This window comes from Salvelinus namaycush, unplaced genomic scaffold (assembly GCF_016432855.1).
Source record: "Salvelinus namaycush isolate Seneca unplaced genomic scaffold, SaNama_1.0 Scaffold1581, whole genome shotgun sequence".
In the NCBI taxonomy this organism is placed as follows: Eukaryota; Metazoa; Chordata; class Actinopteri; order Salmoniformes; family Salmonidae; genus Salvelinus; species Salvelinus namaycush.
Window position 1 is genome coordinate 1 of NW_024058321.1, and position 59,069 is coordinate 59,069.

At 44.7% G+C, this 59,069-nt stretch overlaps 2 protein-coding genes across 2 annotated transcripts; one reads left to right on the plus strand and one right to left on the minus strand.

Moving 5' to 3' along the window:
* Positions 1-2,283: 2,283 nt before the first annotated feature.
* Positions 2,284-30,714, minus strand: LOC120037130 (ras-related protein Rab-10-like; the record flags this gene model as incomplete). The annotated part of the gene is made up of 5 exons (XM_038983304.1): positions 30,072-30,714; positions 19,931-19,991; positions 16,435-16,573; positions 9,523-9,612; positions 2,284-2,392 (listed from the first exon to the last, which is right to left on the minus strand). Coding segments are annotated over exons 1-5 (526 nt in total), but the record flags the coding sequence as incomplete, so codon positions are not given.
* A 10,765-nt stretch (positions 30,715-41,479) lies between these two features.
* On the plus strand, positions 41,480-50,392 carry LOC120037131 (kinesin-like protein KIF3B). Its single transcript, XM_038983305.1, has 2 exons — positions 41,480-42,916; positions 50,162-50,392. The coding sequence occupies exons 1-2, from the start codon at positions 41,480-41,482 to the stop codon at positions 50,390-50,392; spliced, it is 1,668 nt and encodes a 555-aa protein (XP_038839233.1).
* The last annotated feature ends 8,677 nt before the right edge of the window (positions 50,393-59,069 follow it).

Here is a 59,069-nt window from a genome sequence, read left to right on the forward strand (position 1 = left end):
ATATATATACACACACCCACATTACACCCACATTACACCCGCATTACACACACATTACACCCACATTACACACACATTACCCACACATTATATATACACACACCCACATTACACCCACATTACACACACACGTTATATATATATATACACACACCCACATTACACCCACACGTTATATATATATATACACACACCCACATTACACCCACATTATACACACATTACACACACGTTATATATATATATACACACACCCACATTATACACACGTTACACACATTACACACATGTTATATATATATATACACACACCCACATTACACCCACATTACCCACACATATATATATACACACACCCACATTATACACACGTTACACACACATTACACACACGTTATATATATATACACACACCCACATTACACCCACATTACACCCACATTACACACACATTATATATATATACACACACCCACATTACACCCACATTACACCCACATTACACCCACATTACACACACATTACACCCACATTACACCCACATATATACACACACCCACATTACACCCACATTACACACATTACACCCACATTACACACATTACACCCACATTACACACACATTACACCCACATTACACCCACATTATATATACACACACCCACATTACACCCACATTACACACACATTACACACACATTACACCCACATTACACACACATTACACCCACATTACACACACATTACACCCACATTACATATACACACACCCACATTACACACACGTTATATATATATATACACACACCCACATTACACCCACATTATACACACACGTTATATATATATATACACACACCCACATTACACCCACATTATACACACACGTTATATATATATATATATATATATACACACACACACACACACATTACACACATATTACACCCACATTACACCCACATTACACCCACATTACACCCACATTACACCCACATTACACACCCATTATATATACACACCCACATTACACCCACATTACACCCACATTACACCCACATTACACATACAAACATTACTTACACCACCATCATCACATATACAGTACCAGTCAAAGGTTTGGACACACCTACCGATTCATTTGGACTATTTTCTACATTGTAGAATAATAGTGAAGACATCAAAGCTACGAAACACATAGGGAATCATGTAGTAACCAAAAATGTGTTAAAGAAACAAAATATATTTGAGATTTGAGATTGTTGAAAGTAGCCACCCTTTGCCTAGACAACTTTGCATTCTCTCAACCAGCTTCATGAGGAATGCTTTTTCAACAGTCTTGAAGGAGTTCCCACATATGCTGAGCACTTGTTGGCCGCGTTTCCTTCACTCTGTGGTCCAACTCATCCCAAACCATCCAAATTGAATCGATGTTGGATGATTGTGGAGACCAGGTCATCTGATGCAGCACTCCATCACTCTACTTCTTGGTCAAATATCCCTTACACAGCCTGGAGGTGTGTTGGGTCATTGTCCTGTTGAAAAACAAATGATAGTCCCACTAAGCACAAACCAGATGGGATGGCGTATCGCTGCAGAATGCTGTGGTAGCCATGCTGGTTAAGTGTGCCTTCCCGCTTAAATAAATCACGACAGTGTCACCAGCAAAGCACCATCACACCTCCTCCTCCATGCTTCACTGTGGGAACCACACATGCGGAGATCATCCGTTCACTTACTCTGCGTCTCACAAACACGTCGATTGGAACCAAAAATAGCACATTTGGACCAAAGGACATATTTCCACCGGTCAAATGTCCAATGCTCGTGTTTTTTGGCCCAAGCAAGTCTCTTATTATTAATATTGGTGTCCTTTAGTAGTGTTTTCTTTGCAGCAATTCGACCATGAAGGCCTGATTCATGCAGTCTCCTTGAACTCTGTTAAGCATTTATTTGGACTGCAGATCCACAAATTAACTTTTAACAAGGCGCACCTATTCCAGGTGACTAACTCATGAAGCTGGTTGAGAGAATGCCAAGAGTGTGCAAAGCTGTCATCAAGGCAAAGGGTGGCTACTTTGAAGAATCTAAAATATATTTTGATTTGTTTAACAGTTTTTTGGTTACTACATGATTCCATATGTGTTATTTCATAGTTTTGATGTCGTCACTAATATTCTACAATGTAGAAAAAAGTCAAATAAAGAAAAACCCTGGAATGAGTAGGTGTGTCCAGACTTTTGACTGGTAGTGTACATACACACATGCTAGAGATACACACACCACCAACCTTTCTGAGGATGTCTTCTGCTAGCGTGAGGAAAGCCTTCTCGATGCTGATGTTGGCCTTAGCACTCGTCTCAAAAAACCTAATACCATGTTCTCTGGCAATCTGAGAGAGAGCGAAAGAGGACAGGACTGTTTTAATTACTATAACTCTATTACAAATGTAAGGGAAACAAACATATGCTACATGTTGCAGTAGACCTTCAGAAAAATAGAACAACGCAAAACATATCCTTGACTATCCAGCGAAGCAAACGATGCTAGCCCACTGAATGAATGACAAATGGACGGAATGGGCAATAATTGTGCAGGTTTGCTTCACAATCTAATTTAAAATGAGGCCTAACTGAATGATAAAGTTGATTTAATTTAGAACAACAGTGTAATGAGGTTGTGTTATGCCTGTTTATCAGCGTTGCCGCTCATGTTAATAATTTGACAGCTCGCCTTGCAGAATGATAACATTATCTTTTACGTTTTGACAGCTCGCCTTGCGGAATGATAACATTATCTTTTACGTTTTGACAGCTCGCCTTGCGGAATGATAACATTATCGTTTTGACAGCTCGCCTTGCAGAATGATAACATTATCGTTTTGACAGCTCGCCTTGGAGAATGATAACATTATCGTTTTGACAGCTCGCCTTGCAGAATGATAACATTATCGTTTTGACAGCTCGCCTTGCGGAATGATAACATTATCGTTTTGACAGCTCGCCTTGCAGAATGATAACATTATCGTTTACGTTTTGACAGCTCGCCTTGCAGAATGATAACATTATCTTTTACGTTTTGACAGCTCGCCTTGCAGAATGATAACATTATCGTTTTGACAGCTCGCCTTGCGGAATGATAACATTATCGTTTTGACAGCTCGCCTTGCGGAATGATAACATTATCGTTTTGACAGCTCGCCTTGCGGAATGATAACATTATCGTTTTGACAGCTCGCCTTGCGGAATGATAACATTATCGTTTTGACAGCTCGCCTTGCGGAATGATAACATTATCGTTTTGACAGCTCGCCTTGGAGAATGATAACATTATCTTTTACGTTTTGACAGCTCGCCTTGCAGAATGATAACATTATCGTTTTGACAGCTCGCCTTGCAGAATGATAACATTATCTTTTACGTTTTGACAGCTCGCCTTGGAGAATGATAACATTATCTTTTACGTTTTGACAGCTCGCCTTGCAGAATGATAACATTATCGTTTTGACAGCTCGCCTTGGAGAATGATAACATTATCTTTTACGTTTTGACAGCTCGCCTTGCAGAATGATAACATTATCGTTTTGACAGCTCGCCTTGCAGAATGATAACATTATCGTTTTGACAGCTCGCCTTGCAGAATGATAACATTATCGTTTTGACAGCTCGCCTTGCGGAATGATAACATTATCGTTTTGACAGCTCGCCTTGCGGAATGATAACATTATCGTTTTGACAGCTCGCCTTGCGGAATGATAACATTATCGTTTTGACAGCTCGCCTTGGAGAATGATAACATTATCTTTTACGTTTTGACAGCTCGCCTTGCAGAATGATAACATTATCGTTTTGACAGCTCGCCTTGGAGAATGATAACATTATCTTTTACGTTTTGACAGCTCGCCTTGCGGAATGATAACATTATCGTTTTGACAGCTCGCCTTGCAGAATGATAACATTATCGTTTTGACAGCTCGCCTTGCAGAATGATAACATTATCTTTTACGTTTTGACAGCTCGCCTTGCAGAATGATAACATTATCGTTTTGACAGCTCGCCTTGCGGAATGATAACATTATCGTTTTGACAGCTCGCCTTGGAGAATGATAACATTATCGTTTTGACAGCTCGCCTTGCGGAATGATAACATTATCTTTTTGACAGCTCGCCTTGGAGAATGATAACATTATCTTTTTGACAGCTCGCCTTGCGGAATGATAACATTATCTTTTACGTTTTGACAGCTCGCCTTGCGGAATGATAACATTATCGTTTTGACAGCTCGCCTTGCAGAATGATAACATTATCGTTTTGACAGCTCGCCTTGCAGAATGATAACATTATCTTTTACGTTTTGACAGCTCGCCTTGCAGAATGATAACATTATCGTTTTGACAGCTCGCCTTGCGGAATGATAACATTATCGTTTTGACAGCTCGCCTTGGAGAATGATAACATTATCGTTTTGACAGCTCGCCTTGCGGAATGATAACATTATCTTTTTGACAGCTCGCCTTGGAGAATGATAACATTATCTTTTTGACAGCTCGCCTTGCGGAATGATAACATTATCTTTTACGTTTTGACAGCTCGCCTTGCGGAATAATAACATTATCTTTTACTTTGTAAAAATAAACTGTTTCAGGACTGCTTGATTTACTGTAATTCCACTACTAATCTAATTTATTGTAGGGGAAATTATTTACTGTAATTCCACTACTAATCTAATTTATTGTAGGGGAAATTATTTACTGTAATTCCACTACTAATCTAATTTATTGTAGGGGAAATTATTTACTGTAATTCCACTACTAATCTAATTTATTGTAGGGAAATTATTTACTGTAATTCCACTACTAATCTAATTTATTGTAGGGGAAATTATTTACTGTAATTCCACTACTAATCTAATTTATTGTAGGGGAAATTATTTACTGTAATTCCACTACTAATCTAATTTATTGTAAGGGAAATGAACAGGCTACTTGTTGCAGAAGGCCTTTAGAATAATGCAAAACATATCCTTGACTTAATCCAAATTGATGAGCGGGAATCAAACGATGCCAGTCGGCCTGCATATCCAGCCAATCAAAACTACACCGAAAACAATTTCACACATAAAAAGAGTTAGCCTATAGACGAGATTAAATGGACAATAATATGATGAGTGACAAAATTATCAGCTGTCAAGTTGTACATGAAGAGATGGGTGCATCTTAGACAGATGCAGAGAAAGGAGCATCACAGTATCAAATCCTCCTTCAAAGTCACATGCAGATAAAACACTGATTTCTATATAGAAATCTGAAAGAGCATTTTCTGCCTTTTTTATAACACGTACTGTTGTCATATAACTCTTAATTCAATAGGTGCAGCTCTATTTCCAAATGTCACTTTTTCCAAGAAGATTCCTGCATTCACCACAATACCACTCCCGCAGCAGCATTGATTTGGCTACTAAGCAAACATTTGTAACATAACAAACGTAAAATATGCTATTTCTTTACAGTTGTTCATGCAATGGTGATTTGTTTAGGAATTCAGCAAAACATTTCACCAACATGGACGGTTAGATTATAATCTTCTTCATTTCTACTTTGTCAAACGAAAGTAGTTCCCTGAAGTCCTATCGGATCTTGTAGTCATGGCAGATAATATTCACATTTTTGGTGACTTTAATATTTACATGGAAAAGTCCACAGACCCATTCCAAAAGGCTTTCGGAGCCGTCATTGACTCAGTGCGTTTTGTCCAACATTCTCTGGACCTGCTCACTGCCACGGTCATACTCTGGACCTAGTTTTGTCCCATGGAATAAATGTTGTGCATCTTAATGTTTTTCCTTATAATCCTGGACTATCGGACCACCATTTTATCACGTTTGCAATCGCAACAAATAATCTGCTCAGACCCCAACCAAGGATCATCAAACGCTGTGCTATAAATTCTCTGACAACGCAAAGATTCCTAGATGTCCTTCCAAGACTCCCTCTACTTTCCCAAGGACGTCAGAGTAAAGAAATCAGTTAAATTGAGGAACTCAATTTAACCTTGCGTAATACCCTAGATGCAGTCTCACCCCTAAAAACAAAAAACATTTGTCATAAGAAACTAGCTCCCTGGTATACAGAAAATACCCGAGCTCTGAAGCAAGCTTCCAGAAGATTGGAACAGAAATGGCGCCACACCAAACTGGAAGTCTTCCGACTAGCTTGGAAAGACAGTACCGTGCAGTACCGAAGAGCCCTCACTGCTGCTCGATCATCCTACTTTTCCAACGTAATTGAGGAAAATAAGAACAATCCAAAATGTATTTTTGATACAGTCACAAAGCTAACTAAAAAGCAGCAGCAGCATTCCCCAAGAGAGGATGGCTTTCACTTCAGCAGTGATCAATTCATTAACTGACGAAAAGATCATGATCATTAAAAAGCAAATTATGGACTCCTCTTTAAATCTGCGTATTCCTCCAAAGCTCAGTTGTCCTGAGTCTGCACAACTCTGCCAGGACCTAGGATCAAGGGAGACACTCAAGTATTTTTAATACTACATCTTAACACAATGATGAAAATAATCATGGCCTCTAAACCTTCAAGCTGCATACTGGACCCTAATTCCAACTAAACTACTGAAAGAGCTGCTTCCTGTGCTTGGTCCTCCTATGTTGAACATAATAAACGGCTCCCTATCCTCCGAACGTGTACCAAACTCACTAAAAGTGGCAGTAATAAAGCCTCTCTTGAAAATGCCAAACCTTGACCCAGAAAATATTTAAAAAAACTACTGGCCTATATCGAATCTTCCATTCCTCTCAAAAAAAAAAAAAAAAGCTGTTCCGCAGCACCTCACTGCCTTCCTGAAGACCAATGTATGTATACGAAACGCTTCATTCTGGTTTGAGACCCCATCATAGCAAGACTGCACTCGTGAAGGTGGTAAATGACCTTGTAATGGCGTCAGACCGAGGCTCTGCATCTGTCCTCGTGCTCCTAGACCTTAAGGCTGCATTCGATACCATCGATCACCACATTCCTTTAGAGAGATTGGAAACCCAAATTGGTTTACACGGACAAGTTCTGGCCTGGTTTAGATCTTATCTGTCGGAAAGATATCAGTTTGTCTCTGTGAATGGTTTGTCCTCTGACAAATCAACTGTACATTTCGGTGTTCCTCAAGGTTCCGTTTTAGGACCACTATTGTTTTCACTATATATTTTACCTCTTGGGGATGTTATTCGAAAACATAATGTTAACTTTCACTGCTATGCGGACGACACACAGCTGTACATTTCGATGAAACATGGTGAAACCCCAAAACTGCCCTCCCTGGAAGCCTGTGTTTCAGACATAAGGAAGTGGATAGCAGCAAATGTTCTACTTTTAAACTTGGACAAAACAGAGATGCTAGTTCTAGGTCCCAAGAAACAAATATCTTCTGTTGGACCTGACAATGAATCTTGATGGTTGTACAGTCGTCTCAAAACTGCAGGACCTCGGCTTTACTCTGGACCCAGATCTCTCTTTTGACGAACATATCAAGACTGTTTCAAGAACAGCTTTTTCCATCTACCTAACATTGAAAAAAATCTAAAACTTTGTCCAAAAATAATGCCGAAAAATGTATCCATGCTTTTGTCACTTCTAGGTTAGACTACTGCAATGCTCTACTTTCCGGCTACCCGGATAAAGCACTAAATAAACTTCAGTTAGTGCTAAACACGGCTGCTAGAATCTTGACTAGAACCCAAAACATTGATCATATTACTCCAGTGCTAGCCTCTCTACACTGGCTTCCTGTTAAGGGAAGGGCTCATTTCAATGTTTTACTGCTGACCTACAAAGCGTTACATGGGCTTGCTCCTACCTATCTTTCCAATTTGGTCCTGCCGTACATACCTGCACGTACGCTACGGTCACAAGACGCAGGCCTCCTTATTGACCCTAAAATTTCGCAGCAAACAGCTGGAGGCAGGGCTTTCTCCTATAGAGCTCCATTTTTATGGAATGGTCTGCCTTCCCATGTGACAGACGCAGACTCGGTCTCGACCTTTAAGTCTTTACTGAAGACTTATCTCTTCAGTAGGTCCTATGACTGAGTGTAGTCTGGCCCAGGAGTGTGAAGGTAAACGGAAAGCCACTGGAGCAACGAACCGCCCTTGCTGTCTCTGCCTGGCCGGTTCCCCTCTCTCCACTGGGATTCTCTGCCTCTAACCCTATTACAGGGGCTGAGTCACTGGCTTACTGGTGCTCTTCCATGCCGTCCCTAGAAGGGGTGCGTCACTTGAGTGGGTTGAGTCACTGACGTGGTCTTCCTGTCCGGGTTGGCGCCCCCCCTCGGGTTTGTGGCGTGGGGGAGGTCTTCATGTGCTATACTCGGCTTTGTCTCAGGATAGTAAGTTGGTGATTGAAGATATCCCTCTAGTGGTGTGGGGGGCTGTGTTTTGGCAAAGTGGGTGGGGTTATATCCTTCCTGTTTGGCCCTGTCTGGCGGTATCGTCAGACGGTGCCACAGTGTCTCCCGACCCCTCCTGTCTCAGCCTCCAGTATTTATGCTGCAATAGTTTGTGTCGGGGGGCTAGGGTCAGTCTGTTATATCTGGAGTATTTCTCCTGTCTTATCCGGTGTACTGTGTGAATTTAAGACGGCTCTCTCTAATTCTCTCTCTTTCTCTCGGAAGACTTGAGCCCTAGGACCATGCCTCAGGACTACCTGGCCTGATGACTCCTTGCTGTCCCCAGTCCACCTGGTCGTGCTGCTGCTCCAGTTTCAACTGTTCTGCCTGCGGCTGTGGAACCCTGACCTGTTCACTGGACGTGCTAACTTGTCCCAGACCTGCTGTTTTCAACTCTCTAGAGACAGCAGGAGCGGTAGAGATACTCTGATCAGCTATGAAAAGCCAACTGACATTTACTTCTGAGGTGCTGACCTGTTGCACCCTCGACAACCACTGTGATTATTATTATTTGACCATGCTGGTCATCTATGAACATTTTGAACATTTTGGCCATGTTCTGTTATCATCTCCACCCGGCACAGCCAGAAGAGGACTGGCCACCCCTCATAGCCTGGTTCCTCTCTAGGTTTCTTCCTAGGTTACGGCCTTTCTAAGGAGTTTTTCCTAGCCACCGTGCTTCTACACCTGCATTGCTTGCTGTTTGGGGTTTTAGGCTGGGTTTCTGTACAGCACTTTGAGATATCAGCTGATGTAAGAAGGGATTTATAAATACATTTGATTGATAGAATTATACAAAACATATCATTGAGTATCTAAACAAATAACTATATATATATCTTATTTAAATATATGTATTTCCACAAATATTTCTTCATGCAATGAATCCTAGATAAGTTACTACACCATTTATCATATATATATCAAGCGTTGGGTCGTACATTTGCTGCACATTGCAGGTTGACATGCATCTGATGCTAACAGCGACGCCTGGCAACGTTCTCTGCCAGGCTGAAAGGCGTGTCTACTGTTAAAACAACATGGAGCCTATTGAAATGATAGTTTGTCTTACCTGCTCTCCCTTGGCTTTTGGTACCACCCTCTTGTCCTCCATGTCACACTTGTTGCCTAGCAGCATTCTCTCCACGTCCTCGTTGGCATGCTGAAACACATGTTACAGACTAACTCCAACCCCATCACACAACACCCCGGCGCGTCGTCGTAGCGACTGACCCCGGCGCGTCGTCGTACAGACTGACCCCAACAGTCTGTACTATGTGTTGGGGTTAGTTAGTCTGTACGATGATGGGGTTAGATTGTCTGTACAGACTAACCCCATCATAGTGCAGGCTAACCCCATCATAGTGCAGACTAACCCCATCATAGTGCAGACTAACCCCATCATAGTACAGACTAACCCCAACATAGTACAGACTAACCCCATCATAGTAGAGACTAACCCCATCATAGTAGAGACTAACCCCATCATAGTACAGACTAACCCCATCATAGTACAGACTAACCCCATCATAGTACAGACTAACCCCATCATAGTACAGACTAACCCCATCATAGTACAGACTAACCCCATCATAGTACAGACTAACCCCATCATAGTACAGACTAACCCCATCATAGTAGACTAACCCCATCATAGTACAGACTAACCCCATCATAGTACAGACTAACCCCATCATAGTACAGACTAACCCCATCATAGTACAGACTAACCCCATCATAGTACAGACTAACCCCATCATAGTACAGACTAACCCCATCATAGTACAGACTAACCCCATCATAGTGCAGACTAACCCCATCATAGTGCAGACTAACCCCATCATAGTGCAGACTAACCCCATCATAGTGCAGACTAACCCCATCATAGTACAGACTAACCCCATCATAGTACAGACTAACCCCATCATAGTACAGACTAACCCCATCATAGTACAGACTAACCCCATCATAGTACAGACTAACCCCATCATAGTACAGACTAACCCCATCATAGTACAGACTAACCCCATCATAGTACAGACTAACCCCATCATAGTACAGACTAACCCCATCATAGTACAGACTAACCCCATCATAGTACAGACTAACCCCATCATAGTACAGACTAACCCCATCATAGTACAGACTAACCCCATCATAGTACAGACTAACCCCATCATAGTACAGACTAACCCCATCATAGTACAGACTAACCCCAACATAGTACAGACTAACCCCATCATAGTACAGACTAACCCCATCATAGTAGACTAACCCCATCATAGTACAGACTAACCCCAACATAGTACAGACTAACCCCAACATAGTACAGACTAACCCCATCATAGTACAGACTAACCCCATCATAGTACAGACTAACCCCAACATAGTACAGACTAACCCCATCATAGTACAGACTAACCCCATCATAGTACAGACTAACCCCATCATAGTACAGACTAACCCCATCATAGTACAGACTAACCCCATCATAGTACAGACTAACCCCATCATAGTACAGACTAACCCCATCATAGTACAGACTAACCCCATCAGACTAACCCCATCAGACTAACCCCATCAGACTAACCCCATCAGACTAACCCCATCAGACTAACCCCATCATAGTACAGACTAACCCCATCATAGTACAGACTAACCCCATCATAGTACAGACTAACCCCATCATAGTACAGACTAACCCCATCATAGTAGACTAACCCCATCATAATACAGACTAACCCCATCATAGTACAGACTAACCCCATCATAGTACAGACTAACCCCAACATAGTACAGACTAACCCCAACATAGTACAGACTAACCCCAACATAGTACAGACTAACCCCAACATAGTACAGACTAACCCCATCATAATACAGACTAACCCCATCATAATACAGACTAACCCCATCATAGTACAGACTAACCCCATCATAGTACAGACTAACCCCATCATAGTACAGACTAACCCCATCATAGTACAGACTAACCCCATCATAGTACAGACTAACCCCATCATAGTACAGACTAACCCCATCATAGTACAGACTAACCCCATCATAGTACAGACTAACCCCATCATAATACAGACTAACCCCATCATAGTACAGACTAACCCCATCATAGTACAGACTAACCCCATCATAGTACAGACTAACCCCATCATAGTACAGACTAACCCCATCATAGTACAGACTAACCCCATCATAGTACAGACTAACCCCATCATAATACAGACTAACCCCATCATAATACAGACTAACCCCATCATAGTACAGACTAACCCCATCATAGTACAGACTAACCCCAACATAGTACAGACTAACCCCAACATAGTACAGACTAACCCCAACATAGTACAGCCTAACCCCAACATTGTACTATGATGGGGTTAGTCTGTACTATGTTGGGGTTAGGCTGTACTATGTTGGGGTTAGTCTGTACTATGTTGGGGTTAGTCTGTACTGACTAACCCCAACATAGTACAGACTAACCCCATCATAGTACAGACTAACCCCATCATAGTACAGACTAACCCCATCATAGTAGACTAACCCCATCATAGTAGACTAACCCCATCATAATACAGACTAACCCCATCATAGTACAGACTAACCCCATCATAGTACAGACTAACCCCAACATAGTACAGACTAACCCCAACATAGTACAGACTAACCCCATCATAGTACAGACTAACCCCATCATAGTACAGACTAACCCCATCAGGCTAACCCCATCATAGTACAGACTAACCCCATCATAGTGCAGACTAACCCCATCATAGTAGACTAACCCCATCATAGTACAGACTAACCCCATCATAGTACAGACTAACCCCATCATAGTACAGACTAACCCCATCATAGTACAGACTAACCCCATCATAGTACAGACTAACCCCATCATAGTACAGACTAACCCCATCATAGTACAGACTAACCCCATCATAGTACAGACTAACCCCATCATAGTACAGACTAACCCCATCATAGTACAGACTAACCCCATCATAGTACAGACTAACCCCATCATAGTACAGACTAACCCCATCATAGTACAGACTAACCCCATCATAGTACAGACTAACCCCATCATAGTACAGACTAACCCCATCATAGTACAGACTAACCCCATCATAGTACAGACTAACCCCATCATAGTACAGACTAACCCCATCATAGTACAGACTAACCCCAACATAGTACAGACTAACCCCAACATAGTACAGACTAACCCCAACATAGTACAGACTAACCCCAACATAGTACAGACTAACCCCAACATAGTACAGACTAACCCCATCATAGTACAGACTAACCCCATCATAGTACAGACTAACCCCATCATAGTACAGACTAACCCCATCATAGTAGACTAACCCCATCATAGTAGACTAACCCCATCATAGTACAGACTAACCCCATCATAGTACAGACTAACCCCATCATAGTACAGACTAACCCCATCATAGTACAGACTAACCCCATCCAGCATCTCTCTGAATGCTGCATTGAATGCTTTAGCAGGATTCTCTCTTCACAACTATATAACGTGTGTGTGTGTGTGTGTGTGTGTGTGTGTGTGTCTGTACAGTGTGTGTATGTGTCTGTACAGTGTGTGTGTGTACAGTGTGTGTGTGTGTGTGTGTGTATACACACTACCATTCAAAAGTTTGGGGTCACTTAGAAATGTTTTTGTTTTTGAAAGAAAAGCACTTTTTTTCTTCCATTAACTTGATCAGAAATACAGTGTAGACACTGTTAAAGCTGTAAATGACTATTGTAGCTGGAAACGGCTGATTTTATATGGAATATCTACATAGGCGTACAGAGACCCATTATCAGCAACCATCACTCCTGTGTTCAAATGACACGCTGTGTTAGCTAATCCAAGGTTATCATTTTAAAAGGCTAATTGATCATTAGAAAACCCTTTTGCAATTATATTAACAGAGCTGAAAACTGTTGTCTGATTAAAGAAGCAATAAAACTGGCCTTCTTTAGACTAGTTGAGTATCTGGAGTATCAGCATTTGTGGGTTCGATTACAGGCTCAAAATGGCCAGAAACAAAGACCTTTCTTCTGAAACTCGTCAGTCTATTCTTGTTCTGAGAAATTAAGGCTATTCCTTGTGAGAAATTGCCAAGAAACTGAAGATCTCGTACAACGCTGTGTACTATTCCCTTCACAGAGCAGTGCAAACTGTCTCTAACCAGAATAGAAAGAGGAGTGGGAGGCCCCAGTGCACAACTTAACAAGAGGACAAGTACATTAGAGTGTCTAGTTTGAGAAACAGATGCCTCGCAAGTCCTCAACTGGCAGCTTCATTAAATAGTACCCGCAAAACACCAGTCTCTGGTCTGATGAAACAAAAATAGAACTGTTTGGCACTAATGATCATCGTTCTGTTTGGAGGAAAAAGGGGGACGCTTGCAAGCCGAAGAACAACATCCCAACAGTGAAGCACGGGGGTGGCAGCATCATGTTGTGGGGGTGCTTAGCTGCAGGAGGGACTGAACTTCAAAAAATAGATGGCATCATGAGGTAGGAAAATTATGTGGATATATTGAAGCAACATCTCAAGACCTCAAATGAAAGTTTATTTGTCATGTGCGTCAAATACAACAGGTGTAGTAGACCTTACAGTGAAATGAGGCTTACAGGCTCTAACCAATAGCGCACAAAAGGTATTAGGTGAACGATAAAGAAGTAAAACAGTAAAAAGACAGTCTGGAACTTAAAACCGCCATAAAATAGCCACACTACGGTTTGCAACTACACATGGGGACAAAGATCGTACTTTTTGGAGAAATGTCCTCTGGTCTGATGAAACAAAAGTAGCCAACTGTTTGGCCATAATGACCATCGTTATGTTTGGAGGGAAAAGGGGGAGGCTTGCAAGCTGAAGAAAACCATCCCAACCGTGAAGCACGGGGGTGGCAGCATCATGTTGTGGGGGTGCTTTTCTGTAGGAGGGACTGGTGCACTTCACACAAACAAATGGCATCATGAGAAAGGAAAATGATGTGGATATATTGAAGCAGCATCTCAAGACATCAGTCAGGAAGTTAAAGCTTGGTCGCAAATGGGTCTTCCAAATGGACAATGACCCCAAGCATACTTCCAAAGTCGTGGCAAAATGGCATAAGGACAACAAAGTCAAGGTATTGAAGTGGCCATCACAAAGCCCTGACCTCAATCCTATAGAACATTTGTGGGCAGAACTGAAAAAGCGTGTGCGAGCAAGGAGGCCTACAAACCTGATTCAGTTACACCAGCTCTGTCAGGAGGAATGGGCCAAAATTCACCCAACTTATTGTGGGAAGCTTGTGGAAGGCTACCTGAAACATTTGACCCAAGTTTAAACAATTTAAAGGCAATGCTACCAAATACTAATTGAGTGTATGTGAACTTCTGACCCACTGGGAATGTGATGAAAGAAATACAAGCTGAAATATATCATTCTCTCTACTATTATTCTGACATTTCACATTCTTAAAATAAACTGATTTTAAATGTATTATGCTGAGGTGCATGTAAACTTCCGACTTCAACTGTATCTCTATCTATATTTGTGTGAGAATGTGCGTGTGTATAATGTGTGTGTGTGTGCGCGTGTGCGCGTGTGTATAATCTGTTTGTACCTCGTCGATGTTGCGTATAATGTGTGTGTGTGTATAATGTGTGTGTGTGTATAATGTGTGTGTGTGTGTGTGTGTGTGTGTGTGTGTATAATGTGTGTGTGTGTGTGTGTGTGTGTGTGTGTGTGTGTGTGTGTGTGTGTGTGTGTATAATGTGTGTGTGTGTGTGTATAATGTGTGTGTGTGTATAATGTGTGTGTGTGTATAATGTGTGTGTGTGTGTATAATGTGTGTGTGTGTGTATAATGTGTGTGTGTGTGTATAATGTGTGTGTGTGTGTATAATGTGTGTGTGTGTGTGTGTGTGTGTGTGTGTGTGTGTGTGTGTGTATAATGTGTGTGTGTGTGTGTGTATAATGTGTGTGTGTGTGTGTGTATAATGTGTGTGTGTATAATGTGTGTGTGTGTGTGTATAATGTGTGTGTGTGTGTGTATAATGTGTGTGTATAATGTGTGTGTGTGTGTGTGTGTGTGTAGGTGTGTGTGTGTGTGTGTGTGTATAATGTGTGTGTGTGTGTGTATAATGTGTGTGTGTGTGTGTATAATGTGTGTGTGTGTGTGTATAATGTGTGTGTGTGTGTGCGTGTGTATAATGTGTGTGTGTGTATAATGTGTGTGTGTGTGTGTATAATGTGTGTGTGTGTATAATGTGTGTGTGTGTATAATGTGTGTGTGTGTGTGTATAATGTGTGCGTGTGTATAATGTGTGTGTGTGTATAATGTGTGTGTGTGTGTGTGTATAATGTGTGTGTGTGTGTGTGTATAATGTGTGTGTGTGTGTGTATAATGTGTGTGTATCGTGTGTGTGTATAATGTGTGTTTTGTGTATAATGTGTGTGTGTGATGTGTGTATAATGTGTGTGTATAATATGTGTGTGTGTGATGTGTGTATAATGTGTGTTTTGTGTATAATGTGTGTGTATAATGTGTGTGTGTGTGATGTGTGTATAATGTGTGTGTATAATGTGTGTATACTGTGTGTGTATAATGTGTGTATAATGTGTGTATAATGTGTGTGTGTGTGTGTGTATAATGTGTGTGTGTGTGTCTGTGTATAATGTGTGTCTGTGTATAATGTGTGTCTGTGTATAATGTGTGTCTGTGTATAATGTGTGTCTGTGTATAATGTGTGTCTGTGTATAATGTGTGTCTGTATGTGTGTGTCTGTGTATCTATGTGTGTCTGTGTATAATGTGTGTATAATGTGTATAATGTGTGTGTGTGTGTGTGTATATGTGTGTGTGTGTGTGTGTGTGTGTGTGTGTGTGTGTGTGTGTGTGTGTGTGTGTGTGTGTGTGTGTGTGTGTGTGTGTGTGTGTGTGTATAATGTGTGTGTACCTCGTCGATGTTGCGGAGCCACTTGCTGATGTTCTCGAAGCTCTTGGCGTTGGTGATGTCATAGACCAGCATGATGCCCATGGCGCCTCGATAGTAGGACGTGGTGATGGTGTGGAACCGCTCCTGACCAGCTGTGTCCCTGTTAAACACATTATATACAGTTGAAGTGGGAAGTTTACATGCACATTAGCCAATTACATTTAAATCAGTTTTTCACAATTCCTGACATTTAATCCTAGTAAAAATTCCCTGTCTTAGGTCAGTTAAAATAAAGTGGTGATCCTAAGAATGTGAAATGTCAGAATAATAGAGAATTATTTATTTCAGCTTTTATTTATTTCATCACATACCCAGTGGGTCAGAAGTCTACACAGGGCTTTGTGATGGCCACTCCAATACCTTGACTTTGTTGTCCTTAAGTCATTTGCCACAACTTTGGAAGTATGCTTGGGGTCATTGTCCATTTGGAAGACCCATTTGCGACCAAGCTTTAACTTCCTGACTGATGTCTTGAGATGTTGCTTCAATATATGCACATAATTTTACTTCCTCATGATGCCATCTATTTTGTGAAGTGCACCAGTCCCTCCTGCAGCAAAGCACCCCCACAACATGATGCTGCCACCCCCGTGCTTCACGGTTGGGATAGTGTTCTTCGGCTTGCAAGCCTCCCCCTTTTTCCTCCAAACATAACGATGGTCATTAATGCCAAACAGTTTTATTTTTGTTTAATCAGACGAGAGAACATTTCTCCAAAAAGTACGATCTTTGTCCCCATGTGCAGTTGCAAACCGTAGTCTGGCTATTTTATGGCGGTTTTGGAGCAGTGGCTTCTTCCTTGATGAGCGGCCTTTCAGGTTATGTCGATATAGGACTTGTTTTACTGTGGATATAGATACTTTTGTACCTGTTTCCTCCAGCGTCTTCACAAGGTCCTTTGCTGTTCTGGGATTGATTTGCACTTTTCTCACCAAAGTACGTTCATCTCTAGGAGACAGAACGCGTCTCCTTCCTGAGCGGTATGACGGCTGCGTGGTCCCATGGTGTTTATACTTGCGTACTATTGTTTGTACAGACGACCGTGGTACCTTCAGGCATTTGGAAATTGCTCCTCAGGATGAACCAGACTTGGAGGTCTACAAGTAATAAATAAAAGCTGAAATAAATCATTCTCTCTACTATTATTCTGACATTTCACATTCTTAAAATAAAAGTGGTGATCCTAACTGACCTAAGACAGGGAATTTTCTTAAATGTATTTGGCTAAGGTGTATGTGAACTTCCGACTTCAACTGTATATACAGATACACGGTTGGACACTTATTCATTCAAGGGTTTTTATTTTTACTATTTTCTACATTGTAGAATAATAGTGAAGACATCAAAACTATGAAATAACACATATGGAATCATGTTGTAACCAAAAAAAGATTATTCAAAGTAGCCACCCTTTGCCTTGACAGCTTATCACACTTTTTAAACTCCTGGCATTCTCTCAAGCATCTTCATGAGGAATGCTTTTCCAACAGTCTTGAAGGAGTTCCCACATATGCTGAGCACTTGTTGGCTGCCTTTCCTTCACTCTGCGGTCCAACTCATCCAAATTGATTCTAGGTCGGGTGATTGTGGAGGCCAAGTCATCTGATGCAGCACTCCATGACTCTCCTTCTTGGTCAAATAGCCCTTACACAGCATGGAGCTGTGTTGAGTCATTGTCCTGTTGAAAAACAAATGACAGTCCCACTAAGTGCAAACCAGATGGGATGGCGTATCACTGCAGGTGTATGTGGTGCCTTCCCTCTTAAATAAATCACCGACAGTGTCACCAGCAAAGCATCCCCACACCATCACACCTCCTCCTCCATGCTTCACTGTAGGAACCACACATGTGGAGATCATCCATTCACCTACTCTGCGTCTCACAAAGACATGGCGGTTGGAACCAAACATCTCAAATTTGGACTCATCAGACCAAAGAACAGATTTCCACCAGTCTAATGTCCATTGGTTGTGTTTCTTGGCCCAAGCAAGTCTCTTCTTCTTATTGGTGTTCTTTAGTAGTGTTTTTTTTGTTGCAGCAATTCGACCATGAAGGCCTGATTCACACAGTCTCCTCTGAACAGTTGATGTTGAGATGTCTGTTATTTGAACTCTGTGAAGCATTTATTTGGGCTCCAATCTGAGGCGAGTAAATCTAATGAACTTATCCTCTGCAGCAGAGGAAACTCTGGGTCTTCCTTTCCTGTGGCGGTCCTCATGAGAGCCAGTTTCATCATAGCACTTGATGCTGTTTGCAACTGCACTTGAAGAAATTTAAAAGTTCCTGAAATTTTCTGGAATGACTGACCTTCATGTCTTAAAGTAATGGACTGCCATTTCTCTTTGCTTATTTGAGCTGTTCTTGACATAATAGGGACTTGGTATTTTACCAAAATCGGGCCATCTTCTGTTTACCACCCCTACCCCTACCTTGTCACAACACAACTGATTGGCTCAAACGCAATAAGGAAATAAATTCCACAAATTACCTTTTAACAAGGCACACCTGTTAACTGAAATGCATTCCAGGTGACTACCTCATGAAGCTGGTTGAGAGAATGCCAAGAGTGTGCAAAGCTGTCATCAAGGCAAAGGGTGGCTACTAAAATATATTTCTATTTGTTTAACCCTTTAGGAGCGGCTTCAGGACAAGTCTCTGAATGTCCTTGAGTGTCCCAGCCAGAGCCCGGAGTTGAACCCGATCGAACATCTCTGGAGAGACCTGAAAATAGCTGTGCAGCGACGCTCCCCATCCAACCTGACAGAGCTTGAGAGGATCTGCAGAGAAGAATGGGAGAAACTCCCCAAATACAGGTGTGCCAAGCTTGTAGCGTCATACATAAAAAGACTCGAAGCTGTAATCGCTGCCAAAGGTTAAAGTACTGAGTAAAAGGTCTGAATACTTATGTAAATGTAATATTAAAAAAATGTATTTTGCCCTCAGAACAACCTGAATTCATCAGGGCATGGACTCAACAAGGTGTTGAAAGCATTCCACATGGATGCTGGTCCATGTTGATCATAACGCATCCCACAGTGGTGTCAAGTTGGTTGGATGTCCTTTGGGTGGTGGACCATTCTTGAGCACGGAAAACCCAGCAGCTTTGCAGTTCTAGACACAAACCGGTGCGCCTGGCACCTACTACCATTCCCCATTCAAAGGCACCTACATTTTGCCCTGCCCATTCACCCTCTGAATGACACAAATACACAATCCATGTCTCAAGGTTTAAAAAGCCTCCTTTAACCTGTCTCCTCCCCTTCATCTACACTGATTGAAGTGGATTTAACAAGTGACATCAATAAGGGATCATAGCTTTCACCTGGATTCACCTGGTCAGTCTGTGTCATGGACAGAGCAGGTGTCCTTAATGTTTTATGCACTCACTGTAGCAGGTGGTGATGGCGTTGAACCGCTCCGATGCCTCCCTGTTACACACACACCTCCTCCACTCACCATATCTGTAGTTTGATCTTCTTTCCTTGGAGTTCAACAGTTTTGATCTTGAAGTCTATTCCTGGAAAACACACAGAAACAAAGAAGCGCACATTAATATAGAGCAGAGCCCATTAAAAGGTCTGTTATAGACCCAACTCATTTCAGAAAGAAATGTAAATAATAGATCTGTCACTCACCGCAAACAAGTCTGATAAGCATTATCCATTCTATGTGCAATTTTTCTATGCTTCAGAAGTTTGATTTTGGTTTCTTTTTACTTTCAGTTTTGTACATCATGTGAAAAAATGTAACAATTTTAGAACCCAGGAAATGAGGTATTTAATATAGGTATCCTTTAAAGCAGGAATGTCAACAGTAGGGCTGTCCAACTCAAAATAATATATTGGCAGATCAAAAGCAGTCTTTTGAGCAAGTTCAAAATGTTTAAGTGTATTTTTCATATATAGACCTATGTGTTTTAATTAAAATCAATTATACGCACCGAGATTGTCGGATGCTTTAAGCACACTGACAAAATAATTCAGACACAAATGACACAAGGGAGGGAGAGAGACCTGCTACCGACCCAACCATCCTCCTACCTGAAGGAGCCAGAGACCTGCTACCAACCCGACCATCCTCCTACCTGAAGGAGCCAGAGACCTGCTACCAACCCGACCATCCTCCTACCTGAAGGAGCCAGAGACCTGCTACCGACCCAACCATCCTCCCACCTGAAGGAGCCAGAGACCTGCTACCGACCCAACCATCCTCCCACCTGAAGGAGCCAGAGACCTGCTACCAACCCAACCATCCTCCCACCTGAAGGAGCCAGAGACCTGCTACCGACCCAACCATCCTCCCACCTGAAGGAGCCAGAGACCTGCTACCGACCCGACCATCCTCCTACCTGAAGGAGCCAGAGACCTGCTACCGACCCAACCATCCTCCCACCTGAAGGAGCCAGAGACCTGCTACCGACCCAACCATCCTCCCACCTGAAGGAGCCAGAGACCTGCTACCGACCCAACCATCCTCCCACCTGAAGGAGCCAGAGACCTGCTACCGACCCAACCATCCTCCCACCTGGAGCCAGAGACCTGCTACCGACCCAACCATCGTCCCACCTGAAGGAGCCAGAGACCTGCTACCGACCCAACCATCGTCCCACCTGAAGGAGCCAGAGACCTGCTACCGACCCAACCATCCTCCCACCTGAAGGAGCCAGAGACCTGCTACCGACCATCCTCCTACCTGAAGGAGCCAGAGACCTGCTACCGACCATCCTCCTACCTGAAGGAGCCAGAGACCTGCTACCGACCCGACCATCCTCCCACCTGGAGCCAGAGACCTGCTACCGACCCGACCATCCTCCTACCTGAAGGAGCCAGAGACCTGCTACCGACCATCCTCCTACCTGAAGGAGCCAGAGACCTGCTACCGACCCAACCATTCTCCTACCTGAAGGAGCCAGAGACCTGCTACCGCCCGACCATCCTCCTACCTGAAGGAGCCAGAGACCTGCTACCGACCCGACCATCCTCCTACCTGAAGGAGCCAGAGACCTGCTACCGACCCGACCATCCTCCTACCTGAAGGAGCCAGAGACCTGCTACCGACCCGACCATCCTCCTACCTGAAGGAGCCAGAGACCTGCTACCAACCCAACCATCCTCCTACCACTCCTGAAGGTGCCAGTAATTAGCTACAACCAGGGGTCAGCAAACTGTTTCAGTCGAGTGCCAATTTGCCATTTTCACTGATCTGCATGCCAGTTAGGGTTTTCATATGCATGTTTTCGTAGAACAGTTTCATTTCATTTATAATAACGTCTTTGAATCTCAAAATCATTGTTATGTGGTTAATATTCTAAATGATAAATAAACAAACTTCTATTGCCAACTCTGTAAAAACAGCCTACATAAAACAAACAAATAAAAACATTGCAGCCTGCAAGTAGAAAATATCCTGATGAAAATAAATATGCAATAAATCACATTTGGATCTGTTGGGGCGGTATACGAATTGGAGTGGGTATAAAGGTTTCCGGGATAATGGTGTTTTTGTGAGTCATTGCCAGCCTTTCAAAGCACTTTATGGCTATGAACCTGAGAGCTACAGGGCAGTAGTCATTTAGGCAGGTTACCTTCACATTCTTGGGCACAGGGACTATGGTGGTCTGCTTGAAACATGTAGGCATTACAGACTGGGTCAGGGAGAGGTTGAAAATATCAGTGTAGACACTTGACAGTTGGTCAGCACATGCTCGGAGTACATGCCCTAGTAATCCGTCTGGTCCCTCGGCCTTGTGAATGACCCGTTTAAATAGGTTTCGCTCACATCGGCTACAGAGAGCATGATCACACAGTCATCGAGAACCGCTGGTGCTCTCATGCATGGTTAAGTGTTGCTTGCCTCGAAGCGAGCATGAAAATCATTTAGCCTTTCATGCTCCCGCGTGGCGCAGCGGTCTAAGGCACTGCATCCCAGTGCAAGAGGCGTCACTACAGTCCCTGGTTCGAATCCAGCCTGTATGACATCCGGCCAGCCCATAGGGCGGTGCACAATCGGCCCAGTGTCGTCCGGGTTTGGCTGGGGTACGCCGTCATTGTAAATAAAAATTTGTTCAGTCTTCATTGACCTGCCAAGGCTTTCGACTCTGTCAATCACTGCATTCTTATTGGCAGACTCAACAGCCTTGGTTTCTCAAGTGACTGCCTCGCGTGGTTCACCAACTACTTCTCAGACAGAGTTCAGTGTGTCAATCGGAGGGCCTGTTGTCCGGACCTCTGGCAGTCTCTATGGGGGTGCCACGGGATTCAATTCTCAGGCCGACTCTTCTCTGTATACATCAATGATGTCCCTCTTGCTGCTGGTGATTCTCAGATCCACCTCTACGCAGACGACACCATTCTGTATACATCTGGCCCTTCTTTGGACACTGTGTTAACAAACCTCCAGACGAGCTTCAATGCCATACAACACTCCTTCCGTGGGCTCCAACTGCTCTTAAATGCAAGTAAACCTAAATGCATGCTCTTCAACCGATCGCTGCCCGCACCCTCCCGCCCGTTCAGCATCACTACTCTGGACGGTTCTGACTGATGTGGACAACTACAAATACCTAGGTGTCTGGTTAGACTGTAAACTCTCCTTCCAGACTCACATTAAGCATCTCCAATCCAAATTAAATCTAGAATCGGCTTCCTATTTCGCAACAAAGCCTCCTTCACTCATGCTGCCAAACATACCCTCGCAAAACTGACTATCCTATCGATCCTTGACTTCGGCGATGTCATTTACAAAATAGCCTCCAACACTCTACTCAGCAAATTGGATGTAGTCTATCACAGTGCCATCTGTTGTCACCAAAGCCCCATGTACTACCCACCACTGATACTGTATGCTCTCATTGGCTGGCTCTCGCTTCATATTGGTCGCCAAACCCACTGGCTCCAGGTCAACTAAGTATTCTATAAGTCTATGCTAGGTAAAGCCACGCCTTATCTCAGCTCACTGGTCACCATAGCAGCACCCACCCGTAGCACACGCTCCAGCAGGTATATTTCACTGGTCATCCCCAAACCCAACACCTCCTTTGGCTGCCTTTCCTTCCAGTTCTCTGCTGCCAATGACTGGAACGAATTGCAAAAATCACTGAAGCTGGAGACTTGTTTCTCCCTCACTAACTTTAAGCATCAGCTGTCAGAGCAGCTTACCGATCATTGCACCTGTACACAGCCCATCTGCAAGTAGCCCATCCAACTACCTCATCCCCATACTGTTATTTTATTTATTTTGCTCCTTCGCACCCTAATATCTCTACTTGCACACTCATCTTCTACACATCTATCACTCCAGTGTTTAATTGCTATATTGTAATTATCTTGCCACTATGGCCTATTTATTGCCTTACCTCCCTAATCTTACTACATTTGCACACACTGTACATAGACTTTTTCTATTGTGTTATTGACTGTACGTTTGTTTATTCCATGTGTAACTCTGTGTTGTTGTTTGTGTCGTACTGCTTTGCTTTATCTTGGCCAGGTCGCAGTTGTAAATGAGAACCTGTTCTCAACTGGCCTACCTGGTTAAATAAAAAATAACATACAAAGTACATTTAAAAAAGAGACAGACAGACAAAAACACTGAGAGAGAGAGAGACAGACACACACCGAGAGAGAGACAGACACACACACCGAACATGTGTAAATATTTGTATGAACATGAAAAGATTCAAACACTGACAAACTGAACAAGTTCCGCAGACATGTGACTAACAGAAATGGAATGTGTCCCTGAACAAAGGGGGGATTAAAATCAAAAGTAACAGTCAGTATCTGGTGTGGCCACCAGCTGCATTAAGTACTGCAGTGCATCTCCTCCTCATGGACTGCACCAGATTTGCCAGTTATTGCTGTGAGATGTTACCCCACTCTTCCACCAAGGCACCTGCAATTTTCCCGGACATTTCTGGGGGGGGGAGGGGGAATGGCCCTAGCCCTCACCCTCCGATACAACAGGTCCCAAACGTGCTCAATGGGTATTGAGATCCGGGCTCCTCGCTGGCAATGGCAGAACACTGACATTCCTGTCTTGCAGGAAATCAGCCATACTGCTCGTTCTGTGCGTGGTGGCATTGTCATGCTGGAGGGTCATGTCAGGATGAGCCTGCAGGAAGGGTACCACATGAGGGAGGAGGATGTCTTCCCTGTAACGCACAGCGTTGAAATTGCCTGCAATGTCCGATGATGCTGTGACACACCGCCCCAGTCCATGACGGACCCTCCACCTCCAAAATCGATCCCACTCCAGAGTACAGGCCTTGGTGTAACGCTCATTCCTTCGATGATAAAAGTGAATACATCCGGCGCCGACAGAGATGGCCGCTTCGCGTTCTTAGGAAACTATGCAGTATTTGTTTTTTTATGTATTACACTGTTACCCCAGGAAATCTTAAGTCTTATTACATACAGCCGGGAGGAACTATTGGATATAAGAGCAACGTCAACTTACCAACATTACGACCAGGAATACGACTTTCCCAAAGCGGCTCCTCTGTTTAGACCACCACCCAGGACAATGAATCGGATCCCAGCAGGCGACTTAAAACAAAGGCGCCGCAGAAGGGGCAGACGTCATCTGTTCAGGCTCCGTAGACGGGCACATCGCCCACCGCTCCCGAGTAGACTACTAGCCAATGTAGACAAAATCCGAGCAAGGGTTGCCTTCCAGAGAGACATCAGAGATTGTAACATTCTCACTCGGGATACGTTATCAGAGTCGGTACAGCCACCTGGTTTCTTCACACATCGCGCCGACAAAAACAAGCATCTCTCTGGTAAGAAGGGCGGGGGTGTATGCCTTATGATTAACGAGTCGTAGTGTGATCATAACATACAGGAACTCAAGTCCTCTTGTTCACCTGACCTAGAATTCCTTACAATCAAATGCCGACTGCATTATCTACCAAGAGATTTCGCTTTGATAATAATCACAGCCGTGTATATCCCCCCCAAACAGACACCTCGACGGCCCTGAAAGAACTTCATTGGACTCTATGTAAACCACATATCCTGAGGCTGCATTTATTGTAGCTGGGGATTTTAACAAGGCTAATCTGAAAACAAGGCTCCCTAAACTTTATCAGCATATCGATTACGCGACCCGGGCTCGAAAAATTCTGGATCATTGTTACTCTAACTTCCGCAACGCATACAAAGCCCTCCTTTTGGCAAATCTGACCCCGACCCCATTTTGTTGCTCCCAGCCCATAGACAGAAACTAAAACAGGAAACTCCCGTGCTCAGGTCTGTTCAACGCTGGACCGACCAATCTGATTCCACGCTTCCAGATTGCTTTGATCACGTGGACTGAGATATGTTCCGCATCGGACAACAACATTGATGAATACGCTGATTCGGTAAGCGAGTTTATTAGCAAGTGCATCGGTGATGTTGTACCCATGGAGACAATTAAAACTTTCCCCAACCAGAAACCATGGATAAACGGCAGCATTCGCGCAAAATTGAAAGCGCGAACCACTGCTTTTAAGCAAGGCAAGGCGACCGGAAACATGACCGAATAAAAAAAAAAGTGTAGCTATTCCCTACGCAAGGCAAACAAGCTAAGCGTCAGTATAGAGACAAAGTAGAGTCGCAATTCAACGGCTCAGACACGAGAGGTATGTGGCAGGGTCTACAGTCAATCACGGACTACAAAAAGAAAACCAGCCCCGTCGCAGACCAGGATGTCTTGCTCCCAGACAAACTAAACAACTTCTTTGCTCGCTTTGAGGACAATACAGTGCCACTGACACGGCACGCTACCAAAACCTGCGGAATCTCCTTCACCACAGCCAACGTGAGTAAAACATTTAAACGTGTTAACCCTCGCAAGGCTGCCGTCCCAGACGACATCCCTAGCCGCGTCCTCAGAGCATGCGCAGACCAGCTGGCTGGTGTGTTTACGGACATATTCAATCAATCCTTATCCCAGTCTGCTGTTCCCACATGCTTCAAGAGGGCCACCATTGTTCCTGTTCCCAAGAAAGCTAAGTTAACTGAGCTAAATGACTACCGCCCCGTAGCACTCACTTCTGTCATCATGAAGTGCTTTGAGAGACTAGTCAAGAGAGACTATCACCTCCACCCTACCTGACACCCTAGACACACTCCAATTTGCTTACCGCCCCAATAGGTCCACAGACGACGCAATCACACTGCACACTGCCCTAACCCATCTGGTCAAGAGGAATACCTATGTGAGAATGCTGTTCATCAACTACAGCCCAGCATTTAACACCATAGTACCCTCCAAACTCGTCATCAAGCTCGAGACCCTGGGTCTCAACCCCACACTGTGCAACTGGGTCCTGGACTTTGACGGGACACCCCCAGGTGGTGAGGGTAGGTAACAACATCTCCACCCCGCTGATCCTCAACACTGGGGCCCCACAAGGGTGCGGATCTTAGCCCTCTCCTGTACTCCCTGTTCACCCACGACTGCGTGGCCATGCACGCCTCCAACTCAATCATCAAGTTTGCAGATGACACTACAGTGGTAGGCTTGATTACCAACAACGACGAGACGGCCTACAGGGAGGAGGTGAGGGCCCTCGGAGTGTGGTGTCAGGAAAATAGCCTCACACTCAACGTCAACAAAACAAAGGAGATGATCGTGGACTTCAGGAAACAGCAGAGGGAGCACCCCCCTATCCACATCGACGGGACAGTAGTGGAGAAGGTGGAAAGTTAAGTTCCTCTGCATACACATCACGGACAAAGTGAAATGGTCCACCCACACAGACAGCGTGGTGAAGAAGACGCAACAGCGCCTCTTCAACCTCAGGAGGCTGAAGAAATTTGTCTCGTCACCGAAAACACTCAAACTTCTACAGATGCACAATCGAGAGCATCCTGTCGGGCTGTATCACCGCCTGGTACGGCAACTGCTCCGCCCACAACCGTAAGGCTCTCCAGAGGGTAGTGAGGTCTGCACAACGCATCACAGGGGGCAAACTACCTGCCCTCCAGGACACCTACACCACCCGATGTCACAGGAAGGCCATAAAGATCATCAAGGACAACAACCACCCAAGCCACTGCCTGTTCACCCCGCTATCATCCAGAAGGCGAGGTCAGTACAGGTGCATCAAAGCAGGGACCGAGAGACTGAAAAACAGCTTCTATCTCAAGGCCATCTGAATGTTAAACAGCCACCACTAACATTGAGTGGCTGCTGCCAAAATACATTTATTACATCCAATTTTTAATTGTATCACTTGTCACTTTAAACAATTCCACTTTATATCATGTTTACATACCTTACATTACTCATCTCATATGTATATACTGTACTCTATACCATCTACTGCATCTTGCCTATGCCGTTCGGCCATCGCTCATCCATATATTTATATGAACATATTCTTATTCATTCCTTTACACTTGTGTGTATAAGGTAGTTGTTGTGAAAGTGTTAGATTACTTGTTAGATATTACTACAGGGTCGGAACTAGAAGCACAAGCATTTCGCTACACTCGCATTAACATCTGCTAACCATGTGTATGTGACCAATAAAATTTGATTTGATTCCGACCATCACCCCTAGTGAAACAAAATCACGACTCGTCAGTGAAGAGCACTTTTTGCCAGTCCTGTCTGGTCCAGCAACATTGGGTTTGTGCCCATAGGCGACGTTGTTGCCAGTGATGTCTGGTGAGGACCTGCCTTACAACAGGCCTACAAGCCCTCAGTCCATCCTCGCTCAGCCTATTGTGGACAGTGAGCACTGATGGAGGGATTGTGTGTTCCAGAGTCCTGAAAAAGCGACGTTTCTTTTTATGCTGAGTTTCTCCGTTAATTCCCAAATATTTCCACGGAAATTTTCCACCTCTTAATATTCCCCAAAATGTGCAACCTTATATATATATATATTGATTTGTTTAACACTTTCTTGGTTACTACATGATTCCATGTATTATTTCATAGTTGATGTCTTCACTATAATTCTACAGTCGTGGCCAAAAGTTTTGAGAATGACTAAAATATTAATTTTCACAAAGTCTGCTGCCTCAGTTTGTATGATGGCAATTTGCATATACTCTGTTGACACTATGCAGTCGGGCAGGCAGAGTTCTCCTGGCACCACCAAACCCAGATTCGTCCGTCAGACTGCTAGATGGTGAAGCGTGATTCATCACGTCCACTTGAGCTTTACACCAATCCAGCCGATGCATGGTGATCTTAGGCTTGTGTGCGGCTGCTCGGCCATGGAAACCCATTTCATGAAACTCCCGACGAACAGTTCTTGTGCTGACGTTTCTTCCAGAGGCAATTTGGAAGTCGGTAGTGAGTGTTGCAACCGAGGACAGACGATTTTTACTCACTACATGCTTCAGCACTCGGCGGTCCCGTTCTGTGCGCTTGTGTGGCCTACAACTTCACGGCTGAGCCGCTGTTGTTGCTCCTAGACGTTTCCACTTAACAGCACTTACAGTTGACCGGGGCAGCTAAAGCAGGGCAGAAATTTTACAAACTGACTTGTTGGGAAGGTGGCATCCTATTTAGGTGCCACGTTGAAAGTCACTGAGCTCTTCAGTACGGGCCATTGTACTGCCGTTTTCTATGGAGATTGCATGCCTGCGTGCTCAATTTTATACACCCATCAGCAACAGGGGTGTCCACATACTTTTGGACAGTGAGCCATGTAGTGTATATGTTTGAAATTTCAAACTAGTTTTCATTGGGAAGGCAGTCACTTTTGCATGTGAAAACACAGAATCCTACTCATTACTCCACGTGCTAATTACATCACTTTTATTTTGAGTTGACATTGGTGTGGGCTTCTAAAGGGCACCTGGCTCACTGTCCGGTTGGCAACCCGGTGCCAAAACGTTCACCCGCTGCAAAACACGTCTACCCGGGCGCACAGGCCAGATTGATCGAATCCCCTCGGCTAAACCCCGCCCATCTCTGCAATTTCTCCTCTTAAAATCTGATTTTAAACCTAACCATAATCTTAACCACACGGTTAACCTTATGCCGAACCCCAACCTTAAATTAATTCCAAAAACAAATGGTGTTTGCATTAATTTTTACGACATAGGCAAATTTGACTTTGTGGCTGTGGTAATTAGTGCCAACCCTGATGCCAGCATTTCTAGATACATAGTTACACCAGTTAACTAGATGGTATGAAAAACAAGGAGGTTTACAATAGCCAAAGGCAGCTAATTTCTTTAAAACTAGACTAGTTCGTTGGAAGTCGTTAGCTAGCGTTAGCATGGCTATTCCAAGTCTGTAGACAAACAAATGGCGTAAGTGAAACTTTAGCAATAACTACTTCAGGGATAATGCACCCGAACAAACGGGCTAGCTTGACTGGCATTGTGTAATTATAACGTTTAACTAACCATTTAGTACACTCAAGTTAGCTAGGTAGTTATTGGTGGCAATCACTTGAGTTTAGCAAACTTGCCTGTGCCTTTTTGTTATCAGCTAGCAGCTAGGTAGCTAACAAGCTATGTAACGTTAGCTAGCTAGCATCTTCACACTTTACATGGCTAAAGTTAGCTAACTTACCTAGCTAGCTACTGGTGGTTCAAAACAGCTGTGCCCCAGGAGTGTTGACACCCCTGTCCCGGCAACTCACCTATGGTGGAGATGAAGGTGGTATTGAAGGCGTCGTCTGAGAATCTGAACAGCACGCAGGTCTTCCCCACGCCCGAGTCCCCGATCAGTAGGAGTTTGAAAAGCAGGTCGTAGGTCTTCTTCGCCATTGAGAAACCAGATGTGTTCGCCAGACAGACGATAAACTATCTACCGCAGGTCTAGAGCCAGCCCGCGTTCCAAGCAGAGGAACGCTGTATAATATCTGCTTGTAATTTTGATATGTTGATGTCCACGTTAGTTTGATAGTTAACTAAATACCGCAGGGGGTAGAGTGTCGCAACAGTATCCGACGAGTAGCTAATGTTATTTCCAAAACAGAACCGTTTCTCTTACAGCATGTGAATAAAAACCAACAAAAATATATTCTCCCGTGTGATTCCCTTTTTCCACTTTCTTTCTCTCACCCTGCCGAGACAAAATGGCTCCCCGACTTACTCTTTCTTCAAACTACCACCGAGCTCATTAAATGATCGGCATACCCCGTCATTCCAAACATTTTGGGACTCTCGATCAAGAAGAATTATAAATTTTGGAGGTCAAATTGCCGATGTTATCACATTATTTGCTTTGTCAATGATTAGCGGAACAGACTATCGCCTTCGAATACAGCCACCTCGGCGACACCCTAGTTTACATACACGCCTACTCCCTGCTACTATTGTCAAAATTTCGCTCGGCGATTGGCTCTGGGAACTGTTTGTCAAATATACAGCTGACCCCGATTGGTCAGGTTGTCAAGTGTCAAGGGGTGGTTGACGTGTAGGGACGGAAAACGTTTTTGCATGGCCATTCCGGACCTTTTCAGGCTCAGACTCTCAGTTCATTTGACTGGTGGAACGTAACTGTTTGATCCAAAATGGCCGCCGATTTTCGTCTTGGCTGGCGGTGGCAGATATCTGTATGTAATGACGAGATGCCAATGTCTCAATCCTAACAATGGAAGTTGTTGTCCAATGGCGGGAAGGCAATGCGACAAGCTTAGGTCCAAAATAAGCCCATAGAAAAGCCTTGGACTTATTTTAGACAGATTTTGGCCAGAGTGAAACCTCTCGCTTTGCCTCTTCCTCTCTGGGCAGGGTGTGTTGGCTGTTTGGTGGCTGGCCAGACATTGGGTTGAGGTTGGGCCAGAGGTTTGACATCCCAGCTGCTAGTCAAGCTGAGTGATGTCATAAGTTATCCTGTAAATGGCACGGTCGTTTTCCATAACTCTAAATTCTGCTACTATAGTACAGTTTCAGTACTTTCCACAGGGCACAGACTTCTGGTATTATTCAGTCCAATAATAACACATCAAACATAACAGGGATATTTGTAATTTCCATCTTTTCTAAACAGACTGGGGTGTCCTGTTACAAAAAAACAGAAGTGTCTTTCTGGGTTTGTCCAAACATGCACAACTCATCAGTCTGACAACAGGAAGTATAGCCTTAACTTCAGTCGTTTACTGACCAACCGTGTGTGTGTGTATAATAGGTCCTGTCCCTGTCCGGCCCTGTGTACAAGACTTTTCATTGATCAATTGATCAATAATTTGGTCAATTAATCAATCAATCACTAATCAGAGAGAGGAACATGTCTGTCAGTCTTGCTTCGACACACTCTGACACTCCTCCAGGCATGCAGGGTATGCTCTCTGGCCATTCAGCTAAGTACAGACATGCAGGGTATGCTCTCTGGCCATTCAGCCAAGTACAGACATGCAGGGTATGCTCTCTGGCCATTCAGCCAAGTACAGACATGCAGGGTATGCTCTCTGGCCATTCAGCCAAGTACAGACGCCACACACACACACACACACACACACACACACACACACACACACACACACACACACACACACACACACACACACACACACACACACACACACACACACACACAGTAAAAACAGGACATCCCACTACAACATGTCCTGAACTTGTCTCCCATCTATAGAGACATATAGAGGACTCATCTTTGTATCTGTGCCATTGTAGCGTCTGTGACAGCATGGGTAGTGCCAGTGAGGCAATCTCCATTTTGAAGTAGTCACAATTGGCTGATCCCTCCTGATGGCCGGGTTGGACATGACTCCAACAGGGTCAACAGGAGGGATCAACCAAAGAAGTTAGAAGTCCCACCCAGTTGACTACATTCAGATGTTAGAAGCACTCAATGGCGCTGCCCTTGAAATTTCTACCCGACCCCGACAGGGTCCAGCTTTTTTTTATTTTGATCAATATCCGATTCGGATATCTTGTCAGAGTTGAGAGAGAATCTGATCCAAAATTGGGTCGGGTCTGTATCCGACCCGAATGGATCCAATAGATAATGAATGCAGCTTTATTGCCGTGCAAGCCAGCACATTATGTTTTACTCACCTGTCAGTGAACTTCAAAGTGCATTTTCAGTTGTAATAATGTATTTGTGGTCTACAACTTAGTATTTTCATAACCCTGTCCCTATAGTTAGAACATTATGAGGTTTTCAAATATGTCTTCCTTATTTCTGTTGACCAAATATTTGAGTAGGAGGATTTTTTATGTGACGATCATCACGTGCCAGATTGAGAGCAGCGAATAGTTCACTTTTCTCTGTAACCTAATATTCTGTATGTCTATTATTTTACTGAGCAACCTTACAATAGGCTTTTTAACTGGTTTGCTATCCATTGATTTAGGCTAAATTCAAAATCAAATCTGAGTAGATTAGGGAAGGATGGAGTCTCCCATCTGCATTCCCGTGTGATTTCCAAAAATGGTGATATGTAGGTGTAGGTTAGTATTGCTGCTATGACAACACTGTAGTGATATGTAGGTGTAGGTTAGTATTGCTGCTATGACAACACTGTAGTGATATGTAGGTGTAGGTTAGTATTGCTGCTATGACAACACTGTAGTGATATGTAGGTGTAGGTTAGTATTGCTGCTATGACAACACTGTAGTGATATGTAGGTGTAGGTTAGTATTGCTGCTATGACAACACTGTAGTGATATGTAGGTGTAGGTTAGTATTGCTGCTATGACAACACTGTAGTGATATGTAGGTGTAGGTTAGTATTGCTGCTATGACAACACTGTAGTGATATGTAGGTGTAGGTTAGTATTGCTGCTATGACAACACTGTAGTGATATGTAGGTGTAGGTTAGTATTGCTGCTATGACAACACTGTAGTGATATGTAGGTGTAGGTTAGTATTGCTGCTATGACAACACTGTAGTGATATGTAGGTGTAGGTTAGTATTGCTGCTATGACAACACTGTAGTGATATGTAGGTGTAGGTTAGTATTGCTGCTATGACAACACTGTAGTGATATGTAGGTGTAGGTTAGTATTGCTGCTATGACAACACTGTAATGGGATGGAGAATATTTGGAGGTTTTCATGGATCTGTTTATTTAGTTTCTGTTGACCACATCTTTGAGATTAGAGGATGTTTATGTGGTGATTTTAAGATGCTAAATAGTCAGCGAGTACTGTGTGTTAGACATATTTTGGTAGGCAATGTCTATAACTCAGGTCTAACTCATTATAATAGCCTAATATAGTTTGTTCTACATATAATGTAGATATATCCTTTAGGCTTACATCCTTCAGCCTATACAGCCTGAAATTGGTTTGGATGCGGGTTTGATAGAAAAGTCATCCACTCCACAGCTGTGTAGGCCTACAGTCATTAACACCACGGCTGTGTAGGCCACAGTCATTAACACCACGGCTGTGTAGGCCTACAGTCATTAACACCACGGCTGTGTAGGCCACAGTCATTAACACCACGGCTGTGTAGGCCTACAGTCATTAACACCACGGCTGTGTAGGCCTACAGTCATTAACACCACGGCTGTGTAGGCCTACAGTCATTAACACCACGGCTGTGTAGGCCTACAGTCATTAACACCACGGCTGTGTAGGCCTACAGTCATTAACACCACGGCTGTGTAGGCCTACAGTCATTAACACCACGGCTGTGTAGGCCTACAGTCATTAACACCACGGCTGTGTAGGCCTACAGTCATTAACACCACGGCTGTGTAGGCCTACAGTCATTAACACCACGGCTGTGTAGGCCTACAGTCACTAACACCACGGCTGTGTAGGCCACAGTCATTAACACCACAGCTGTGTAGGCCTACAGTCATTAACACCACGGCTGTGTAGGCCTACAGTCATTAACACCACGGCTGTGTAGGCCTACAGTCATTAACACCACAGCTGTGTAGGCCTACAGTCATTAACACCACGGCTGTGTAGGCCTACAGTCATTAAATTTGAATGGAGTGGATTGCACCATCTGGGGCCCTATATAAGACCGTGGAACGGAAGTACCGTTCTTTTCAACGGGGCGCCTGGCGCAAGAGGGACATCACAATGGCGTCCTGCAAAGCTTTCGTTTTAGCAGTTCTATATCTCCGGTCATGTTTTTATTCGTTATAGTTGTTAAAGACATCATAAGGTAGTTAATTTAAACCGACTTATAGCAGTTTATATCAGTTTATTGCGATTTTCTGGGATTTCTTTGTGACGCGCTATCAGGAGTTGGACACCGTTCCGGCACATAGCTAACGTTAGCGGCTATTTCGACAGGAGAAGGGGACATCTTTCAACCAAAAGACGATTGTTCTGGAGAAAGGACACCTTGCCCAAGATTCTGATGGAAGCTCAGCAAATAGTAAGCAGTCTTTATGCTGTTAATTCGTATGTATGTTGACAAATGTCAAATAATAATTCCGCCATGAATTTCGGTGTGGTCTCGCTTTAGCGCACGCTGTATTGCGCAGTAACGTTAATTTTAAAAATCTAACACAGTGATTGCATTAAGAACTAATTTATCTTTCATTTGCTGTCCAATCTGTATTTTTTAGTCAAGTTTATGATTACTTATCGATTAGAATAGGTGCCTTTCCCAAGATTTCTCCTGACATTTTCTTTGCAGCTTGGCTACTTTTCTCATTGTATAACCACGATTTGTGCCGCTAAATATGCACATTTTCGAACAAACTCTATATGCATTGTGTAATATGATGTTATAGGACTGTCATCTGAAGAATTCTGAGCAGGTCAGTGAAAAAATTAATATATTTTGCTGGGTTATACGTTATCGCTATTTTTGGCTTGAATCAATACTGTTGTGTGGTTTGCTATTGTGGTAAGCTAATATAATGCTATATTGTGTTTTCGCTGTAAAACACTTAAAAAATCTGAAATATTGGCTGGATTCACAAGATCTGTGTCTTTCATTTGCTGTACGCTGTGTATTTTTAAGAAATGTTTTATGATGAGTAATTAGGTAATACACGTTGCTCTCTGTAGTTATTCTAGTCGCTTTGGTGAGAGTTGTGATGGTGGCTGCAATGGTAAACTATGATTTATACCTGAAATATGCACATTTTTCTAACAAAACATATGCTATACAATAAATATGTTATCAGACTGTCATCTGATGAAGTTGTTTCTTGGTTAGTGGCTATTTATATCTTTATTTGGTCGAATTTGTGATAGCTACTGATGGAGTAAAAAACTGGTGGAGTAAAAAAACTGGTGTCTTTTGCTAACGTGGTTAGCTAATAGATTTACATATTGTGTCTTCCCTGTAAAACATTTTAAAAATCAGAAATGATGGCTGGATTCACAAGATGTGTATCTTTCATCTGGTGTCTTGGACTTGTGATTTAATGATATTTAGATGCTAGTATTTACTTGTGACGCTATGCTAGGCTATGCTAGTCAGCTTTTTTACTGATGGGGGTGCTCCCGGATCCGGGTTTGGGAGGAATTAGAGATTCAAGATTCATCATTTAAGAGAGATATTGATATTTCTTATACCTATCCATGCCTTACACAATCAATCAATCGGCAGCCTTTCAACATTAGGCTACAATATTTTCTGAAGATAAGTCTGTGGCTACCAGTCTACATACACAGACAACATTAGCAGTTTAACTTGGTAAAAATGTTAGGCTATTTATTAAAGACTAACAGAAAGAATGTGTTGGTAACTCTACAGTATAACTTATTTATTTTGACCGGAAGCCACAAAACTAGAGCAGGAATGAGTTAATCATCTGTATGCTGACAAATATCACACAAGTTAATATGACTAGAGTTATTCAACATTAGTTAACAAACTAAAGAAAATACCAAATAAAATAGCAACATAGCCTACTAAATAGGCCAATCCTTGACAAATAAATTAAATAGCATAAATAAACTAGTAAATTGGATAAATTAAACAATTGAATTAAATAGCTCAGTTCATGAAAATATAGGCAACCTTTTCCCACTCTGTATCCACAATGTGCATAAATACAGACAATTTGCCTGTTGGTTTTACCACCCTGTACTCTCTTTCATTCAGTTTCTTCTGCTAAAATATAACCATCAGCTAAGATTATACAGCCTAGGCCTCCCATACTCAACTGGCAGACCACGAACCGGATCCGGACCAAAAACAGGTCAATACGGACCGGGGGTCCCCTGGTATCATGTAAACACACATAAGACATGGAAGAATGCGTAGAATTGCAGGAAATGGGCTTTAAACCAGCAAAATGTTCAATTTGACCCTGTCGTTGAGACAGAACTGACCTCAAATAGTACTTGAGTACCCCCTGGCCTAGGCTATCATTCCCTCCTGTCCCACAACAAGTAGGCCTATAGCCTATTTCACCGCGCGTCACGGGCAGTGAGCAGTGGCTGGTTTTCATAAAGCGAATGTGCCATTTTGTCACAAAATGATATTGGCACATTTGATTTGATGAAAGGGGACCCCTGACAATCATTTAAGAGAATACAATGTAAATGTGTGCAACTCTTACATCTGAGTCATTCAAATAGGCTGTCATTTCGGATACTAGTATTTCACATATTTTCACACAGATCCGAGGCCCGTTACCATTGTGTTGGATCTGACACTGGATCCAAGGGTTAACTACAGGTCGGATCTTGTGTAATCGGGTTGGGGTAGATCCGTAAAGTCCTCTACTCTATGCTCACCATCAGACTCCTGGCTGGGCCCTCTGCTGCCCCCGCTGGACAGATGGTGAATTGCAGAAGCTGCGTAATCACTGCGGACCAGCTGGTGCTGATGTTTCTTCATAATTCATCACATCTCACTCATCTCAACTCTATAGTGTTTTCCTCTCCTTCATCTGATCTGAAAACACGGGACAGGTGAAAAGAGCATGGCAGTTGCGCAAGCCTACTGGTAAACGTTACATATACCTTTCTACACTGAACAAAAATATAAACACAACATGCAACAATTTCAAAGATTTTACTGAGTTACAGTTCATGTAGTGTAAGGATATCTGTCAATTAAAATAAATTCAATAGGCCCTAATCTATGGATTTCACATGACTGGGAATACAGATATCCATCTGTTGGTCACAGATACCTTGCAAAAAAGATATGGGCATGGATCAGAAAACCAGTCAGTATCTGGTGTGTCCACCATTTGCTTCATGCAGCCTGACACGTCTCCTTCACATAGAGTTGATCAGGCTGTTGATTGTGGCCTGTGGAATGTTGTCCCACTCCTCCAATGGCTGTGAGATGTTACTGGATATTAGCGGGAACTGGAACACGCTGTCCTACACGTCAATCCAGAGCCTCCCAAACATGCTCAATGGGTGTCATGCTCAATGGGTGTCATGGTGAGTATGCAGGCCATGGAAGAACTGGGACATTTTCAGCTTCCAGGAATTGGAAGGGGGATAAATGGACGACACTGGGGCTCAGAATCTCTTCACGGTATCTCTGTGCATTCAAATTGCCATCGATAAAATGCAGTTGTGTTCATTATCCATAGCTTATGCCTACCTAGTCCATAAGCCCACTGCCACCATGGGTCACAACGTTCACAACGTTGACATCAGCAAACAACTCGCCCCCACGACGCCACACTGTCTGCAGTTGAAAACGGCACCCTGGAGAAATGCAAACTTCTCCAGGGTGCCAGTGGCCATCAAAGGTGAGCATTTGCCCACTGAAGTCAGTTACGACGCCGAACTGCAGTCAGGTCAAGACCCAGGTGAAGACGCCGAGCAAGTAGATGAGCTTCCCTTACACGGTTTCTGACAGTTAGTGCAGAAATTATTTGGTAGTGCAAACGCACAGTTTCAACAGCTGTCCGGATGGCTGGTCTGAGACGATCCTGCAGGTAAAGAAGCCGGTTTGTGGAGGTACTGGGCTGGCATGGTTACAGGGGTGGAGCTTAGCTACCTTACAATAGGGTATTGGAGGAGAGGGAGGGGTGGAGCTTACCTACTGTACAATAGGGTATTGGAGGAGCGGGAGGGGTGGAGCTTAGCTACTGTACAATAAGGTATTGGAGGAGGGGGAGGGGTGGAGGTTACCTACTGTACAATAGGGTATTGGAGGAGCGGGAGGGGTGGAGCTTAGCTACTGTACAATAGGGTATTGGAGGAGCGGGAGGGGTGGAGCTTAGCTACTGTACAATAGGGTATTGGAGGAGAGGGAGGGGTGGAGCTTAGCTACTGTACAATAGGGTATTGGAGGAGAGGGAGGGGTGGAGCTTAGCTACTGTACAATAGGGTATTGGAGGAGCGGGAGGGGTGGAGCTTAGCTACTGTACAATAGGGTATTGGAGGAGAGGGAGGGGTGGAGCTTAGCTACTGTACAATAGGGTATTGGAGGAGAGGGAGGGGTGGAGCTTAGCTACTGTACAATAGGGTATTGGAGGAGAGGGAGGGGTGGAGCTTAGCTACTGTACAATAGGGTATTGGAGGAGAGGGAGGGGTGGAGCTTAGCTACTGTACAATAGGGTATTGGAGGAGCGGGAGGGGTGGAGCTTACCTACTGTACAATAGGGTATTGGAGGAGGGGGAGGGGTGGAGCTTAGCTACTGTACAATAGGGTATTGGAGGAGCGGGAGGGGTGGAGCTTAGCTACTGTACAATAGGGTATTGGAGGAGAGGGAGGGGTGGAGCTTAGCTACTGTACAATAGGGTATTGGAGGAGGGGGAGGGGTGGAGCTTAGCTACCTTACAATAGGGTATTGGAGGAGAGGGAGGGGTGGAGCTTAGCTACTGTACAATAGGGTATTGGAGGAGCGGGAGGGGTGGAGCTTAGCTACTGTACAATAGGGTATTGGAGGAGCGGGAGGGGTGGAGCTTAGCTACTGTACAATAGGGTATTGGAGGAGCGGGAGGGGTGGAGCTTAGCTACTGTACAATAAGGTATTGGAGGAGCGGGAGGGGTGGAGCTTACCTACTGTACAATAGGGTATTGGAGGAGGGGGAGGGGTGGAGCTTAGCTACTGTACAATAGGGTATTGGAGGAGCGGGAGGGGTGGAGCTTAGCTACTGTACAATAGGGTATTGGAGGAGTGGGAGGGGTGGAGCTTAGCTACTGTACAATAGGGTATTGGAGGAGCGGGAGGGGTGGAGCTTAGCTACTGTACAATAGGGTATTGGAGGAGCGGGAGGGGTGGAGCTTAGCTACTGTACAATAAGGTATTGGAGGAGCGGGAGGGGTGGAGCTTACCTACTGTACAATAGGGTATTGGAGGAGGGGGAGGGGTGGAGCTTAGCTACTGTACAATAGGGTATTGGAGGAGCGGGAGGGGTGGAGCTTAGCTACTGTACAATAGGGTATTGGAGGAGTGGGAGGGGTGGAGCTTAGCTACTGTACAATAGGGTATTGGAGGAGCGGGAGGGGTGGAGCTTAGCTACTGTACAATAGGGTATTGGAGGAGCGGGAGGGGTGGAGCTTAGCTACTGTACAATAAGGTATTGGAGGAGTGGGAGGGGTGGAGCTTACCTACTGTACAATAGGGTATTGGAGGAGCGGGAGGGGTGGAGCTTAGCTACTGTACAATAGGGTATTGGAGGAGTGGGAGGGGTGGAGCTTAGCTACTGTACAATAGGGTATTGGAGGAGTGGGAGGGGTGGAGCTTAGCTACTGTACAATAGGGTATTGGAGGAGGGGGAGGGGTGGAGCTTAGCTACTGTACAATAGGGTATTGGAGGAGCGGGAGGGGTGGAGCTTAGCTACTGTACAATAGGGTATTGGAGGAGCGGGAGGGGTGGAGCTTAGCTACTGTACAATAGGGTATTGGAGGAGCGGGAGGGGTGGAGCTTAGCTACTGTACAATAGGGTATTGGAGGAGCGGGAGGAATGTTTCTTATTATTGATCTTAACATGGATGGGTGTAACATGGATCTATGATAATAATGTTAACAGACTATTATGGTGTAGAACTCATTTTCCCACGGTCCCCTTCTGCAGTGATGTGGGGAGTGGTTGAATGAGGTAATTTGTGTGTTTGTGTGTGTGTGTTCGTGCGTGTGTGTGCGTGTGTGCGAGTGCTCTGGTTCATCCCAGAGCTAGCTGTCAGTAGCACACACAGTATCTCCGTTCTGCAGAACCAGACATGAGGAACAAGGATTATGGTAAAACCGTTGATGAGTGTTTTGATTTACCGGGACGTGTGAAGGCGGAGCTTGCTTTGTTACGGATTGAACCCCCTACCGACAGACAGAATGCACCGGGACCGCAACGGAACCGTCGCCCAGGCGCGGTGAGAGCTCGTGATTAGGCTATTTATCTCTGTACTGAGCGTCAGCTAGGCTGATTACGGAGCTAATACCACCGGTTAACGCGATCCATTCTGTGGATTAAATCATTACTGTTGTCGGTGAGAAACACACGGATGGATAGGATTAAGAATGAGAGTATAACCTTTAAGAAGTATTATATAATAATCGATATGAGAAGGCCTGGGTGCCAGAGAGATTCTAGTTGAAAACAGACAGAGAGAATTTTAGAAAATACATAAATAAATGTGTTTTAACTGAGAGCCCAGCGACAGATTATGATTATTAATATTACTAATATGATTAATATGATTAATTAACTGGCTAATGTAATGTTATTGGTAAACAGGCTAAATTAAGGTTAGGCCTTTTTGAATACAGGTTAATTTACCCCACTAGGTCTGTAACAAGGAAGGACTTGAATAAGGCCTGTTGTTACATTATAGCCTGCCTGTTACTGTAGTCATATAGGCCTGTTGTTACATTATAGCCTGCCTGTTACTGTAGTCATATAGGCCTACTGAATAATTGTAGCATGACTAATAGTGGATCACTTTATTTCACTGTTGGACTACAGAAATAACCAGTCAGTTAATTAGTAATAATATGATAATAACATAGTAACTGCTCGAGGCCTATGAATTTGTTTAATTTGAACCATTTGGCACCATTCTGTTGAAGGCGGTACCAGAAGGCATAGCTACCCATTGATACAATAACAGATCAGATATCCCAGTCAGATCAATACCTGATCAATACACAGGAAACAGCATCCAGTAAGGAGAAAGATATATGATATAATTGTAGATATTAATCTATAGTATATAGTAATAGATAACTCATAGTCCTGATGTCTAAGGTAAAGAGTAGTGAGACGGTGAAGGTAGTAATCCGCTGTCGCCCGTTAAACCGGAAAGAGGAGGCGGCAGCGGCTGGTGTTACCCGGACACCGGGAGGAGTGGGCGGGATCGTAGAAATGGACATGCGTCTGGGTCAGGTGGTCTTACGGAACCCTCGTGGTCCGCCCGGCGAGCCGCGTAAGACGTTTACATTTGACTCTGTGTACGACCCCTCGTCTAAACAGCGTGATCTTTATGATGAGACGGTGCGGCCGCTGATCGATTCCGTCCTAGACGGGTTTAACGGAACCATCTTCGCCTACGGCCAGACGGGTACCGGGAAGACCTACACCATGCAGGGGGTGTGGCTAGAGCCAGAGAAGCGGGGCGTCATCCCCAACGCCTTCGATCACGTCTTCACCCAGATCTCCCGCTCCGCCGCCGACCGCCAGTACCTGGTCAGAGCCTCTTACCTGGAGATCTACCGAGAGGAGATCAGGGATCTACTGGATCCCAACGTGCACGCCCCTCATGTCCCCAATGTGCACACTCACACCCAACGCACCCTGGAGCTGAGAGAGAGCCCGGAGAGCGGGGTGTATGTGCGTGACCTGACGTCGTGCGTGTGTAAGAGCGTGAAGGAGATACAGGAGCTGATGAACGTAGGGAACCAGGTGCGCTCGGTGGGAGCGACAGACATGAACGAACACTCTTCCCGTTCCCACACCCTGTTCCTCATCACGGTGGAGTGTTCCCTGCCGGGGCCGGACGGACGGCAGCACATCAGGGTAGGCCGGCTCAACCTGGTTGACCTGGCGGGCAGCGAGCGGCAGGCCAAGACGGGCGTCCACGGAGAACGCCTGAAAGAGGCCGCCAAGATCAACCTGTCTCTGTCGGCGCTAGGCAACGTGATCTCAGCTCTGGCAGACGGGCGTAGCGGCCACGTTCCGTACCGGGACTCCAAACTGACCCGGTTATTACAGGACTCTCTGGGAGGCAACGCCAAGACGGTGATGGTGGCTACACTAGGCCCCGCCCCCCAACACTACGAGGAGACCCTCACCACGCTCCGCTACGCTAACAGAGCTAAGAACATCCAGAACCAACCAAGAGTTAACGAAGACCCTAAAGACGCCCTGCTCAGAGAGTTCCAGAAGGAGATCGCACGGCTCCGCGCACAGCTCAGCCACAGGGAAGGGAGGGGCAAACACAGGAAGGAGGATGGAGAGGAGGGCTGGGATGGAGAGGGGGATGAGGAGGGAGAGGAGGAGGTGGAGAAGGAGAGGATGCTGCAGGAGGAGAGGCTGGAAGAGGAGAAGGAGGCCATCAGAGAAGACGGATCACTATTGGCTGAGGAGAAGCAGAGGCTTCTGGGAGAGAAGGAGAGGATGATGGGAGATCTGAGGAAGGAGCGGGACGCCACCGAGCAGCTGACTGCCAAGTACAAGGTACCGTACACACACACACACAGTGTTGAGTCAGCGTAATCCCAGTGTGTCAGATTTAAGGCTGGTGGTTAATCTGATGATCTGGAGATTAGGTCTATCACTACAACACTCCCCACTACACCTTAATTACGACACGGTTTGTTCTGAACCTAACCTTAATTACGACACGGTTTGTTCTGAACCTAACCTTAATTACGACACGGTTTGTTCTGAACCTAACCCTAATTACGACACGGTTTGTTCTGAACCTAACCCTAATTACGACACGGTTTGTTCTGAACCTAACCCTAATTACGACACGGTTTGTTCTGAACCTAACCTTAATTACGACACGGTTTGTTCTGAACCTAACCCTAATTACGACACGGTTTGTTCTAAACCTAACCCTAATTACGACACGGTTTGTTCTGAACCTAACCTTAATTACGACACGGTTTGTTCTGAACCTAACCCTAATTACGACACGGTTTGTTCTGAACCTAACCCTAATTACGACACGGTTTGTTCTAAACCTAACCCTAATTACGACACGGTTTGTTCTGAACCTAACCTTAATTACGACACGGTTTGTTCTGAACCTAACCCTAATTACGACACGGTTTGTTCTGAACCTAACCCTAATTACGACACGGTTTGTTCTGAACCTAACCCTAATTACGACACGGTTTGTTCTAAACCTAACCTTAATTACGACACGGTTTGTTCTGAACCTAACCCTAATTACGACACGGTTTGTTCTAAACCTAACCCTAATTACGACACGGTTTGTTCTGAACCTAACCTTAATTACGACACGGTTTGTTCTAAACCTAACCCTAATTACGACACGGTTTGTTCTGAACCTAACCCTAATTACGACACGGTTTGTTCTGAACCTAACCTTAATTACGACACGGTTTGTTCTAAACCTAACCCTAATTACGACACGGTTTGTTCTGAACCTAACCTTAATTACGACACGGTTTGTTCTAAACCTAACCCTAATTACGACACGGTTTGTTCTGAACCTAACCCTAATTACGACACGGTTTGTTCTGAACCTAACCCTAATTACGACACGGTTTGTTCTGAACCTAACCCTAATTACGACACGGTTTGTTCTGAACCTAACCCTAATTACGACACGGTTTGTTCTGAACCTAACCTTAATTACGACACGGTTTGTTCTAAACCTAACCTTAATTCGATCCAAGATGGCGTAGCAGTCAGACGTGTGTTTGTCTTGTCCCGTCTTGTCCCGTGTCAATAATTGTTTTCCTCATTTTTCCCCCCATATATATTTCATATATATTGTTATCTCACTTTCCATCTACGGACTGAATATACTCTCTTGCAACCCTCCTCACCCAATGTGGTGAGGATCTGCTATTTTTATACTTTAGAACCGGAACACCCTTCAGAAGTTAGCCAGCAAACTAGCTACTAGCTAGTAGTCAGTTAGCCACTGCTAGCGGTCCTCACCGTTAACTCGGACATCAGCCAGCTAACTAGCTACTAGCTAGTAGTCAGTTAGCCACTGCTAGCGTTCTTCACCGTTAACTCGGACACCAGCTAGCTTCAGCTCGGTCAATACCTGCCAGTCTGCACAGCGCGATATCAACCCAGAGCATATCGGACTGCTTTTCTCTACCACATCTCTGGATTCCTACTGCAAGCTCTGGACCATTACACCGGATCATCTCTGGACCATTCCACCTTTCCAGAAATAAGTCTCTCACCATTGCCGCTTGCTATAGACCCCCCTCAGCCCCCAGCTGTGCCCTGGACACCATATGTGAATTGATTGCCCCCCATCTATCTTCAGAGTTCGTACTGTTAGGTGACCTAAACTGGGATATGCTTAATAACACCCCGGCCTTCCTACAATCTCAGCTAGATGCCCTCAATCTCACACAAATTATCAAGGAACCTACCAGGTACACCCCTAAATCCGTAACCATGGGCACCCTCATAGATATCATCCTGACCAACTTGCCCTCCAAATACACCTCTGCTGTCTTCAACCAAGATCTCAGAGATCACTGCCTCATTGCCTGCGTCCGTAATGTGTCCGCGGTCAAACGACCAACCCTCATCACTGTCAAATGCTCCCTAAAACACTTCAGCGAGCAGGCCTTTCTAATCGACCTGGCCCGGGTATCCTGGAAGGATATTGACCTCATCCCGTCAGTAGAGGATGCCTGGTTGCTCTTTAAATGTGCTTTCCTCACCATCTTAAATAAGCCCCATTTAAACAATGTAGAACTAAGAACAGATATAGCCCTTGGTTCACCCCAGACTTGACTGCCCTCGACCAACACAAAAACATCCTGTGGTGTTCTGCATTAGCATCGAATGCAACTTTTCAGGGAAGTCAGGAACCAATATACTCAGTCAGTTACGAGAGCGAAGGCTAGCTTTTTCAAACAGAAATTTGCATCCTGTAGCACTAATTTCAACAGGTTTTGGGACACTTTAAAGTCCATGGAGAATAAGAGCACCTCCTCCCACTGCACTGAGGCTCGGATACATTGTCACCACCGATAAATCTACGATAATCGATCATTTCAAAAAAGCATTTTTCTATGGCTGGCCATGCTTTCCACCTGGCTACCCCTACCCCAGCCAACAGCTCTGCACCCCCCACAGCAACTTGCCCAAGCCCCCCCCCCCCCTTCTCCTTCACTCAAATCCAGACAGCTGATATTCTGAAAGAGTTGCAAAATCTGGACCCCTACAAATCAGCTGGGCTAGACAATCTGGACCCTCTCTTTCTAAAATTATCTGCCGGAATTGTTGCAACCCCTATTACTAGCTTGTTCAACCTGTCTTTCGTATCGTCTGAGATCCCCAAAGATTGGAAAGCGGCCGCGGTCATCCCCCTCTTCAAAGGGGGAGAGACTCTAGACCCAAACTGTTACAGACCTACAGTATATCCATCCTGCCCTGCCTTTCAGATTACCGACCATTTCGAATCCCACTGTACCTTCTCCACTATGCAATCTGGTTTCCGAGCTGGTCATGGGTGCACCTCAGCCACGCTCAAGGTCCTAAACGATATCATAACCACCATCGATAAAAGAAAGTACTGTGCAGCCGTCTTCATCGACCTGGCCAAGGCTTTCGACTCTGTCAATCACCGCATTCTTATCGGCAGACTCAACAGCCTTGGTTTCTCAAATGACTGCCTCGCCTGGTTCACCAACTACTTCTCAGATAGAGTTCATTGTGTCAAATCGGAGGGCCTGTTGTCCGGACCTCTGGCAGTCTCTATGGGGGTACCACAGGGTTAAATTCTCGGGCCGACTCTCTTCTCTGTATATATCAATGATGTCACTCTTGCTGCTGGTGATTCTCTGATCCACCTCTACGCAGACGACACCATTCTGTATACATCTGGCCCTTCTTTGGACACTGTGTTAACAAACCTTCAGATGAGCTTCAATGCCATACAACTCTCCTTCCGTAGCCTCCAACTGCTTTTAAATGCTAGTAAACCTAAATGCATGCTCTTCAACCGATCGCTGCCCGCACCCGCCTGCCCGTCTAGCATCACTACTCTGGACGGTTCTGACATAGAATATATGGACAACTACAAATACCTAGGTGTCTGGTTAGACTGTAAACTCTCCTTCCAGACTCACATTAAGCATCTCCAATCCAAATTAAATCTAGAATCGGCTTCCTATTTCGCACCAAAGCCTCCTTCACTCATGCTGTCAAACATACCCAAGTAAAACTGACCATCCTACCGATGCTTGACTTCGGCAATGTCATTTACAAAATAGCCTCCAACACTTTACTCAGCAAACTGGATGCAGTCTATCACAGTGCCATCTGTTGTCACCAAAGCCCCATATACTACCCACCACTGATACTGTATGCTCTCGTTGGCTGGCCATCGCCTTACCTCAGCTCACTGGTCACCATAGCAACACCCATCCGTAGCACACTCTCCAGCAGGTATATCTCACTGGTCACCCCCAAAGCCAATTCCTCCTTTGGCTGCCTTTCCTTCCAGTTCTCTGCTGCCAATGACTGGAACGAATTGCAAAAATCACTGAAGCTGGAGTCTTATATCTCCCTCTCTAACTTTAAGCATCAGCTGTCAGAGCATCTTACCGATCACTGTACCTGTACACAGTCCATCTGTAAATAGCACACCCAGCTATCTCATCCCCATATTGTTATTTTTAAATGTTTTTGCTCCTTTGGACCCCAATATCTCTACTTGCACATCATCTTCTGCACATCTATCACTTCATGATGGTAGCACAGGGTTACTCATTTATCCTAACTGTACATCTCTACTCTCACCTGTCCATCTCCTCTCTCACCCGTCCATCTCCACTCTCACCTGTCCATCTCCTCTCTCACCTGTCCATCTCCTCTCTCACCTGTCCATCTCCACTCTCACCTGTCCATCTCCTCTCTCACCTGTCCATCTCCACTCCGACCTGTCCATCTCCTCTCTCACCTGTCCATCTCCACTCTAACCTGTCCATCTCCTCTCTCACCTGTGCATCTCCTCTCTCACCTGTCCATCTCCTCTCTCACCTGTCCATCTCCACTCCCACCTGTCCATCTCCACTCTCACCTGTCCATCTCCACTCTCGCCTGTCCATCTCCTCTCTCACTTGTCCATCTCCACTCTCACCTGTCCATCTCCTCTCTCACCTGTCCATCTCCTCTCTCACTTGTCCATCTCCTCTCTCACCTGTCCATCTCCACTCTCACCTGTCCATCTCCTCTCTCACCTGTGCATCTCCTCTCTCACCTGTCCATCTCCACTCTCACCTGCCCATCTCCACTCTCACCTGTCCATCTCCACTCACACCTGTCCATCTCCTCTCTCAACTGTCCATCTCCTCTCTCACCTGACCATCTCCTCTCTCACCTGTGCATCTCCTCTCTCACCTGTCCATCTCCACTCTCACCTGCCCATCTCCACTCTCACCTGTCCATCTCCACTCACACCTGGCCATCTCCTCTCTCAACTGTCCATCTCCTCTCTCACCTGACCATCTCCTCTCTCACCTGACCATCTCCTCTCTCAACTGGCCATCTCCACTCTCACCTGTCCATCTCCTCTCTCACCTGGCCATCTCCTCTCTCAACTGTCCATCTCCTCTCTCAACTGGCCATCTCCTCTCTCACCTGTCCATCTCCTCTCTCAACTGGCCATCTCCTCTCTCACCTGTCCATCTCCACTCCCACCTGTCCATCTCCACTCTCACCTGTCCATCTCCACTCTCGCCTGTCCATCTCCTCTCTCACTTGTCCATCTCCACTCTCACCTGTCCATCTCCTCTCTCACCTGTCCATCTCCTCTCTCACTTGTCCATCTCCTCTCTCACCTGTCCATCTCCACTCTCACCTGTCCATCTCCTCTCTCACCTGTGCATCTCCTCTCTCACCTGTCCATCTCCACTCTCACCTGCCCATCTCCACTCTCACCTGTCCATCTCCACTCACACCTGGCCATCTCCTCTCTCAACTGTCCATCTCCTCTCTCACCTGACCATCTCCTCTCTCACCTGTGCATCTCCTCTCTCACCTGTCCATCTCCACTCTCACCTGCCCATCTCCACTCTCACCTGTCCATCTCCACTCACACCTGGCCATCTCCTCTCTCAACTGTCCATCTCCTCTCTCACCTGACCATCTCCTCTCTCACCTGACCATCTCCTCTCTCAACTGGCCATCTCCACTCTCACCTGTCCATCTCCTCTCTCACCTGGCCATCTCCTCTCTCAACTGTCCATCTCCTCTCTCAACTGGCCATCTCCTCTCTCACCTGTCCATCTCCTCTCTCAACTGGCCATCTCCTCTCTCAACTGGCTATCTCCTCTCTCACCTGTCCATCTCTGTATTTGAATTCCATGCTGTCACTTGTCCACTCAAGTAGCATACTACCCTGCATCCCACTGCTGGCTTACTTCTGAAGCTAAGCAGGGTTGGTCCTGGTCAGTCCCTGCATGGCAGACCAGCTGCTGTTGGAAATGGTTTTGGAGAGCCAGTAGGAGGCACTCTTCCCAGGGCAGTGATTGGGGACATTGCCCTGTGTAGGAGGCCATCTTTCAGATGGGACGTTAAACAGGTGTCCTGACTCTCTGTGGTCACTAAAGATCCCATGGAGGGTGTCTTGACTCTCTGTGGTCACTAAAGATCCCATGGAGGGTGTCCTGACTCTCTGTGGTCACTATAGATCCCATGGAGGGTGTCTTGACTCTCTGTGGTCACTATAGATCCCATGGAGGGTGTCTTGACTCTCTGTGGTCACTAAAGATCCCATGGAGGGTGTCCTGACTCTCTGTGGTCACTATAGATCCCATGGAGGGTGTCCTGACTCTCTGTGGTCACTAAAGATCCCATGGAGGGTGTCTTGAATCTCTGTGGTCACTATAGATCCCATGGAGGGTGTTCTGACTCTCTGTGGTCACTAAAGATCCCATGGAGGGTGTCTTGACTCTCTGTGGTCACTAAAGATCCCATGGAGGTTGTCCTGACTCTCTGTGGTCACTAACGATCCCATGGAGGGTGTCCTGACTCTCTGTGGTCACTATAGATCCCATGGAGGATGTCCTGACTCTCTGTGGTCACTATAGATCCCATGGAGGGTGTCCTGACTCTCTGTGGTCACTATAGATCCCATGGAGGGTGTCCTGACCCTCTGTGGTCACTATAGATCCCATGGAGGGTGTCCTGACTCTCTGTGGTCACTAAAGATCCCATGGAGGGTGTCCTGACTCTCTGTGGTCACTATAGATCCCATGGAAGGTGTCTTGACTCTCTGTGGTCACTATAGATCCCATGGAGGGTGTCTTGACTCTCTGTGGTCACTAAAGATCCCATGGCACTTATTGTAAGAGTAGGACTGTTGTTCTGGCTAAATTCCCAATCTGGCCCTTGTACCATCATGGCCAGCTTCCAATTGGCTCATTCATCTAAATGAGAATCAGTACTCAGGGTGAAAAAGAAAACACCTTGTATCCATATATGGGTTGAAGATAGCAGATTTGGGCACTAATACGTGCTTAAATGGAACATAGTGGCTTTACAGTAACATGCTATACATGAAGCTCTGTGCTTTGACTGGCATTGTTGTCATTTAGCAGATGCTCTTATCCAGAGCAATTTACAGTAATGGGTGCATACATTTTCATTCGTACTGGTCCCACATGGGAATTGAACCCACAACCCAACCCTGCATTTGCACGTGCCATTCTCTGCCAACTGAGCCACACGTGACATTCTGAATTTGAGCACCGCTACAACAAGTCGGCCCCACCCCTACCGGGAAGTCGGCCCCACCCCTCCCGGGAAGCCGGCCCCATCCCTCCCGGGAAGCCGGCCCCATCCCTACCGGGAAGTCGGCCCCACCCCTCCAGGGAAGTCGGCCCCACCCCTCCAGGGAAGTCGGCCCCACCCCTCCAGGGAAGTCGGCCCCACACTGCTCTCATCACCACTCTGGGGATCATCGACACGGCTGATTAGCCGTCCTCAGGAGACTACTCTTCCAGAACGAGTGGAAGTAAACAGACAACTAAGGACATTGTGACCTCTTTTGGACAATCAGAGACTTACACCTAAGAACGAAAGACAAGGCCATCCGAAGAGGGCCCAACAGACATACACGAGGAAGACCCTCAACACGTAAATACATCATTACATTACTTCTTAGGGTTACTGTGAGCGTAGTTTACAAATGTATCCAAGTGTTGCTTCTCTTTCTCTCGCTCTCTCTCTCTCTCTTTAAATCTCCATCTTCTGTAACAAGTGTCATGTTGTGTTGGTCCGCTAGGGACTTGTTGTCATCATATTAAGTTTCCAATCAATAACCTATATCGTGTGTGTGTGTGTGTGTGTGTGTGTGTGTGTGTGTGTGTGTGTGTGTGTGTGTGTGTGTGTGTGTGTGTGTGTGTGTGTGTGTGTTATGTTATCATTTAGCTTGTTAGTGAATAAATAATCACATCAATCACCACATTGTGTGGTACGGAATGATCAGTGAGACCCGGGTTTGTGCAGATTTACGAGTTCTACGACATTTAGAATGAGACTGATATGAGGAAATTATGAATTAGTGACTGGTATGATATCTATATATTCTTGAGTTAATTTGGGAGATGGTAACTCATTAACTTCTTGCGGATTAGTGAGACGCTAGCATTTCGAAAACTTCCGGTGAAATTGCAGAGCGCCAAATTGAAATTAAATTTGTCACGCCCTGACCATAGAGAGCTTTTATTCTCTATGTTGGTTAGGTCGGGGTGTGATTAAGGGTGGGTTATCTAGGTGAATTATATTTCTATGTTGGTCTAGTATGGTTCCCAATCAGAGGTAGCTGTTTATTGTTGTCTCTGATTGGGGATCATATCAGCCATTGCGACATGAAAGTCAGAAATAGCGATATAATATATGCCTTACCTTTGAAGATCTTCTTCTGTTATACTCCAAAAGGTCCCAGTTACATTACAAATGGTCCTTTTGTTCAATAATGTCCTTCTTTATATCCATAAAAACTCAGTTTACCTGGTGCGCTTCAGTCAATAATCCACTCGGTTTCCCTCCTTCAAAATGCATACAAAATGAATCCCAAACGTTACCAATAAACTTCTCCAAACAAGTCAATCAACGTTTATAATCAAACCTTAGGTACCCTAATACGCAAATAAACTATAACATTTAAGACGGAGAATCGTTATTGTCTTTACCGGAGAAAAATACCAAAGAATGCGCTCTCATTCACTCGCTTGGAAACACTACAGCCAAAATGGGAGCCACCTAGAAAAACTACAATTTCTAGCTAATTTTTCCAGAAACCAGCATGAAACTCTTTCTAAAGACTGTTGACATCTAGTGGAAGCCCTAGGAACTGCAAGAGGATTTCGCCTTAATAAAAGTGCCAGCCATTGAAATCCGTTGTAGGATGAAATATTGAAATGTTATTATTTTGGGATGGTTTGTCCTTGGGGTTTCGCCTGCCATTTCAGTTCTGTTATACTCACAGACATTATTTTAACATTTTAGAATCTTTAAAGTGTTTTCTATCCAAATCTACCAAATCTATTATATGCATATCCAGGCTTCTGGGCCTGAGTAGCAGGCAGTTTACTCTGGGCACGCTTTTCAACTGGACGTAAAAATACCGCCCCCTACCGCTCCCAAAGAAGTTAAACAAACTTTTCCCGTGGTGCCCCAAATTCCTAATGAGTTAATTGTTACATGATTCATTTAATCAAGTAATAATTAAACGTAGTAGGTCATTTTTCAATGAATAGCAGTTGTCGTGTCTTGACTATCATTAATGTGTTTGACTGTTATTTTATAAAATAATTACATACCACGTTCAATTATTACGCGATTCAATTAATCATATAACATTCTTATTTACCTTCAGTCTTCATTCTGAATGTCACAAAATTGTTGGATATCTGCACGAACCTGAACATAAATGAGGAATCAGCGATATACAAATTGGCTTAATTATTTATTTACTAACTAACTAAATAAAAATGAAAATACTTTGCACATGAACAGCCGCTCATTCGAAATAATTGCAATGTACATAGTTATGTGTGTATGTCTTTGCTGTCTCTGTTGAAAACACTCGATCCATCTATGGGGAGTAATTCGCCAGAAAGTCTCTGGTTGTGTTAGAACGGATCCTCCAGAGGTCTACCCCGCATGGTTCAGCGGGTTCTGTCCATTAGAATAGAGGTATCTATGGTGGTGAGAGTAAATTGTTCTTTGTCTTCTCGTCTTCTGTCGAGTTTCCTAGATTAAAGTACTTAAACAGCTGCATACTGAATGTTCCTGTGTCGTCTTCTTCGATAGAGAGTTTCAGAGTTTCTAACCATTCCGTACCTTTCAGCTCACGCTGTCGATCACGCTGGTCTAATGTGGAGCTAGAACCATTTTACACGCCCGTAGCAACCTGGCAATATACTAGTCTCTGGAGATTTAAATTTAATCATATGTTCCACAACATTTAAATGTGAATCTGATAACTGGGACGTATACATTTGTAGAGGTACAGTTATTTAGTTATACCATCCTTAATGATATCACAAAACAACAACTGTTGGACATGGTTATTCTTTAAATACCTACGGACCATTCCCAATGTTTGTATTACAGAAATATTGTTTCATTATCCCGCCTTTTGGAATCTCCTTGTAACAAAATGTTTCTTTCCCCTCCATCCCGCAGAGCCCAAAGGTAGAGTTTCTACAAGGTATTTACTACCGTCATAAAACGGCCAACTTCACCCCTCTCCCCCTCCCCCTCTCCCTCTGCGAGAGAGGGAGCGCTGTAGAGTGGACTCACTGCAACCTGATCCTTTGTATCCTCACAGGAGAGTCATGACACAGTCATCACATTAATGATAGTCACGTGACGACAAATGTTTTAATAAAACATGTTTACTTGCCATCAAATTAGAGTTGAAATCATAAACCAACTCCCTGAATCATTGGTTTCAGCAGTATGATTGTAGCTACTCACCTACTTCTCCTCTCCTCCTCTTTCATCCCTGCTGTTTCCTGTGGGTGATTACTACTCCTCCCCTCCTCTTTCATCCCTGCTGTTTCCTGTGGGTGATTACTACTCCTCCCCTCCTCTTTCATCCCTGCTGTTTCCTGTGGGTGATTACTTCTCCTCTCCTCCTCTTTCACCCCTGCTGTTTCCTGTGGGTGATTACTTCTCCTCTCCTCTCCTCCTCTTTCACCCCTGCTGTTTCCTGTGGGTGATTACTTCTCCTCTCCTCCCCTCCTCTTTCATCCCTGCTGTTTCCTGTGGGTGAATACTTCTCCTCCCCTCCTCTTTCATCCCTGCTGTTTCCTGTGGGTGATTACTACTCCTCCCCTCCTCTTTCATCCCTGCTGTTTCCTGTGGGTGATTACTACTCCTCCCCTCCTCTTTCATCCCTGCTGTTTCCTGTGGGTGATTACTACTCCTCCCCTCCTCTTTCATCCCTGCTGTTTCCTGTGGGTGATTACTTCTCCTCCCCTCCCCTCCTCTTTCATCCCTGCTGTTTCCTGTGGGTGATTATTTCTCCTCTCCTCCCCTCCTCTTTCATCCCTGCTGTTTCCTGTGGGTGATTACTTCTCCTCTCCTCTCCTCCTCTTTCACCCCTGCTGTTTCCTGTGGGTGATTACTTCTCCTCTCCTCCCCTCCTCTTTCATCCCTGCTGTTTCCTGTGGGTGATTACTACTCCTCCCCTCCTCTTTCATCCCTGCTGTTTCCTGTGGGTGATTACTTCTCCTCCCCTCCCCTCCTCTTTCATCCCTGCTGTTTCCTGTGGGTGATTATTTCTCCTCTCCTCCCCTCCTCTTTCATCCCTGCTGTTTCCTGTGGGTGATTACTTCTCCTCTCCTCTCCTCCTCTTTCACCCCTGCTGTTTCCTGTGGGTGATTACTTCTCCTCTCCTCCCCTCCTCTTTCATCCCTGCTGTTTCCTGTGGGTGAATACTTCTCCTCTCCTCCTCTTTCATCCCTGCTGTTTCCTGTGGGTGATTATTTCTCCTCTCCTCCCCTCCTCTTTCATCCCTGCTGTTTCCTGTGGGTGATTACTTCTCCTCTCCTCTCCTCCTCTTTCACCCCTGCTGTTTCCTGTGGGTAATTACTTCTCCTCTCCTCCCCTCCTCTTTCATCCCTGCTGTTTCCTGTGGGTGAATACTTCTCCTCTCCTCCCCTCCTCTTTCATCCCTGCTGTTTCCTGTGGGTGATTACTTCTCCTCTCCTCCCCTCCTCTTTCATCCCTGCTGTTTCCTGTGGGTGATTACTGCTCCTCCCCTCCCCTCCTCTTTCATCCCTGCTGTTTCCTGTGGGTGATTACTTCTCCTCTCCTCCCCTCCTCTTTCATCCCTGCTGTTTCCTGTGGGTGAATACTACTCCTCCCCTCCTCTTTCATCCCTGCTGTTTCCTGTGGGTGAATACTACTCCTCCCCTCCTCTTTCATCCCTGCTGTTTCCTGTGGGTGAATACTATTCCTCCCCTCCTCTTTCATCCCTGCTGTTTCCTGTGGGTGAATACTACTCCTCCCCTCATCTTTCATCCCTGCTGTTTCCTGTGGGTGATTACTTCTCCTCCCCTCCTCTTTCATCCCTGTTGTTTCCTGTGGGTGATTACTACTCCTCCCCTCCTCTTTCATCCCTGTTGTTTCCTGTGGGTGATTACTTCTCCTCTCCTCCCCTCCTCTTTCATCCCTGCTGTTTCCTGTGGGTGATTACTTCTCCTCTCCTCCCCTCCTCTTTCATCCCTGCTGTTTCCTGTGGGTGATTACTGCTCCTCCCCTCCCCTCCTCTTTCATCCCTGCTGTTTCCTGTGGGTGATTACTTCTCCTCTCCTCCCCTCCTCTTTCATCCCTGCTGTTTCCTGTGGGTGAATACTTCTCCTCTCCTCCCCTCCTCTTTCATCCCTGCTGTTTCCTGTGGGTGATTACTTCTCCTCTATCACAGAACCAAAACAATGGCATCATCCATTACCCCTTAACCTGTCTGGATACCTATAACCCTTAACCCTTAACCTGTCTGGATAGGTATAACCCTTAACCCTTAACCTGTCTGGATAGGTATAACCCTTAACCCTTAACCTGTCTGGATACCTATAACCCTTAACCTGTCTGGATAGGTATAACCCTTAACCTGTCTGGATAGGTATAACCCTTAACCTGTCTGGATAGGTATAACCCTTAACCCTTAACCTGTCTGGATACCTATAACCCTTAACCCTTAACCTGTCTGGATACCTATAACCCTTAACCTGTCTGGATAGGTATAACCCTTAACCTGTCTGGATACCTATAACCCTTAACCTGTCTGGATAGGTATAACCCTTAACCTGTCTGGATAGGTATAACCCTTAACCTGTCTGGATAGGTATAACCCTTAACCTGTCTGGATAGGTATAACCCTTAACCCTTAACCTGTCTGGATAGGTATAACCCTTAACCCTTAACCTGTCTGGATACCTATAACCCTTAACCTGTCTGGATAGGTATAACCCTTAACCTGTCTGGATAGGTATAACCCTTAACCTGTCTGGATAGGTATAACCCTTAACCTGTCTGGATAGGTATAACCCTTAACCTGTCTGGATAGGTATAACCCTTAACCTGTCTGGATAGGTATAACCCTTAACCTGTCTGGATAGGTATAACCCTTAACCTGTCTGGATATCTATAACCCTTAACCTGTCTGGATATCTATAACCCTTAACCTGTCTAGATACCTATAACCCTTAACCTGTCTGGATAGGTATAACCCTTAACCTGTCTGGATAGGTATAACCCTTAACCTGTCTGGATAGGTATAACCCTTAACCCTTAACCTGTCTGGATAGGTATAACCCTTAACCCTTAACCTGTCTGGATAGGTATAACCCTTAACCTGTCTGGATAGGTATAACCCTTAACCTGTCTGGATATCTATAACCCTTAACCTGTCTGGATACCTATAACCCTTAACCCTTAACCTGTCTGGATAGGTATAACCCTTAACCCTTAACCTGTCTGGATATCTATAACCCTTAACCTGTCTGGATATCTATAACCCTTAACCTGTCTGGATAGGTATAACCCTTAACCTGTCTGGATAGGTATAACCCTTAACCCTTAACCTGTCTGGATAGGTATAACCCTTAACCTGTCTGGATAGGTATAACCCTTAACCCTTAACCTGTCTGGATATCTATAACCCTTAACCTGTCTGGATAGGTATAACCCTTAACCTGTCTGGATAGGTATAACCCTTAACCTGTCTGGATAGGTATAACCCTTAACCTGTCTGGATAGGTATAACCCTTAACCTGTCTGGATAGGTATAACCCTTAACCTGTCTGGATAGGTATAACCCTTAACCTGTCTGGATAGGTATAACCCTTAACCTGTCTGGATACCTATAACCCTTAACCTGTCTGGATATCTATAACCCTTAACCTGTCTGGATAGGTATAACCCTTAACCTGTCTGGATAGGTATCACCCTTAACCCTTAACCTGTCTGGATAGGTATCACCCTTAACCCTTAACCTGTCTGGATAGGTATAACCCTTAACCTGTCTGGATAGGTATAACCCTTAACCCTTAACCTGTCTGGATAGGTATCACCCTTAACCTGTCTGGATAGGTATAACCCTTAACCTGTCTGGATAGGTATAACCCTTAACCCTTAACCTGTCTGGATAGGTATAACCCTTAACCCTTAACCTGTCTGGATAGGTATAACCCTTAACCCTTAACCTGTCTGGATTTATTTATTTTTGCTCCTTTGCACCCCATTATTTCTATCTCTACTTTGCACTTTCTTCCACTGCAAACCAACCATTCCAGTGTTTTTTTTACTTGCTATATTGTATTTACTTTGCCACCATGGCCTTTTTATATTTTTATTTATTTTTATATATATTTTGTTTGCCTTCACCTCCCTTATCTCACCTCACTTGCTCACATTGTATATAGACTTATTTTTCACTGTATTATTGACTGTATGTTTGTTCTACTCCATGTGTAACTATGTGTTGTTGTATGTATCGAACTGCTTTGCTTTATCTTGGTCAGGTCGCAATTGTAAATGAGAACTTGTTCTCAACTTGCCTACCTGGTTAAATAAAGGTGAAATAAAATAAAAATAGGTATAACCCTTAACCTGTCTGGATAGGTATGACCCTTAACCTGTATGGAATAGTATACTCATTAACCTGTCTGGATAGGTATAACCCTTAACCTGTATGGAATAGTATACTCATTAACCTGTCTGGATAGGTATGACCCTTAACCTGTATGGAATAGTATACTCATTAACCTGTCTGGATAGGTATGACCCTTAACCTGTATGGAATAGTATACTCATTAACCTGTCTGGATAGGTATGACCCTTAACCTGTATGGAATAGTATACTCATTAACCTGTCTGGATAGGTATAACCCTTAACCTGTATGGAATAGTATACTCATTAACCTGTCTGGATAGGTATGACCCTTAACCTGTATGGAATAGTATACTCATTAACCTGTCTGGATAGGTATGACCCTTAACCTGTATGGAATAGTATACTCATTAACCTGTCTGGATAGGTATGACCCTTAACCTGTATGGAATAGTATACTCATTAACCTGTCTGGATAGGTATGACCCTTAACCTGTATGGAATAGTATACTCATTAACCTGTCTGGATAGGTATGACCCTTAACCTGTATGGAATAGTATACTCATTAACCTGTCTGGATAGGTATGACCCTTGACCCCTAACCCATATGTATAGCAATAACTGTTGACCCTTAACCTTTAACCTGTCTGGATAGGTGTCGGCAGTGGTAGTGCCAGGGAAGTGTGAGGGAACGACACATGGCCTAGTGGACAGAAAAGATGGTGGATAGATTAAGATGTCCCACTCATGTTTGGGCTCCCGAGTGGCACAGTGGTCTAAGGCACGGCATCTCAGTGCAAGAGGCGCCACATCAGTCCCTGGTTCGAATCCAGGCTGTATCACATCCGGCCGTGATTGGGAGTCCCATAGGGCGGCGCACAATTGGCCCAGTGTCGGATGGGGTAGGCCATCATTGTAAATAAAAATGTGTTCGTTTAACTGACTTGCCTAGTTAAATAAAGGTTACATTTTTTTAAATGCAGTTTACCATATCATTTTTTCTCACAGTTCTGGTCTGCTTAGTTCATTGACTTTATATGAACCAGAAAAAGGAGGGAGTGAGATGTCTCGAGAGAAGGAAGGAGAGAGGGATAGGCAGAAAGAGAAGAAGAGAGAGGGATAGGCAGAGAGAGAAGAAGAGAGAGGGATAGGCAGATAGAGAAGAAGAGAGAAGGAAATAGAGAGAGGGATAGGCAGAGAGAGAAGAAGAGAGAGGGTTAGGCAGAGAGAGAAGAAGAGAGAGGGAAATAGAGAGAGGGATAGGCAGAAAGAGGGATAGGCAGAGAGAGGGATAGGCAGAGAGAGAGGGAATGAGGGCGGGAGAGTAAGGGGGGTGAGTAGCAGAAAGAGAATCACTAATCTCCATCTCTTAGCATGCTGAACTGCAACACTGCAATATTGATGAGTTAGGTGTGTTTTTCTGTCTGTATGTGCTGTGTTTTGACTGAGGGGTAGTGGAGAAAGCAGTCCCATGCATTATAGAACACAGACCCCTCTCTCTTTCCCTCGCTCTCTTTTTCTCTCTT

Excerpts from the sequence above, each read along its gene's own strand:
- LOC120037131 (XM_038983305.1), top strand. The coding sequence starts at position 41,480 with ATGTCTAAGGTAAAGAGTAGTGAGACGGTGAAGGTAGTAATCCGCTGT. Across the intron at positions 42,917-50,161 it reads AGCTGACTGCCAAGTACAAG|CACCGCTACAACAAGTCGGC; the intron begins GTACCGTACACA and ends TCTGAATTTGAG.